Source organism: Loxodonta africana, chromosome X (genome assembly GCF_030014295.1).
Source record: "Loxodonta africana isolate mLoxAfr1 chromosome X, mLoxAfr1.hap2, whole genome shotgun sequence".
Taxonomy (NCBI): domain Eukaryota; kingdom Metazoa; phylum Chordata; class Mammalia; order Proboscidea; family Elephantidae; genus Loxodonta; species Loxodonta africana.
Window position 1 is genome coordinate 17592148 of NC_087369.1, and position 72089 is coordinate 17664236.

The following is a 72089-nucleotide window of genomic DNA, read 5'->3' on the forward strand; positions in this document are numbered from 1 at the left end:
AACTGCTGGTCCTTCTTTGTTTCCAACTTTCACATTACAATCGCCAGTAATTATCAATGCATCTTGATTGCATGTTCGATCAATTTCAGACTGCAGCAGCTGACAAAAATCTTCTATTTCTTCCTCTTTGGCCCTAGTGGTTGGTGGGTAAATTTGAATAATAGTCATATTAACTGGTCTTCCTTGTAGGCGTATGGATATTATCCTATCACTGACAGCGTTGTACTTCAGGATAGATCTTGAAATGTTCTTTTCAACACCATTCCTCTTCGAGTTGTCATTCCCAGCATAGTAGACTATATGATTGTCTGATTCAAAATGGCCAATACCAGTCCATTTCCATTTTTATGTGACCAAAAACCTTCTATGGCATTAGCTCAAGTGGTAGAATTCTTGTCTTCCGTATGAGAGACCCAGGTTCGATTCCCACCCAGTGCACCTCAGCACAGCCACCCCCTGTCTATCAGTGGATGCTTACATGTTGCTGTGATGCTGAACTGGTTTCAGTGGAGCTTCCATACTAAGATGGACTTGGATGAAAGGCCTGGTGATCTCCTTCTGAAAACCAGCCACTGAAAACCCTATGGATCACAATAGTTGGATTCACAACTGATCGTGGGCACGGCACAGGACCAGGCAGGATTTCATTCCATTGTGCATGAGGCTGCCATCAGTCAGGGGGCTGACTTTACAGTAGCTAACAACAACAACAAAACCCTCTATACAACCAAAGTCATTGCTGAAGCAGCTCCCAGATTGTTTAAAAGGAAAGCTTGTTTATATTTATAAAACAGCCTTCTTTAAGGGAATGGAAAATGTTGTCCTAATTAAACTATGAGCTCCTTGAGGACAGGGACCATTGCTTGCTATCTTTTATATTTCCAGGGCTTAGATCTGGGTCTGGCAGGGAATGGCACTTAATATAAGTGGTGTTGGTTGGCTACACCATGTCAATATCATTATTTATTTAGGTGTGAGTTGAATCACATTTATGGTAATTAAGAGAAATCCATCCTGTCAAATGGTACCTGTACAGTGGAGAACCCTGGCAGATACCACCTTAACCAAGTGATCAAGGTTACCACGACCAGTGATGTGCCATATGGATATTATGCAACCTGTGGTAGGGTGAATATGGCCCCCAAAGATAGCTGGGTCTTAATCTCTGGAAACTGTAAATATTTCTTTACATGGCAAAAGGAACTTTTTAGACATGATTCAATTAAGAATTTTGAGGTGGGGAGATTATTCTGAATCATCTGCTGGGCCTAATGTAACCAGCAGGAGGGAGAAGGAGATTTGACTACCAAAGAGGAGACGGTAATGTGAGAATGCAATCAGAGATTGGAGTGATGATGTCATAAGCCAAGGAATGCTGGCAGCTACCAGAAGCTGGAAGAAACACGGAACAATTTCTCCCCTAGAGCCCCCCAGAAGGAACCAGCTCTGTGGATACCTTGATTTTACTGTATAAGGCTCATTTTGGACTTCTGGCCTCCAGAATTTAAAAATAGTAAATTTCTGGTGTTTTAATCCACTAAATTTCCAGTAATTCGTTACAACAGCCACAAGAAACTAACACATACCCCCTGGTATAATGTAATGAGAAGGACACCTAGCCTTTGTGTTTTTCCTCCCCACAAATCCATATCCCCAGTCTAATCATTAAAAGACCTCAGGCAAACCCAAATTGAAGAACAGTCAGCCAAATACCTCATCAGTCCTCTTCGAAAGTGTCAAAGAAATGAAAATCCAGAAAAGCCTGAGAAACTGTCACAGGAGGAGACTAAGGAGAAATGATGACTAAATATAATGTGGGATGTATTTCAGGAGGTTTAGGGAAGGCACTAAGGAGCCCTGGTGGTGCAGTAATTAAGCATTTGGCTGCTAACCTAACGATGGGTTGTTAGAACCTGCCAGCCAGCCACTCTTCACGAGAAAGATGCGGCAGTCTGCTTCCATAAAGATTACAGCTTTGGAAACACTATGGGGCAGTTATACTCTGTCCTATAGGGTCTCTCTGAGTGGGAATCGACTCGATGGCTGCGGATTTTGGCTTGGTATGGCGGCACTGATTGGGCTCTTGCAGGAGAGGGGAAGAAGGAGCTGGAAAGAGAGATGTCTGAGGGTAGAGGGAAGGTGCCATTCTCAGTTGCTTTAGGTACCACTGGGTGGTACTAATAATGCTTCAAGTTGTCCTGGGTCATGTTGTTGTTGTTGTTGTTGTTAGGTGCCATCGAGTCGGTTCTGACTCATAGCAGCTCTATGTACAACAGAACAAAACAGTGCTCAGTCCTGTGCCATCCTCACAACTGTCGCTGTGTATGAGTCCATTGTTGCAGGCACTGTGTCATTCCATCTCCTTGAGGGTCTTCTTCTTTTTCCAATGACAATCTACCTTACCAGCATGATGTCCTCCAGGGACTGGTCCCTCCTGATAACATGTCCAAAGTACATGAGACGAAGTCTCACCACCCTTACTTCTAAGGAGCACTCTGGCTGTACTTCTTCTAAGACAAATTTGCTCATTCTTCTGGCAGTCCATGGTATATTCAATATCCTCTGCCAACACCATAATTCAAAAGCATCAATTCTTCTTCAGTCTTCCTTTTTCATTGTCAAGTTTTGAATGCATATGAGGTAATTGAAAATACTATGGCTTGGGTTAGGCACACCTTAGTCCTCAAGATGACATCTTTGCTTTTTAACACTTTAAAGAGGTCTTTTGCATTTTTGTCCAATGCAATACATCTTTTGATTTCTTGACTGCTGCTGCCATGGGTGTTGATTGTGGATCCAAGTAAAATGGAATCCTTGAGAGCTTCAGTCTTTTCCCTGTTTATCATGATGTTGCTTACTGGTTCAGTTGTGAGGATTTTTATTTTCTTTATGATGAGATGTAATCCATACCAAAAGCTGTAGTCTTTGATGTTCATCAGTAAATGCTTCAAGTCCTCTTCACTTTCGGCAGACAAGGTTTGTCATCGAAGGTTGTTAATGAGTCTTCCTCCAATCCTGATGCCCCGTCCTTCTTCATATAGTCCAGCTTCTTGAATTATTTGCTCAGCATACCAACTGAATAAGTATGGTGAAAGGATACAACCCTGATGCACACCTTTCTGGCTTTAAACCAAGCAGTATCCCCTTGTTCTATTCCAACGACTGCCTCTTGGTCCAGGGGCATAGGCAATGGGACAATGTCCCTGTTTTTATGGATGGAGAAACCACAGCAAAGAGCAGCTAACTGGCAAATAATGTTTAGTGAACTGATTTGAATTGCCCAAGTTCACTAAGCAGATGAGAAAATGGAATATAAATTGTCTAATTTCCAGGTATATGGTGGCTGAGCTTCTTGCTCATTTATAATATTTTAAGTTCAACTCATTTATAATATTTTTAAAATACATATATTTCATCTAGATAAGAAACTTTGGTGTTACTGAATAACACATGGATTTCAGTCTGCATAACTTTTCTTGATTCAACCATCCTTTCCTTTACCACACACCTTCTCTGATCAGTCATGGGTTGACCCAGACTTATAGCACTTGTCTTCTCTGATCTTTCTTTTCTATTTTCTTTTGTCTTTCTTGGTGATTTTTCTTTCTTATCTTCCTCCTCTCCATCCATCTATTGTTGCCAAACAAATTATCACAAAGCAATGGATTAAAACAGCAAACATTTATTGTCTCACATACTTTCTCACAGTTTCTGTGGGTTAAGAATTTGGGAGTGACTTGGCTGGGTGCACTAGCTTCAAATATCTGTTGATGTTGCAGTCAAGATGTCAGCTGGGGCTGCACTCATCTGAAGGCTTGATTGGGGTTAAAGGACCTGTAACCGAACGCTACTCAGGTTCTTGTCCTGTCCTATTAGCCGATGGAAATAAGACAGACAGTAATTGCAAGGGAAACAGAAAGTGGCAAGTTTATTGTCTGCACATACAAGGAGCAACTCAGGGTCTAGCGACCATAAGCCCAGGTGCTCACCATCTGTGGGAGCTGAAGAGCTTTTTGTTCCAGTGTTGGGTTTGGTACCGGGAACTCTCCGCCCATAGCCCTCCCATGTCCATATTTGGAGGTCTGGATGTTAAATCATCTGTCAGATGTCTGTGTGGTGGGACCCCTTGCTTCTAAAATGGAATCAGGTGAAGTCGTGGGCTGGGAAATATCGTTCTTTCCGGTGACAATTGGGTCCGGGGTCAGTTGAAGGAAATGATCTCTTCAATCTATGCATGCTTCAAGGTGTAGCTTGGGCTAGTTCAGTGGATGGAGCCACTACCTGCTGTGACTTCCTGAAAACTGTTGCTCAGACCAAGCTCCTAGTTAGCAAGACAAAGAAAGGAGGGGAAGGGATGTTGATTGTGGTTTTCAGACTCAGTTCCTCACTATGGGGACGTTTCAGAGGGGCTGCTTGAGTGTCCTCACAACATGTCGGCTGGCTTCCTCCAGAGCAAGTGATCCAAAAGAAAGCTCAAGGGGGCTACAATGCCCTTTATCCCCTAGTCTTGGAAGTTACATACTATCACTGCTGCTATATTCTATTTGTTAGAAGCAAGTCATTCAGTGCAGCCCACATTAAAGTGGAGGGAATTCATCTCCACCTCTTAAACGAAAGCGTACAAAGAACTGGTGGATATATTTTAAACCACCACACCAGGTGATCTCTTAGCCTCGGGTCTGACTGAAAATTTGCCCTTCTACGCTTGGCTTGCTTTGGGTGTCTACATTTACTTGTACAGACTCATGTGGCTCAAAATGAAATTGGAGTCCTTTTGGAAGACTCTCCCCATCTCTCTCCTGAGATTTCAAGCCCCATGAAAAGTCACAGAATGTTAAGAAAAGAAAAGAGAACTTGAAATGATCCCAGCCTTATAGATCTGGATAGAATCATCTGTCTCTTTCGTCCCTGCTGCAGCACTAAAATTTGACATCTCTGAGTCTTTTCAAGGAAGAGTTGCTGCATTCTTTCCGGCAGCTTCTCCTCAGGGCTGTCACAAGCTAGTATTAAAATCATGCTCAGTGCCCACTCATTGTCACTGCATGACCATCTCCTCAAAGCCTGACTTCACCTGATTCTCAGCAAGTCGTTCACTAAAGTATTTGGCATTAAATGTCCTAGCTCTCTGCCAGTCCTCTTAATGATTTACCTCTCTGCCTTTGAATTTCACCTCTCATTTCCATTGACTTCCTCACTTGCCCTTGTTCATACAGTGAACTCAGTATACCGAAAATGAGACTCCATGTTTCCCTCCAGAATGGCTTCTCTCTTGCCCTTGCTCTTTGTTTTTTGAGTCACGGGACAACAACAGCAGCAAGAAAAAGTCGCCATCTTGGATTTCTCCATTGTCGGTATTCCCTCCATTTGTAATGGGGTTCTTGCCCTTGTATTATGGCAAGAACAGCTTACCTGCGGTGCAGTGTGGGATAATTTCCAGCCGTTATTAAAAAAGCAAAAACAGTTGCTGTCCAGCTGACCCCTGGTGACCTCATGTGTGTCAGAGTAGAGCTGTGCTCTGTAGGATTCTCAATGGCTGTGATCTTTCAGAAGTAGATCGCCAGGGCTTTCTTCTGAGGTGCTTCTGGGTAGACTCAAACTGCCAATCTTTCAGTTAGCAGCCATGTGCGTTAACCATTTGCATCACCTAGGGCCTCCCAGCCATTATTAAAGACATAGAAAAGCTCCCCATTTAGTGGTTCTTGAATCCCTGGTGGCATGGTGGTTAAAAGCTCTGCTGCTAAGCAAAAGGTCAGCAGTTTGAATCCACCAGCTCCTCCTTGGAAACCCTATGGAACAGTTCTACTCTGTCCTATAGGGTTGCTATGAGTCAGAATCAACTTGATGGCAACAGGTTTCGTTTGGTTTAGTGTTCTTAGTTCAACTTTGAGTTGATTCAATGGCTGGTTCCATTCTGAAGTTAAAATTCCACTCTCCTACCTGTTCCTAGTTCCTGCCCTGGTATCTTAACCTTTGTTGCCAGATCCCCCTAATGTCCAGACTAGCACCTCTCAGATTTCAATGTGCATATGAATCCCTTGGGGACCTTGTTAAAATGCAGATTATGATTCAGTAGGTCTGGTGTGGTACCTGAGAGCCCTCCTTTCTGACAAGTTCCCAGGAGCCCTTGTGGCTCAAAGGCTACTAGCCAAAAGGTTGGCAGTTCAAACCCACCTAGTGGCTCTGTGCTAGAAAAGACTTGGTGATCTGCTCTTATAAAGATTACAGCCTAGAAGACTCTATGGGGAAGTTCTACTTTGTCACATGGGGTCTCTCTGAGTTGAAATCAAGTTGATGGCACCCAACATCAACAACCACCACTTCCCAGGTGATGCTTGTGCTGCTTGCTTGAGGACCACACTTGGGGTATCAAGGCCCCATCGCAATGATCTCCTCTCCTACGTGTGCTTCCTTGCTCATCCTCTCCCTCCACGGCAGGGAAGCATAAATATTGTCACTTTGACACGTTGTTCTCTTGGTGGCACACTGCCACCATCATTGGCCTGCAGCATAGCCTAGCAGTGAAATCCCCTGGTGAGCTCATGAAAAATACCAGTTCCTGGGTTCTCTCACTGGAGATTGGAATTCAGTAGGTCTAAGGTAGAGCCTCAGATTTTGTATTTTTAAGAAACACCTCAGGCAATCTCGATGATTTTTTACAAACCAGTGTGTTATAGACTGAAGTCCAACCTGAAACCTTGAAGGCAGTCGGAACAGAATCTGTATTTCTCATGCATTACTTCCCTCTAAACCTTGGTTCTAGGTCGGCTGGTCTACTTACTGTCTCTCAAACAGACTGAAAGCATCCCCTCCTCTTTACCCTAGTTCATATTATTTCCACCTACAGATTCTCCCATTCTCTCACTAATTTATCTTGTCTCTGTACGTGCATCATTGCTCCACCAAGAGTGCAAGCTTCTGGAAGTCTCGGCACACAGCCAGTGGGAAAAGACATTTGTCTCCCCTCTCTTTGATCTTGTCGAACCCACCTATCTTCCCAAATTCTACCAACTCACCGGCCCCCTCTTACTCAAATCCCACAAAAATCCACTTCTGTGAAGAATGGAAATGTGATGCTCTTGACTTAAATAGAAGTGGAAGTGACACCTGTGCCCGGATACACAAGAAAGGATGCTGAGTCATGCTCCACTTCTTTTCAGAAACTGCAGTCCCAGAGGACAGGGACTTCGTATTATATTTGTTCGATGTCATTTTTCCTAAGTCAAGTTGTGTTGTGCTCACCATTAAACAAAAAGTAAACAAATGTCTGAGTCTGGTGCTTTGCCAGAACGTGACACATAGTGGTAAAGATAGAAAGAATCATTATAGGTAATTAGTTGAAATGACATTGAAATTCTCTAATTGGCTTTGTAAAGCACCCTTGATTCCAGGAAATATTAGATGTTGGACTACGATATACTTTCCTTTCTAAAATACCGTGAGTACATTCTATAGTGCTGTGGAGCAGATAATGCTAACACTGGGCCTGAGAAATCAATATCCATCAGCATCAGCTTAACTTACCCAGAAAGAAACACTAACGGCCCAGTTGGGTTTCAGAAGTGTGGCTGCCTCAAAGCACAGGGATATCTAAAGAAATAAAGGGAAACATCTGCTTCATTCTAGGGAGTGGGTGGGTCTAAAGAGCTGAGACTGTGTCTTCATGTTATTTCCCCCCAGGCTCTTTCTTGCGCAGTGCCTGGCACCAGGCAGGTGGTCGATACATATTTTTACGAAAATAATGTGTGTGTGTTATTTGTTTTTTTTTTTTTTTAAAACCGCACCCCCTCTCCCCCACAGGTATTTTTGTATGTGTGCTATGATAATTTTTTTACATGTTGCTTAGGAAAATACCTTGAGGGGGAGGGCGAGGTTGGCAAAAAAAGTATAACATACCTTTATTTGTATAAAATATGGTAAATGTCTTCCAAGTAACGGAGGAATTGCTGCCTCACCCAGATGAATAAAGCCTTTGTCTGTTGATCAGAGGAGCCCTGGTGGTGCAGTGGTTAAGAGCTATGGCTGCTAACCAATAGGTTGGCAGTTCGAATCTACCAGGTGCTCCTTGGAAACCCTATGGGGCAGTTCTACTGTGTCCTATAGGGTTGCTATGAGTTGGAATCTACTTGATGGCAATGAATTTATTGATTGGAGGTCAGTCACTCTTCTGACCTTACTGGGCTTTTCCAAAATAAGCCTTTTTCATGAAATCTTAAAATAATAATTGTTACAACAGCTAATTTTAAATGAGCACCTACTACTTGCCAAGTACTACATAAAGCCTTAACATGGATCTCATTAGTACGAGATAGAGCCAGATTTAAGCCTAGAGCCCATATAAAATAGGACATCATTAAGCGAGGCTGCCAGCAACAAATCGACACCATGAGACTCCTGATTATTGATCGCCACTGAGAAGCACTTCCACCTCCAGGCAGCAGTTGAGAGGAGCTCCAGCCCTTCCTGTTTAGGAAGGAGCATGGAAGCACCCCAGTGTTGTAAGCTGCCACTCAAAATTTCCATGACAACACACTTCGAGGCTTTCTTGGTGGACCCAGGCATGGTGATCAGGGCAAGCGTCTTTATTCTTTATGGGTCCTGCAAAATTAGGTCTTCAGTAGCAATGGCTGTTAGTAACTGGCTTCCTGGGCTGAACCTGGAAGAGCTGGCTCCACACAAGTCTTGAAGATACACCTTGTAATGTATTTAGGAGGAGAAGTTGTCGGTTAAGCCCAGTTCTAACATTTCTTCCTCAACGAAGCCTTTTGTGGCACCCCTCGACTGTAAGTTATTTTTTTTTTCACCTCTCAATTCTTTGCTCTTCTGTCACTTTTTAATAATTCTTTATTTCCCACTCTGGGTTTAAGAGCAAATTTCACGCATGGCAAGCATTCAATAAAAACTTACAAGTATTGCCATCAGAAAGCCAACTAATGTAACTTTTAGATCAGATGAGAAAAAGCCCATTTTTCTGGAAAAAAATCTTTGAGAGTTAAGATCTTTTTTTTTTTTTTTTACTTTAAATGAAGGTTTACAGAACAAACTACTTTCTCATCAAACAGTGTTCTATGACATTGGTTAACAACCCCATGACATGTCAACACTCTCCCTTCTCAACCGTGGATTTCCTATTACCAGCTTTCTTGTTCCCTCCTGCCTTCTAGTCCCTGCCCCAGGGCTGGTGCATCCCCCTGAGAGTTAAGAATCAATATAAACCAGAAGAACTAGATGGTGCCCGGCTACCACCAATGACCACCCTGACAGGGAACACAACAGAGAGTGCCTGAGGGAGCGGGAGAAAAGTGTGGTATAGAACGCAAACTCACATAAAAAGACCAGACTTAATAGTCTGACTGAGTACTGGAGGAACCCCTGAAGCCATGGCACCTAGACACTATGTTAACCCAGAACTAAAACCATTCCTAAAACCCACTCTTCAGACAAAGATTAGACTGGATTATAAAACATAAAATAATACTCATGAAGAGTGTACTTCTTAGTTCAAGCAGATACACGAGACCAAATGGGTGACTCCTGTCTGGAGGCAGGATAAGAAGGCAGGAAGGGACAGGAGCTGGTGGTGGAAAGGGGGAGTGTGCTGTTGCATCGTAGGGATTGCAACAAGTGTTGCATGACAATATGTGTATAAAATTTTGTATGAGAGATTACCTTGAGCTGTAAGCTTTCACCTAAAGCACAATAAAAAAAATTAATTAATTAAAAAAATCAGCTGGCCCCCAATTTCGTTTCTCCCTGGTCCAGGGGACAAGAATGGCTTGGCAAATCTACCAGAAGAAGCAAGTGTGAGTTTGGCTCCTGGTTTTTCCAGCTGTCAGTTGCCGAAGTTGTAAGGCGTGTGTTTCTCAGTAGCAGTCCTCCTTCAAAGAGGCGGTGAACATCACCCACAGGTACCTGTGCCTCTGCGTGCTGTTAATTCACAGACAGACCCTGTTTCTCTCCACCTTAACGGTACATTCTACTGTATTGGAAAAGATGAGCAAATGGGTTGTGAGTCTCATGTGAATGCTTTGGGATAGGATCAGAAAGATTCCCAGAGCCTTTGCTGAGTGCTAGTACCGTTTATTAAACCCCGACCAGAGGCACTGCGTGCTTCAGTGAGCAGCAGGAGCTATCTGTGAAGCCCTAGAGGATCCACAGTCCCCTTTGGGGAGAGTAGGTGACCGGGCAGTGATTAAAGTGGCCAGCAGGGGGCTGGCATTCTCCGTCTGTAAGTGGCCTTCCTCCTCAACAGTGCTTCAGCTCAGCAGGGCTGCTGTTTGCTGGTGAAGCCTGTGACGCGCGAAGCATCCTGCCTATAGGATTGGAGGCTTTCTCAGTGCAGTTTTTTCTACCCACTTTAAACCTCAGGTTCTAAATATCAGGAAAGCCCGGAAATGCTGTGTGGATATAGCAGGCCAAAAGTTCTTGGTGAACTGCAGCCAGAGAGAGCCGGACTAGGATGGAGGTAGAAAGAACTGATGCAGAGTGGGTTTAACACTCAGCCCTGTTTCTGGTGGTAGTTTTTGTTGTTGTGATGTTGGTAACTTATTGAATAGAGATGCGTGGCATTGTTCACGTGAAGGCCACAGCAGCTCTAGCCTCAAAATAGTGACAGACAGCTTTGAGGACCATAAATGTATGTAGTGGGAGAATTTTTATTACAGAAAAGAAGAGCCCAGCATAGCTCTTAGCCTCATCTTCGCCCAATTGGAAAAGTGCAACGTTAAGAAGAGCAGCTAAGGGCACTTGTAGGTGGGGAAGAAGCTAGAGGATGGCTCTGAATGACTGCTTCCTTCTGAACTTGGAAGTGGACCATTTGGTGCACTGCAACGTCTCCAATCACAGTGTGGACCTCTCCGTGACTGATGACTGGTTCCACCCGGGCATCCTCTATGTCATCCCTGTGCTGTATGGGGCCATCATCCTGATAGGCCTCATTGGCAACATCACCCTGATCAAGATCTTCTGTACGGTCAAGTCCATGCGCAACGTGCCCAACCTGTTCATCTCCAGCTTGGCCTTGGGAGACCTGCTCCTCCTGGTAACGTGCGCGCCCGTGGATGCTAGCAGGTACCTGGCTGACAGATGGCTATTTGGCAGGATTGGCTGCAAACTAATTCCCTTCATACAGCTCACCTCCGTGGGGGTGTCTGTTTTCACGCTCACAGCTCTCTCGGCAGACAGGTAAGTCCTGACTGTGAAAGTTACGTTCTCTCTGAGGGTGGGAGATGCTCCAGTAACTGACCTCTCACCTTGTGACAGACAGAACTATGGGCACAAAGGGAAGTTTTACTCAGAATCAGAGTCCCTTCCAGGCAGGTTTTGTTCCAGGGATTACTTCCCGAGTTTGGCATATTGGTTTAAGAAAGAAAGAAAAGTGAGTGAATGGCAGGGATGGAAAGAGAGAGATTAGCAAAAACTTGTAAGAGTGAGGTACCTTTTCTGGAGCCAAACCAATTTAGCATCATCCTGACTCTTACCTTCCTCCCTACAAAATTCATTGACTGATGAGAAAAACAGTCACAGCCAATAGAGTATAAACTTCAGGCAAATATGTCTTCAAAACAATTCAAAATCTTTAGAGACCAGCAAAGTCCCCTTGTATTTCTTCAGAATATTCTTTGAGCAGTAACCAAGAGCAGAACATAAGCCACATTTCTTTGAAGTTCATTTGCCTCCAACGGTTTAACTTTTCTCACAGCTGATTTTATGTTCAGCTGACTGGGACTGAAAAACTTACATGCTGATTTTTCTAAGTATCTCTGATATGAAATCCAACATTCTTTCTTTTTTTTTTTTCTGGAGAAAGCTCCATTCAAGGTTGAGTTCTAATTTTAATATCTTCATTGATGTAATTCCATACAGAGAGTTTTAGATTGATTTTGGGAGACACAGGGTTTGGTACAGTTTTTTATTCTGTTAAAAGTACATATTTGTGACTGAAAGTTTCATTGCTTATATGAACACATTGCTTAAACAGTCACATATAGTTCTTCTTATGAATTCATTCTTTCCACATCTATCAAGTGTCTGTCATGTAGAAAACCCTGGCTTGAATTAAGCAGCCCGGAAATCTTTGCAGGTTGTTGACACAAATTGCTGAATGTACCTTCTGTAGTTTTAGGCTCTAGCAATCAGAAACCATAACGAATAGACTCTCAGAAGCAGCATTGACAATGTGATCAAATTAAGAAGAAATTGGTCCAATGAACCAGAGGCTATCAGTTTTTATCTTGAAATCAATGCTGCTAAAAATGTAGAAGGATTCAAAGATGTGCTGGGAAAGACAGAGAAGCAGCTCTTGCACGTTTACTTTCAAAAGAAAATGTCCCACGTTTTAATACATACGGTGCTGGGTTCTCCTTTTGGAGAGGAGCGAACAGTCCCCAGGTGACCTGGCTTGGGCCACTAGTGCACAAATAAAGATAATGTTATCAGGGTTTGTAGGCATGTGTTTCTACCGAGCTACCTGAAGTACACCGGGCGTTTTCAAAGACGGAAAAGTCGCAGCACAGAGATGAGATTTGCGCGCAACCCCCCTACCCCCACTGGGCAGGGTTTCTTCATTCCCCCCACCTGTCGTCAGCTCGCTGGCCCCCCAGGTACTGAGGACCACAGGCAGTTTGGAGTGTTGAGCTGGGGCTGGCAGAAAGGCCGTGGCTTGAGAGCAGTGGCCGAGGGCACTTCGGGATGAGGGCGATGTTCTGGGTGAGCAGAAGAGGTTACAGTTCCGGGCTGGTGTGCAATGGGCAGATGGTGTTTATCATCTTCTGGTGGGAAGACAGGGAGGAGGGGATAGGGAAGACGCAGCTGCAGGGAGGGAACTCTGCTCTGGAGTTGCCCTGCACACCGACTTCCCCATCAGCTGAAAAGGGGGGGGGCTCTCTCCAGGGTGGAGTGACACCCTTAGGCAGCACCAGTGTGTTTTCAGGGAGTTTATAGTTACTGCATGTCCCTCCCAAGTTCAGAAATTACTGTCAGCTCCCATATAATGAATCCGTTTTTGTTTTGCTAAGGCTGAAGACAGCTGATGGGTCACCTGAATTACAGGTAGTGCATCTAACCAATTGCAACAAGAAGACTAGGTATTGAGCGGCTTAAATAATAGAAGACTGCACTTTTCTATTTATCTCATTTTTAAGAGCAATTGGATTCTTATAATGACATATACTTATAAGTGTACATGTACACGTAAATGTACACTTGGCATGTACCTATATGTACCCATTGTCGTTGATTTGATTCTGACTTATAGCGACCTTATAGAGCAGAGTAGAACCGCCCCGTAGGGTTTCCAAGGCTGTAATCTTTACGGGAGCAGATTGCCACATCTTTCTCCTTCAGAGTGGCTGGTGACTTCGAACCGCTGGCCTTTTGGTTAGCAGCCGAGCACTTAACCACTGTGCTTGGCTGCTAACCAAAAGGTTGGCAGTTCGAACCACCCAGTGGCTCCAAGGGAGAATGATCTAGTGATCTGCTCCTGTAACGATTACAGCCAAGAAAACCCTACGGGGCAGTTCTACCCTATCACATGGGGTCACTGTGAGTTGGAATCGACTCAATGGCACACAACAACACATAAAAAAATTTTTTTTTACACATACATGTGTATAATATCTATATTTTCTCTCTTAAACAAACTCTAATCTATATACTGTAAATGGAATGGGTGCACAGCTGTGTACATTTATACTATATGTGTATATAACAGGGTGACCACTACCCAGATGGACACACAGAACAGCTCCAGCACCCGAGAAGTTTCTCTTATGCCCCTCCCCAGTTAATACCCCCATGAAGAGACAATCACTATTCTGATTCCTATCACCATAGATTATTTTTGCCAGGTCTTTAATCTCATGTAAATGGAATCATCTAATAAGTGCTCCTTGTGCCCGTCTTCTTGGGCTTATCCTTATGTCTGTGCTATTCATTCTTATTGGTGCACATAGTGATGGTTGGTTCTTTTTTATTGTTGTGTAGTATTCCACTCTATGAGTATGCCTCAGTTTCTTTACTCATTCTAATACTGATGTACACTGAGTTATTTTCAGTTTAGGGCTGATAATAACCTGTTCTGGTCATTCTTACTCATGCCTTTTTGGAGACGTGAGTGCTCACGTCTCTTGGGAGTGGAATTGCTGGCTTATATTTTTGTTGTTGTTGTTGGGTGACGTTGAGTCGGTTTTGACTTATAGCCACTCTGTGTGACAGTGTAGAAATGCCCCATAGGGTTTTCTTGGCTGTTCATCTACATTATCCCCCCTTTAAAGATGAGGGTAATCTGTAACCACTGTGCCACCAAAACACAAACAAATCTGTTGCCGTTGAGTCAATTTGGACTCATAGTGACCCTATAGGACAGAGTAGAACTGCCCCATAGAGTTTCCAAGGAGCGCCTGGTGGATTCGAACTGCCCACCTTTTGGTTAGAGCCGTAGCACTTAACCACTACGCCACCAGAGTTTCCACTGTGCCACCACGGCTCCTACGTTTAGGAAAGAAAAAAAGCATTCTGTTATTGGTCTGCTCCAAGCAGATCGCCATGTTTTTCTCCTGTGGAGCCTCTGAGTGGGTTTCAACTGCCAACCTTGTGGTTAAAATCTGAGCATTTTACCATCGCACTACCAGGGCTCCTTTGCTGGGTTATAGGAGGCATATAGTTAGTAAATATTGTCAGACAATGGTTTCTGTCCACCTAGAGGCACCTTGGAAGAAAGGACTGGCCTCTAATTCTGAAAAATCAGCCTTTGAAAACCGCATGGGACACAGTTCTACTCTGACAAACATGGGGTCGCCATGAGTCAGAGTTGGCTTGAGGGCAACTGGTACTAATGAGCATTCCAGTTTTCCACATCTTTGCCAATACTTGGTATCGCCATTTAAAAAATATATTTTAGTCATTTCTGTGGGTGTGTGTTGTTAAAACCTCTTTTTGTAAGTGAAGAAATGAAGCTCTGAGAGTTTAAAAGACTTCCCTATGTCACATTGTTCATAACTCATTGAGCCAAAATCAGGATCTAGGAAGGGGCCAGGCAAACTCATTCTGTAATGTAAAGGGCTGTATAGTAATTACTTAGGCTTTGTGGGCAATATGATCTTCACCACACCTTTTCAACTCTGCTGCTGTATCATGGCAGCAAGATAGTATGTAAACGACTGTGTTGGCATAAAAGTTTATTTACACAAACAAGCAGCTGGTCTGAATTTGCTGACCCTTGACCCAGGAATCAGGAATGTTTGTCCTGAAAGAGTTACTGCATTCTCAAAAGTGCCTCACTGCCACCCAAAATAGACGCTGCAAGGCACTGGGAGGACGCAGTCCCTTTTCCTTGGAGGGTGAGTAGAATCTTTATGATGGGGGCGAGTTGGTAGCAGATGGGTTATTCAGAGGTGGGGTGGCCAACTTGTTCGGGTTTGCCTGGGACTTTCCCAGCTTTACCACTGAAAGTCTCTCGTCTTGGAAATCCCTCAGTCTTAGGTAAACTGGGTTGATTGGTCACTCTAGTAGAAGGCCACCAAACTGGCGCATCATCAGGCTCAATTGGGGAAGGGGGGGTGCTTTAAATAAACATTGTTTGGCAGATCCAGTTCAGGTTCAAGTTCATCCGGAAGTCTCATTTAAGCCTAAATTCATCCAACTTGGTGTCTTCGATGACACACTTCACAGGGTAACAGTCCCACTGCTATGCCTTTGAAATAATCTATGCGTTAGTTTCTATTTCCCTGTCCTCTCATTCCATTCAACTGGAAACACTAGTTACAGTTTTTTTTAGTTCCTATCGTATTTATTTATTTATTTATTTATATTGTGCCTTAGGTGATAGTTTAGAGAGCACATTAGATTCCCACCAGATAGTTTGTACATAAAGTGTCCCATGACATTGGTTGCATTCACCACAATGTGTCAGCCCTCTCCCCATTTCCGCCCTGGGTTCCCTGTTTCCTTTCATCCTGATTTTCTACCCCTTCCTGCGTTCTCATCTTTCCTCTTGGGCAAATGTTACCCTTTTGATCGCCTGCAATTGATTGTTCTAAGGAACTTGTTCCTCTCAGGTGTTATTGTACGAGACTGTCAATGGTTTGGCTGAATGGTGGTCTCCAGGAAAGGCTTCAGTTCCAGGTCAGAAGGGTGTCTTAGGGCCACACTCTCCGGGATTCCTCCAGCCTCTGTGAGGCCAGTAAGTCTGGCCCTTTTTGTGAATGTGATTTTTTGTTCTATGTTTTTTTCCCACTCTGTCTGGACTCTCTGTTGTAATCCCAGTCAGAGCGGTTGGTCGTCGTAGCTGGACACCATCTAGTTCTTCTGGTTTCGGGGTCATGTAGGCTTTGGTTCATGTGGTCCATTAGTCCTTTGGACTAATTGCTCCCTTGAGTCTTTGTTTTTTTTTTTTTCAGTCTCCTTTGCTCTGGAGTGGAAGAGACCGATACTTGTACCTTAGGTGGCTGCTCACAAGCACTTAAGATCCGAGACACTACTCATCAAAGTAGGATGTAGAACGTTGTCTTTAAGAACTACGTTGTGCCAATTGACATAGATGTTCCCCGAGTCTATGGTCCTTTGCCTTGGAGCCTGGTTACTTCATCCCATGAGGTGTTTGTTTATGTCTGAGCGGTTTCCCTGACTGTGCCCCTTGTGTGCTCTGTTGTCTATATTAGTATATGAGGTACACCTACAGTCGTGGATTTAGAAATTTCCACCAGCAAACCTGTGTCTGTGTTCCCTTACACTCTCCCGTACCTCTTGACGTATCTGTCTATCCATTCATGAATTACTTTTTATTGATATTATTGTTGCAGGATTGTCTACCTTATAGTAGTTATTGTTGTTATTGTTAGGTGCTGTTGAGTTCTGACTCATAGCGACCCTCTCTGTGTACAACAGAACAAAACGCTGCCTGGTCCTGTGCCATTCTCATGATTGTTGTTATGCTCGAGCCCATTGTTACAGCCACTGTGCCAATCTATCTCCTTGAAAGTCTTCTTCTTTTTCAGTGACCCTCTAGTTTACCAAGCATGATGTCCTTCTCCAGGGACTGGCCCCTACTGATAACATTTTCAAAGCTTGTAAGACACAGTCTCACCATCCTGGCTTCTAAGGAGCATTCTGGCTCTACTTCTTCCAAGACAGATTTGTCTGTTCTTTTGGCAGTCCGTGGTATATTCAATATTCTTTGCCAACACCACAATTCAAACACATCAATTCTTATTCTGTCTGTCTTCTTTATTCATTGTCCAGCTTTAGCATACATATGAAGTGATTGAAAACACCATGGCTTGGGTCAGGCGCACCTTAGTCCTCAAGGAGACATTTTTGTTTTTCATCACTCCAAAGTAGTTGCTGTATTTGTCCTTTATTCCTGCATTGCTCTCAGTGTTCTCTCTTATCTTGGTCATGTTGTGCTTTCTTCCATATTGTGTATTGCCTTTCTATTCACCAATATTAAAACATGTCTACTATCTATTTGGTAATTTTCCGTCCCTCCCCTTCCCATCCCTGGTAACCATCAAAGAGTTTTTTTTTTTTCTGTGTGTGACCTCTTTGTTGTTACTGTATAATAGCGGTCTCATACAAATTTGTCCTTTTGCAATTGACTTATTTTACTCAGCATAATGTCCTCCAAATTCATCCATGTTGTGAGATATTTCATGGACTCATCATTATTCTTTATCATTGTGTGTAGGTACCACAGTTTATTTATCCATTCTTCTGTCGATGGGCACTTAGGTTGTTTCCATCTTTTTGCAATTGTGAATAATGCTGCAATGAACATGGGTGTGCATATGTCTCTTCATGTCATGGCTCTTATTTCTTTAGGGTGTACACCTAGGAGTGAGATTGCTGGATCATATGGTATTTCTATTTCTAGCTTTTTGAGGAAGCACCATACCATTTTCCACAGTGGTTGCACCATTTTACATTCCCACTAGCAGTGGTTAAGAGTTTCAACCTCCCCACAACCTGGCCAACATTTTTCATTAGTGCCAGTAATGTTGGGGTTAGATGGTATCTCATGGTAGTTTTGATTTGCATTCTCTAATGGCCAATGTGGTGCAGCGGTTAAGAGCTCGGCTGCTAATCAAAAAGATCGGCAGTTCGAATCCACCAGCAGCTCCTTAGGCACCCTATGGGGGCAGTTCTACTCTGTTTTATAGGGTTGCCATGAGTCAGAATTGACTCAGCAGCAACAGGTAATGGCTAATGATCATGAGCATTTCTTCATATGTTTGTTAGAGAAGTCTTTTGTTGAGCAAAAGTGTTTAATTTTTAGGAGGTCCCATTTATCTAATTCATCTTCTTCTGTGTGTGCATTTTTAGTTTTGTTTGGTATTCTATTTATGCCATATTTCGGGCCCTTAGTGTTGTCCCTTTTTTTTCCTCCATGATCTTTATAGTTTCATACTTAGGTCTTTGTTCCATTTTGAGTTAGTTTTTGTATATGATGTGAGGTATGGGTCCTATTTCATTTTTCTACAGATAGATATCCAATTTTGCCAGCAGCATTTGTTAAAGAGACTGTCTCTTCCCCATTCAATAGACTTTGGTCCTTTGTTGAAGTTCATAGGTGGATGGATTTATGTCTAGGTTCTTAATTCTGTTCCATTGGTCTCTGTGTCTGTTGTTGGACCAGTACCAGGCTGTTTTGACTGCTGTGACTGTATAGTAGGTTCTGAGGTCAGGTAATGTGAGGCCTCCTTCTTTGTTCTTCTTCAATAATGCTTTACTTATTCAGGGCCTTTTCCCTTCCATATAAAGTTAGTGATTAGTTTTACCATCTCGCTGAGGAATGCTGTTGTGATTTGAATCAGGATTGCATTGTATGTATCGATCACTTTGGGTGGTATTGACATTTTCACAATGTTAAGTCTTCCTATCCAAGAGCGTGGTACGTTTTTCCACTTATGTAGGTCTCTTTTGGTTTCTTGCAGTAGTGTTTTAGTTACAATTTGAAATCAACAGTTGATTGTTGGAGAGCAGCAAGGTATAAATTATTAAATGATCTCTTTGTTTTTTTTTTTCCTTCTCTAATAATTTTATGTTAGGCTTTTCATCTCTTGGCCAAAACAAAGAGAAGTTCTTACAGAAATACTCCCTCCCTCCCTCCTTCTCTTCCTTCCTTCCTCTCTCTTTTCGAAGACCCTACCAGTGCTGGGGAATGCACCATAATGCAAAGGTTGTAAGTTATGGGCCTGCAGAAAATTTTTTTTTGCACATACATTTTAAAAGTTTGGAGCCAACATTTACATATTAGGATATTTCACATTAAGAAAATCCTGATTAGTGGCTTCTTTAAAAAAATTGGATAGCCTGGTGACACTGGACCCTCCATTCCACCTGACTGCGACTGCCAATCCCCTTTTGACAGGCTCTGTCGTCCCCAGTCCTCCACACTCAGTTAAGGCCCCCTTCACTCCTTTACGTCATCTGCCCATCCCTTCTCTCATGCTATCCATAGTATGGTGAGCATGAAATGTTTTATAGCTTTGGTGTTTTTCACAACTCCTTGTACATGTGGACCCAGCAGTAGATGCTCAATAAATATGTCAATTATCATTACTAATACGAACATCAAATGGTCTTTGGCTACTTACATTTTTCAGTGACAGCATGGTAAAAGGGTAAACCAGAAGACTCCCAAACTGGGTGATCATCAGAATCATACGGGAACTTTCAAAATATACAGATTCCTAGGCCACATCCTCTATCTACTATTCAAGGTTTCTGAGATGTTAGTGGGTGAGTAGTGATCACCATCCATCCCACCCCGCTACAGGTTGGCCAGCAATGCCAGTTCTTGCCCCAACTTCCCTACTGCAGTCCTCACCTTCCCCAGGTGAACTTGAGTCTTTGTCAAAAAGAAAAGAATACTAAGTTTTCTAGAAAAGTTTGTACTGCTACCACAGTGTCAAAGGGAGACTACAAGGCAATCCCAGCAACCAGACTTCTGGGACTCATATGGCTGAGCAGTGACAGATTTGCATGCAAGTCCTGTCACTGTCGGTCCCCATCCTCCCAATCCTTGCACAGACACTGATGTACATGGTGAATATACTGACTCAGTCTGGCTTTGTTCCCTTGCTCATGCTGTGTCCACCCACTCTCCAGTAGGCTTTCCCCTTTCCTAAATGTAGGAGCCCCGGTGTTGCAGTGGTTAAGCACTCAACTGCTAACCGAAAAGTCGGTGGTTCAAACCCACCAGCTGCTCTGCAAGAGAAAGATGTGGCAGCCTACTTCCGTAAAGATTACAGCCAAGAAAACACTATGGGACAGTTGTACTCTGTCGTATAGGGTCTCTGTGTGTTGGAACTGACTAAACAGCACACAACTCCTCATCCCAGGTACTGTGTGGCCTTGGAATGAGCATCAGCAGACCTGCATTCGAGGAATTTTTTCTGCCGTTACAACCCATATCAGTGAATTGGAACTGGTCACTTACTTCTCTGACCTTAGTTGAATATCTAGATTATTTCTAAGGTCCTTCCAAAATCTAGAATTTTATGGTTTTTATCCATCCTTTGGCCCATTGTTCAGAGTCTGGCTCAAGTATTCTCCTTAAAACCCTAATTTGGACCATTCTAGCTCAGATTTTCTGACCCTCTTTTAAATATGAAACTTATTGTCTGAGCCATTATTTGGCAACCAATCATGAATTAATTATCTTGTAGCATCTTTTACCTTGCTGTTTTAAAGTATATCGCTCATTTGTCTTTATACGAATGAGTTTAAAAGGTTTATAGAACAATCGTTCAGAAAGTACAGAAAGTTCTCATATACCTCCTCTCCCCTTACACAGTTTCTCCTGTTATTAACATCTTGCATTCCTGTGGTCCATTTCTTACAATGGATATACCAATATGGATACAATACTATTTACTAACTTTCGTAGTTTACATTAAGGTTCACTGTTTGTGTTGTAGAGTCCTATCAGTTTTGACAAATGCATAATGTCATGTGTACACTATCACAGTGTCATATAAGATAATTTCACTGCCTTAAAAATGTTCCGTGCTCCACCTAGTCATTCCCCACCCCAAATCCCTGGCAGCCACTGATCTTTTTACTGTCTCTATAGTTTTTTTACCTTTCCAGAATGCCACATAGTTGGAATCATACAGTATGTAAGCTTCTCAGACTTTAGGAAGAGTATTAAGAATGCTGAGGGCAGAAGTTTTGGATATATTCTTGTATCGTCCACAGTGTTTCACATGGTTCCTTGTATGAAATGGATGATGAATTAATACTGATGAATTGAAAGTATGCTTAATAATGCATATTATTTTCCTCACTCTTATTATTTTCCCCCTTTTGGGGGACTCCTCTGAAAGCATACTTTTGAAACTGTATCACGTAGTCTACCTGCTTTTTATCTGTTCTTCTCTATTAGGCTCTCATTACCTGGGTAAAAGAGAAAAAAAACAATTCTTTTTGAGTTAGTAAATAGATTTGGAGGATAAATAGATGGTTGGATAGATGGGTACATGGATCGATGGATGGACGGACGGATAGATGGATGGATGGTCAGACGGACGGATGGACGGATGGATGGGTACATGGACGGATGGACGGGTACATGGATGGATGGATGGGTACATGGATGGGTGACTGGATGAGTGGATTGGTGAACAGATGGGTGGACAGAGGGGGAAACAGTTGGATAGAGGGATTTATATATACTGGCCTTTCGTATTAGAGGCCCATCTCTGTGCTAGGTGCCGCAGTATTATGTCAATGGAATTTAAGATCGGAATTGGACCCTCAACAGGAAAAGGGTAAGGAAATTTTGTGTTTTCTTTCCAGTAAGTGTAAAGTTTAAAGCTGCATTTCATGTTGACAGCATGTAATTCCCAAGTTATAGTGTATCCGCTTCAGTATGGTGCTGTTTCTGCTAGAACAGAGCTGGCAGAATGGATCCTAAGGACAGACTTATATTGCACTTCCACTGTAACATGACCCTTCCTCAATTTCATGGAAAAACTGGTCCTAAGTTTCCCTCATCTTGTGATTTGGAATGTCAAAAGAAACAGGAACGCTCTATCTTTGTGCCAACTTCTTAAAATGCAGATTCTTTGAATTTCTTGCAAGGACTTTATAAGATAATGTGATGTTCAACCTTTGCTGACATCTAGAGCTGTACCGTCCAACATGGTAGCCACTAACCACATGTGGCTATTTAAATTTAATTTAAATAAAAATTCAATTCCTCAGTCACACTAGCCACATTTCAAGTGAGAAGTAGCCACATGTAGTGAGTGCCTGCTGCTTTGGAGAGCACAGATATAGAGCATTTCCATCATCACAGAAAGCTACAGTGGGCTCAAACACAGCAACGATTGTGAGGATGACTCAGGACCGATAGTGTTTTGTTCTGTTGTACATAGGGTCACTACGAGTTAGAATCGACTTGACAGCACCTAACAACAACAACATCCCATCATCCAATTTCTTTGTTCAGGTTGATTGAAGTATAATTTACATACAGTAAATTTTTAGCTGTACATGCCTGTGAATTTTGATGAACTAATACAGTTGTGTAACTACTACCACAATAAGATATAGAATATTTTCATCACCTCCAAAAATTCTCTCGTGTCCCTTTGTAGTCTATCTTCTCCCTCCACCCACAACTCCTAGCACCCACTGATCTTTTCCAGAATGCCATATGAAAGCCATCATGTAGTATGTAGCTCTTTGAATCTGACTTCTTTCAGCTCGTGTTGTCGTATGTTAACAACTTGTCCTTTCCTCTTTATTGCCGAGTAATCCTCCATTGCACAGATATATGACAGTGTGTTTATCCATCTTCCAGTTGATAGTCATTTGGGTTGTTTTCTGTAGCACTCAAGAGAGCCTTCTACTAGAAGACACCCACAAATGAAGAGGAAGGAGCCAGTGAACCTAATACAATTACCAGTCACAGGCTTGGAATGAGTTTTTGAGGTCTTCTGAAGAATATATGCGTGGTCTGATTTTCAGGTTGGCATCGTGAACTTCAGTCTGATCCATTCTCTTTTGCAGGCCCTCTTCCATCTGCCAAACTATCTTTCTAGCCTCTTGTCCGAAAACCTGCCAGAGCAAACACTGCTCTAGCCAAGTTGTTCTTCTCATTGCCTCCCACGTGCACCACCAGACTTCTCTCTCTGACTTCATTTTCCCCACCCTGACAGCTGGGCTCCCCATCTATGCAAATCCTATTAATTCTTCAAGGCCCAGTTCAAGTCCCTTCTCTTCTATGAAGCATTTCCTATCTTTTGCTTTCACAGCTTTTTCCCCCGTCTTGAGATGCTTTGCCTATATTGTTCATTAAATACCAAATCTATCTTGCCTTGTATTACTAGGTCCTTTTCATAGATGCATTTTCTGCTTCTTTAATCATATGGGAAGCTCCTGACATTGACACCAGGTCCCACACCTTACTTCTAGTAAGAGGACAGTAACTACCACTTGGTTGGTGTTTGAGCAGTGGTAAAATGATAAAGCCCAATTGCTCAAAATAGAAGTCATTTGATATTCATGTAGTCCCAAACCCTCTTTTGACACATAGACCAAAAGAGGTGATAGGATCTGACCTTGTCAACAGGAAATTCAGAGTAGAGTTGGACCAGAACGCTGCTCTCCTCGTTCCAAGTCCCAGTTCTTCCAGGAGAGCTGGAAACTTCTCCACAGAGACCATCAAAACCAGACTCTGATTCCATTTCTTTTCTGTGGAGAGTGGAGCAACTGACCCCAAACTCCACTGTTTTGAGGGAAAATACCCTGAGTGACTCCAGTGTGGCTTCCTGCTAAAGGGGTCATCCCAATGATGCCAAACGCTCCTCTTCTGTTCTAGAAGCTTCTTCTGTTCATTGATTCCAAGGAGATTGGCCCCTAGCTCACAAGAGAACAGATTTTATTTAATCTCTTGTAAAGCCTCCTTCCAGTTGGGCCCTCTGTTGGAATAGCTTACATGAACCACCAGTTCATAACTTCTCTATATTATGATTATTCTGAAACATGTGCTCCTTCTCTGGATGGAAACGCAACTGTGGCTCCCCAAAGCCAGGGAACTGCACAGCTGCCCAAAGACTCCAGGAGTGGTCAGAGGGCAGGTGCAGGAGAAGTGGGATTTCCCAGCAAGGCTCTTTCAGTTAGAGTGCTGTGGGGGAGGAGAAGGGCAGCGAAGAACTAAGACCTTGACTCTCACATAGTACCTTTTAAAGTGTTGGGATTTTATGTGATTAATGAAGTATCATTTCCAGAAACTTCATGCTCATGCACATGGAGGCAAAAAAAGCACAAACTTCATCATGAAATACAGAGCATAGCCTGAAAGCACTCCCTGGGGAGGTTTTTTTGAATTGCGCTTGTCAATAACATGAGGAGCCTTGGTGGCACCATGGTTAAGTGCTGGGCTGCTAACCAAAAGGTTGGCAGTTTGAACCCATCAGCCGCTCCCTGGAAGAAAGATGTGGCATTCGGCTTCTGTAAAGATTCCAAAAACCAAAACCAAACCCACCGCGAATCGACTCATAGCGACCCTGTAGGACAGAGTAGAATTGGCACATAGGGTTTCCAAGGCTGTAATCTTTAAGGAAGCAGACTGACACATGTCTCTCCCGCAGGTGGATCGGTGGGTTCAAACCGCTGACCGTTTGGTTAGCAGCTGAGTGCTTTAATCACTGCGCCACTAGGCCCCTTCCATAAAAATTAAAGCCTTGGAAACCCGATGGGGCAGTCCTACTCTGTCCTATAGGGTTGCTGTGAGTCAGAATTGACTAGAAGGCAGTGGGTTTAGTTTTGGTTTATCATAACATCCTTTGAAAATAGACTACATTTGCATGTTTTTTTCACTTGTAAACCCTCTGGCTGTGTAGGGTTTGCATAAATTCCCTCTTAATTAAAACATGTTTTGCAGACTAAAAGAGAGAGAAAAAAAAAAAAGGTTTCCATTACTCTTTTTCTAACCTCCCAGTAATAAAAAAAAAAAAAAAATAGAGGAGGGATTTTGTTTTTTTCCACTCATCTTTGAAGTTCTGGTGGTTAGCATCTGGTATTTGCTGCCAGTTAAAAGGATTTGATTTGCCTTGGAACCCTTTAAGTGGCTGCTGGTTTTTAATGGATTTTACACATTAAACGTCACCGCTCTAGAAGGTATTCCTTGGCCACTCGATCTAAAGGAATAGCCTATCAAAGACTGAAGAAAAACTGACGCATTTAAATTATGGCGTTGGCGAAGAATATTGAACATACCGTGGACTGCCAGAACGAACAAATGTGTCTTGGAAGAAGTACAGCCACAATGATTCTTAGAAACAAGGATGGCAAAACTTCTCACATACTTTGGACATGTTATCAGGAGGGACCAGTTCCTGGAGAAGGACATCATGCTTGGTGGAGCAGAGAGTCAGTGAAAAGGAAGAAGACCCTCAACGAGATGGATTGACCCAGTGGCTGCAACAATGGGCTCAGACATAGTAACGATTGCGAGGATGGCACAAGACCGGGTAGTGTTTTGTTCTGTTGTAGATGGGTCGCTGTGAGTCTGAACCGACTCAATGGCACCTAACAACAACAACAACGTCCCCATCATCCAGTTTCTTTGTTCAGGTTTATTAAAGTATAATATACATATAGTAAATTTTTAGATGTACATGTCTGTGAATTTTGATGAGTTAATATAGTTGTGTAACCAACTACCACAATAAGATACAGAACATTTCCATCACCTCAAAAAATTCTTTCGTGTCCCTTTGTACTGTATCTTCTCCCTCCACCCACAACTCCTAGCACCCACTGATCTTTTCCAGAATGCCATATGAAAACTATCATGTAGTATGTAGCTCCTTGAATCTGACTTCTTTCAACTCGTGTTGTTGTATGTTATCACTTGTCCTTTCCTCTTTATTGCTGAGTAATCCTCCATTGCCCAGATATACCACAGGGTGTTTATCCCTTTTCCAGTTAATGGGCATTTGGGTTGCTGTCTGTTTTGAGTGATTATGAATATTAAGAATAAAGTTGAGTGATATGCATAAAGTTTTTGTAGGAATATATATTTTCATTTTTCTGGAGTAAATATTATCCAGTGCTATTGTGAATTATTTTGTTCATTTGTTTCTTTACTGTTTGTTGTCTGCCTTCCACCACTAGAATATCAAGTCCAGAAAAAAGCAGAAGGCTATCTCATTTGCTAGTATATTCTCATTAGAACAGTCCCTAACCTGTAGTGTGTGATCAATGAATGTTTGTGGAATAAATGGATGCACGAAGGAAGGAATAAAGGAATGAATGAACCCTGGGAGGACCCCCTTGGTGAGGCTGGACTACTGGATTCTGGTTTGTGGAGCATGTTGGCAATTTCCTTTGGTGGTTAGCAGAGTGACTGCAGTAGAACAGTGGTTCAGATCTTGGATGCTAAGAGCATGTCCAGGTTTTGTGGGACCTGTTGGGGGCACTTTTAAAGAATAAATGAATAAACGAAATTATGAATACAAATTAAGTAGAGAAATGGATATTTAAAAATATTTAGAATCCATAGATTAGATTTAGAAATCACAATAAATTACAAATTTAAATAAGCTGGCTAATTCCTCAAACATCACAAACTCCAGAAAAAAACAACATCCCCCCATAAAAAAACAACATAATACTTATTAATTAACCCTGACAGGCCTCCATAATACGTTTTCTTAAATATTTTGGTGTCACCCTCTTTTGTCTTCTCTAAAAAAGACAACTTGGTATTATCCTTTTCTGTGGACAGATAAGAAAGATCAATCAGTCTCCCAGTGTGGTTGCTTAAAATTAGCTTTTTATTGAAGAAAGATTTGAAAAGTTTCCTTCAGCTTCAGAACTCATTATGGGCAATGCCATCTCCATCTTAGGATTGCTATCAAATTTAAGAAATGCCTCTATTGAGTTTCTTTTCTATATGGGCTGTAAAATTTCACAGCATTTCAAGTTTTCTTGTGCCTTGAGTAATCTTAAATACACATTCGACCAATAACACTGATTGATCTGGTCGTCGTTGCTGTCCTCGTATTATGAGTGTTATCTTCATCAGCATTAGTATTTTGTGTGCGTGTATAAGTGACCTCCCATAGATGTATTTGCCATTTGTAATTCAGCTATACAGGTTTGCGCCCTAGAAACACAGACACTCTGATAGATTCTATTTTGTTTGATTCCCATCTAAAAAGAAAACAAAATGTATGGTATGCTTATAATTGTAACGCTGGACTATCAAGTCTGTTCCTAACTTGAGGACACTTTCATTTGATTAAACGTCAATGAATACCGACTTTCTACTTACAGTTTTACATGTCTAATTACAGGAAAATTTTACATAGACTAACTTATGGCTCTGTACATTTCAAACTGCAGTTCTCCACTGCCCACGTATTCCCATTGCGAGGCACTGTGGGACACTTTCATATCATGGTATATACTCTGAATCTGCAAATTTGGGTCATGGTGTCAAGTGAGTCAGCACAGTGGGTGGTAGTAATATTCCTGGAAGCTGGAAGCCATTCCTACATTGGGGCACTGAAGAATAACTGTACACACAATAACGACACACTCCTATCCCAGAAACCTTAACTAAATGTATTCTCAACTCAACTTCCCTCTGGCCAGATCACAAAAATGTGAAATGAAAGGAAGTATGACCAAACCAAAAACCAAGCCCATTGCTGGCGAGTCAATTCTGATTTATAGCACGACTCTAAAGGACAGAGTAGAGCTGCCCCATAGGGTTTCCAAGGAGCGCCTGGTGGATTTGAACTGCCGACCTTGTGGTTAGCAGCTCTTAACTACTATACCACCAGGGATTCCAGAAGTATGACAGAGACAGTGACCTTAACTGATCGTGTTTAAAATATGTTTGGGAATTAAACAAACAAAAACATATGACCACTGTCTTAGTTATCTAGTCCTGCTATAACAGCAATACCACAAGTAGTTGGCTTTAACAAACAGAAGTTGATTTTCCTACAGTTTAGGAGGCTAAAAGGCTGATCAGAGCGCCGGCTCCAGGGGAAGGCTTTCTCTGTCTGTGGGCTCTGGAGGAAGGTCCTTATCTTTTCACCTTTTGTTTCCTGGTTCCTTGAAGATCTCCATGTGTCCTGGCATCTATTTTACCCCAGCTCTCTCTCTCTCTCTGCTCACTTGTTTAATCTCTTTTTATATCTCAAAAGAGATTGACTCAAAATAGTAAAAAAAAATTTTTTTTTTAAATATACCCTACACTAATCCTGCTTCATCGACATAACAAAAACAACCCACTCTCAAATGGGATTATAATCCCAGGCATAGAGGTTAGGATTTACAAAACATATTTTTAGGGGACATAATTCAACCTATAACACATAGCTTGGGTTAGGCGCACTTTAGTCCTCAAGGTGACATCTTTGCTTTTTTAACACTTTAAAGAGGTCTTTTGCAGCAGATTTTCCCAACACAATGCGTCGTTCGGTTTTTTGACTGCTGCTTCCGTGGGCATTGACTGTGGATCCACAAAACCTGGCTGGGTATTAAATGAGATGAAAATTTACTGAATTAAGTTGATTTCAACTCATAGCAACCCTACAGGACAGGGGAGAACTGCCCCATAGAGTTTCCAAGGAGCGGCTGGTGGATTCAAACTGCTAACCTTTCTATTAGTAGCCAAGCTCTTAACCACTGTGCCACCTGGGCTCCCTTTATAGCCCACCTTGTGAAAAATATTGGTAAGTGTTCTGTGTGTGCTTAAAAAGATGTTCTCTGCCAAATTTGGGTGTAATGTTCTAAACATGTCAATCATGTCAAGTTTGTTGTGCAACTTTTCTACATCTTTACTGTATCTTTACTGTAATATCACACGCAAGCAAAATTTTGCTGAAGATCATTCAAAAACGGCTGCGTGGTACATCGATAGGGAACTGCCAGAAATTCAGGCTGGTTTCAGAAGGGGACGTGGAACCAGGGATATCATTGCTGATGTCAGATGGATCCTGGCTGAAAGCAGAGAATACCAGAAGGATGTTTACCTGTGTTTTATTGACTATGCAAAGGCATTCGACTGTGTGGATCATAACAAATTATGGATAACATTGAGAAGAACGGGAATTCCAGAATACTTAATTGTGCTCATGAGGAACCTTTACATAGATCAAGAGGCAGTTGTTCAGACAGAACAAGGGGATACCGATTGGTTTAAAGTCAGGAAAGGTGTGCGTCAGGGTTGTATTCTTTCGCCATACCTATTCAATCTGTATGCTGAGCAAATAATCCGAGAAGCTGGATTATATGAAGAAGAACATGGCATCAGGATTGGAGGAAGACTCATTAACAACCTGTGTTATGCAGATAATACAACCTTGCTTAATGAAAGTGGAAAGGACTTGAAGTACTTACTGGTGAAGATCAAAGACCACAGCCTTCAGTATGGATTGCACCTCAACATAAAGAAAACAAAAATCCTCACAACTAGACCAATAAGCAACATCATGATAAGCGGAGAAAAGATTGAATTTGTCAAGGATTTCATTTTACTTGGATCCACAATCAACAGCCATGGATGCAGCAGTCAAGAAATCAAATGATGCATTGTATTGGGTAAATCTGCTACAAAAGACCTCTTTAAAGTGTTGAAAAGCAAAGATGTCACCTTGAAGACTAAGGTGCACCTGACCCAAGCCATGGTATTTTCAATGGCATCATATGCATGTGAAAGCTGGACAATGAATAAGGAAGACTGAAGAATTGACGGCTTTGAATTGTGGTGTTGGTGAAGAATATTAAATATACCATGGACCGCCAAAAGAACAAACAACTCTGTATTGGAAGAAGTACAACCAGGATGCTCCTTAGAAGCAAGGACGGCGAGACTGCGTCTTACATAGTTTAGACATATTGTCAGGAGGGATCAGTCCCTGGAGAAGGACATCATGCTTGGCAAAGCTCAGGGTCAGTGGAAAAGAGCAAGACCCTCAACGAGGTGGATTGACACAGTGGCTGCAACAATGAGCTCAAACAGAACAATGATTGTAAGGATGGCGCAGGACATAGGGTCGCTATGAGTTGGAACCGACTCGACGGCACCCAACAACGACTGCAACAACACATCTTTACTGATTTTTGTTTGTTTTGTCTGTTCATCTGTTTGTTCTATTTCTGCAATTAGATCTGTCAATTTTTGATTTATATGTTTTGACACTATTTTATTAGGTGCATACAGATTTAAAATTGTTATATCTTTCTGGTGGATTGCCTAACCAGACATTATTTTTGTTGTTTTTCCATACTTTATATTTATTTTATGGAAACCCTGGTGGTGTAGTGGTTAAGTGCTACAGCTGCTAACCAAAGCCTCGGCAGTTCAAATCTGCCAGGCGCTCCTTGGAAACTCAATGGGGCAGTTCTACTCTGTCCTACAGGGTTGCCGTGAGTCGGAATCGACTCAACAGCAACGGGGTTTTTTTTTTTTTTTTTGGTGTATTCTTTTTGCTTTCCTCATGTGTTTACTTTTTGTGTTGCTCTCCACTCCTTCCTGCATCTCTGTGGCTTCATCTGAGATCACTTTACTTCTGCCCAAAGATCTTTCTTCAGTATTTCATTTGGTATAAGTGTAATGTGATACATCTTCTCAATTTTCATTTGTCTGAAAATGTCTTTACTTCTTCTCATTTTTGAAGGGTGGTTTTTCCCAGGTAAAGAATCTGGGTTGGCAGTTCTTCTTTTTCAGCACTTTGAAGTTGCCACTCATGGTCCTCTGACTGTTTCTGTGAAATCAGATGTCAATTTTATTGTTGTGCCTTTAAAAGTATTGATTTTTTCTCTTTGATTTTTAGATTTTTCTCTTTATCTTTTGTTTCAGCAGTATTACTATGATGTACTTAGGCTTTTTTTTTTTTTTTTGGTAGTTTTCCTACTTGGGGTTCACAGTGTTTCTTCAGTCTGTGACTTGAAGCTTTTAGTCAGTTTTGGAAAGTTCTCAACCAAAACAACTTCATATATTACTTTGCCCCCATTCTCTTTTTCCTCTCTTCCTTTATGCTGTCTACAAATAAATAGAAAAACTACAGGTTAACTTTAAGCTTTTTAAAAAATTTACCCCATTGGTTGTTTTGTTTTTATCGAGGTAGGCAATTTCATAGGAGAGTCAGGCCTCTGTTATTGAGAAATATTTCAAACACAATTTCATTTCACCATGTCCCATAAATTTCCTGCTCCCTTTTCTGTATTTTTCATCTTTTTTTCTCACTGTATTTCAGTCTGGCCATTTTTTTCTATCTTATCTTTCAATTCACTAGTCCTCTCTTCAGCTGTGTCTAGTCTGCTTATGATCTGTCCTTTTAATTCTAATTTCAATTATTGTATTTTGATGTTCTAGGATTTCCATTTGGTTTTATCTATGTTCTTGAAATCTATGTTCTTGAAATAATCCACACGCATACACACACACATATTTTTTATATACACACACTTTTTTTTAAGACCTCTAATAACTCTAACATCTGGAACCTGTGTAAGTCTGTGTTATGTTTTTCTCCTCTTGGATTTTGGTCAGTTTGTCTTGTCTCTTGATATGTCAGGTAATTATTGTTTGAATGCCAGATTTTCATATATGAAAAATTATAGTTATTTTGAGGCTCTGGAGGGTAGTATCTTCCAGAAAAGATAAACATTTATTTCATGCAGGCAGTTAAAAGATGGCACAACATCTGACCCAGTTAGGGATTGAGTGGGTTGGAGGCTGGGCTTTGGCCTTTGTGAGAATCGGTCTATATTTCACTTCTACTACTATGATGTAGCCCTTTGGGCATCGCAACTGAAAGCCTGGGGTGTTTACCTGGTCTCTTCTCCTTGGGGGACCCTGGACTCCATTTATTGTCTGCCTCCTTCATAAATCTTCTGGAAGCACTGCTCAGCTTTCAGTCTCTGCTGCTGCTTGAAATTCGGTCAATGCCTACGGGGAAAATTACACTGAATAACATCTTCACCTCTTTGCACTTCCCTTCTCCAGGATTTTGGCTCCTTAAATCCTTACTGCTTTGGTAATTCTCTGATGTTTTCAAAGAGATTTTCTAGTTTTTCGTTTCAAGAGGATTGGTCTGTAACAAGCTAGTTTGCCATTATCAGAAGTGGAAAATCCCATACCATCACCCTTAAAGACTTGATCTGCTGCCCTGAAGGTATAACACATCCCAGTTCCTTACAGAAGAGTGCAGAATTCCCTATTCAGGCCTTCTGGGATCAGCATCCACAGCCTCAAATTATCTCACGTCCTAGGGAAGTGATTTCCGGCTAACCTCACAGTAAGTAAATCAGGAACTCTGATGATGCCTGCAGTAGTGGATACTGCCAACCATCCAGGTACATCAAAGCCTCTGGGATCTTTAAACGAGGCCAGAGTCCTAAGCCCCAGTAAGCAGAAGCCAGGGCCGACATTTAGTTATGCAGTGATTGATAACAGCTGAAATTTCATGGAGCGGAAAGAGCCAAAATGTTCCCAAGGTACATTTCTTTAAACTCCACTTCTTTATTACTTTTTTTAAAGTACTGTGCTCAGGCCAGGTGGATAGTGGTGGTAGATGAAAAAAGAGGGGAGAATACGAAATTCAGCGCCTAAAGAAATTTATATTCCTGTATGAGAAGAATTTATTGTGACAATAATATGTCCATGTGACTCACTTCTTGAAGCTGTCTCCATGTAAATAGAATAGGTACAGGTTACCTTTAAGTTCAAGGTTTCTTTTTTTCCTTTGGTGGTGGTTGTCTTTATTGAGTCAGGCAACTTCACGCCATGGTCAGGCCTCTGTTACTGGGAACGATTTTTAACATAATTTTAAAACAATAACGAATTAAGTAAAAACAAGATTACAGTGATTTCCCTCTAGAAACATGGAAAACCCTCATTTTTTAAATAAATGGTGATCAAAATGGACTGTTAAGAATTTCATGATTCTCATTCTTCTCCCCTTCCTCTTTAAATAATCGGAAACAGCACAGAACCGCAGAAAAGTCAGCATTTGGCATGGTTTCTAGATTGTCAACAGAGGCAAAACTAAAGGTCAAAACAATGGTTTAAGGTGTCCGTGTAATACAGCATGGAGAGAAGTGTAGTAAATATTTAGGTTTCAGTAGTCTTTACTTGTGCTTTAAAAAAGACCTAATAATCTGAAGTGCTGTAGTCAAGTACCGCTGACTTGGGGGTCTGGAGATCTAGGTTCTGGCCCTGGTTCTCAGCTAACTATCTGGGGGACCTCTCTGGGCTCTTGTTTCCTCTCTTTAAATGAAGAAAATGGAACTTCATGACTTCTAAGTTTTATATTGCATTAAAAAAATGCCATGGAGTGGACTCCAACTCACAGCCACCCTGTGTGTGTCAGAGTAGAACTGTGCTCCATAGGGTTTTCAATGGATGATTTTTCGGAATTAGATCCACAGGCCTTTTTCCCAAGGCTCCTCTGGCCAGGACTAGAACCTCCACCCTTTATGTTAGCAGACTAGGACGTTAACCGTTTGCACCACCCAGAGACTCCTTAGATTTCAGAGTTATCTATAAAACAGATTTGTCATTAAACATGTACTCATTTGTTTGTTCCACCATTGTTGTTGTTAGGTGCCATCGAGTCGATTTTCTACTCATGGTGACCCCATGTGACAGAGTAGAACTGCCCCATGGGGTTTTCTAGGCTGTAATCTTTATGGGAGCAGATCACCAGGTCTCTCTCCCACGGAGCTGCCAGGTGGGTTGAAACTGCCACCCTTTCAGTTAGCAGCCAAGCGATTAACCTTGCACCACCAAGGCTCCTTTGCTGTTTCATAGCAGTACTTTATATGCTGACCTAGTATCATCTGTTCTAAGAATACTTGAAAAAGGAGAATATACACATGTAAGTAACGTTGTATTATCCTGTAAGGGCTTTTTTGGGTGTATCTTGCCTCCCCAAACAGATTTTAAATCCTCAGTGGTCAGGGCCTTTTGTATTCGTAGTGCCAAGCAGAGCCTGAAATACCAAATTAGTGCTTAAATGTGCTTATAAATTGACTAAGCGTCCTGAGCAATGAGTGTAAGACCAAAGACAGGGGTCAGTGGCCTATTGTCTTCATTATTCCGAATTAATAAACCCGACTGGTGGTGCTGTGTGAGATGTAAGACAGGTTTAGCTCAGTTTAAAGAAGGAATCAATGGCTTTGATGCAGACAGGCAGAGGACAATAGGAGAAACCTTAGCCATGTTAACACATTCATTCAGTACACAAGGGCCAGGGGACAGCAGATGTATTCTGTAAAGGGCCAGCTAATAAAAATTTTTAGACTTTGCAGGCCATACAGCCTCTGTCACAAGGGCTCATCTCAGATATGGTAGCATGAAAGCAGCCATAGAAAATCTGTAAACAAATGATGTGGCTGTGTGCCAATAAAACTTTATTTATAGACACTGCATTTTGAGTTTTATATAATTTTCATGTGTCACAAAATACAATTCTTTTGCATTTTTCCAATCTTTGAAAAATGTGAAACCCACTCTTAGCTCGAGGGCCACGTAGAAATAGGCAGAGGGCCTGATTGGGCCCCTGAGCCATCGTCTGAGACCAGTGATGTACAGGCAAGTGCATGCTTTGTGAAGTGACATTTAGCAGTGAGTTTCCTGTTTAAATAGAGTGGGACCTGGGGAATCCAGGACAGACTTCCTAGGGGATGTAATAAATAAGACCCTCACGTTCGTGTGATGACTCGGGTTATAAAGCACTGTCCTCTCACGCACACTAACGTTTTGGATTATCCGTAATCTCTCATCAGATGGAGCAATGAGGATCTTCTGTCGCATGATTAGAAAACAGTACAATTCAGGGTTAAACCCAGGCCTCTCAGCTGAGCCTTTTCTCCCACACCCCGGGGCCTCTGTGAAGCTACCAGTTTAAGTGAAGAAAATGAGAGAGTTCGAAAGCCAGGCTGGGTTCCAACTTCCAGCGGTGGTGAACGTGGTGGCAGGGCCTGCTCTATTTTTTGTTTTCGAAATAAAAAACAAACTTTTATTGGGGTAAAATGTAAATAACAAAACACCTGCCATTTTAGCCATTTTGAAGTGTACAATTCTGTGACATGAATTACATTTACCGTGTCATGCTACCATCACTACTGTCTTTTCCAAAGTTTTTCATCACCCCACACAGAAACTCAGGTCCCCTTCAGCAATAAACCCCCATTGCCTCCTCCCCCAGTCCCTGGTAACCACTTTTGTCTCTAAGCATTTGACTAATCTGTTTCATATAAGTGGGCCCATACAATGTTTGTCCTTTTGTGTCTGACTTATTTCAGTCAGCATTGTGTTTTCAAGGTTCATCCATTTCATAGCATGTATCAAAATCTCATTTCTCTTTATAGTTGAATAATATTCCATTGTTGGCATATACAACATTTTGTTTATTCATTCATCTGCTGATAGACGCTTGGGTGGTTTCCACCTTTTGGCTATTGTGAATAGTGCTGCCATGAACATTGGCGTACAAGGTTCTGTTTGTGTTCCTGATTTCAATTCATTTGGGTATATACCTAGGAGTGGAATTGCTGAGTCATAGGATAATTCTGGAGTCCCTGGGTGATGCAAATGGTTAATGTGCTTGGCTGCTAACCAAAAGGTTGGGGGTTCGAGTCGACCCAGAGGCACCTTGGAAGAAAGGCCTGGTCATCTCCTTCCAAAAAATCATCCATTGAAAACCCTATGGAGCACAGTTCTAGTCTGACACAGATGGTTGCCATGAGTCAGAATCGAATCATTGGCAACTTTTTTTTTGAGTGGTAATTCTATGTTTCACTTTTCGAAGAACCACCAAACTATTTTCCACAGTGGTTGCACCCTTTGACATTGCCACCAGCAATGGATGAGGGTTTCAGGACCTGTTCTGTTGCTCAATGGGAAGTAAACACAGAGGGAGATGCCACTCTTCTCACTGCCTCCTATAATTGTTTCTCCATCAGGCACAGCTCTGCTTCCTCTAAGGTCTTTTCATCATAGGCTCACGTAAGCGAGTTGCCTTAAAATTGTTCAGTAGGGGGAATTGTACACTTCCTCAGCTCTTCCCTGCGATTCTTCTGGGCTTGAAATTGTTTGAGAAATAAGAAGTCTTTTGACCATCAGACATCTCTTGGGAGAAGGCTGATAAGATGGTATGGAGAGTGATTGTGAGTGGGTGGTCTAAGGGGATGGTTTGGGTAGGAACACAGCATGGGAGGAATGGGGTCATCTAGAGCATCTTCAACCCATTTCCTTATCTGAAAGGAAGACATGACAGGACAGACTCAGAGGACGAATTGGGTGCACACTTTTGGATTTGTAAAACTTTAGTTATTCATTCATTGAGAAATATTTGTTGAGAATGAATAAGACATAGACCCTACTCTTAAGAAACTCACACTCCTGTGACCCAGGGTGCATTAGCCTTGGTAATTTCCAGGATGGAATCAGAGAAAAGCTCACCGAGTGCCCAGGCCTTACGCTTCTTGTGTACCTAGTACAGAGCCATGCAAAAGTAGGTGCCTGGGGTACACTTGGTATTGTTGATGTGTTAATTTGGGAGGTTGAGGGGTGCTTTGCTTCATTTAGGAGTCTCTGGGTGGTGGAAGGGAAAACCTGGTGGCGTAGTGGTTAAGTGCTATGGCTGTTACCAAAAAGTCGGCAGTTCAAGCCCACCAGGCACTCCTTGGAAACTCTATGGGGCAGTTCTACTCTGTCCTATAGGGTCACTATGAGTCGGAATCGACTCGATGGCAATGGGTTTGGTTTGGTTTGGTTCGGTTCGGATGGTGGAAACAATTAACAGGCTCAGCTGCTAACTGAAAGGTGAAGGCTCCAGTCTACCCAGAGGCACCCTGGAAGAAAGGCCTGACGATGTGCTTCTGAAAAATCAGCCACTGAAAACCCTATGGAGCACAGTTGTACTCTGGCACACATGGGGTTGTCATGAGTCAGAATCTCCTCAATGGCAACTGGGTTTGTTTCATCTAAGCATGATGGGTTGTGCTGGAGCCAATCCTAGGAAGAACCTGTGAAAGCAGAGACACTGCCCTCTAGTGAGGGTTCTTGGGAGGGTTCCTTGGAGCTGAATGGCATGGTGCCCAGAGAGGCTAGCTGGCGTCAGCAGAGCACCACCTGCTGGCTGGAGGAATCATGAGCATCTGTGCAAGACGGGGAGAACACTTATGTTAAAAAAAAATATTGATCATAAAAAAAGATACAAAATTGTGTGCTCTCAATTCTGTACAAAATACAAAGGAAAAATGAGAAGGAAATATATCAAAACATTACGTGCAAGATTTGTGGATGAATTTTCGTTTTCTTTTTTGTTTTTAGAATTCTCTTCTGTCTAAATTTTTATAATGAGCACTTTGCACATATATAATTTTTTTTAACTTAAAAGCTTTTCAAATTAGCCTAACTGCTTCCCAACCACCTTACTCCCTGCTATCTTTGATGACTCAAAGTAAACCGTTTCAGTTGGTTCTTAAGGTGCATGGTGATTAAACCCTTCCTCCCTCCCTCCCTCCCTCCCTCCCTCCCTCCCTCCCTCCCTCCCTCCCTCCCTCCCTTTCTTCCTTCTTTCTCTTTTATTTTTTTCCTTTTGGTTTATTTATTTATTTTGGGCAGAATTGCATTTAATAGAACACTTTGAGTTTGAAGAGATGTTTGAGTTTGAGCCCTGGTTCTTCTAATTGTCAGCTGTGTGACTTTGGGCAAACCACTCGCCAGGCCTCGGTTCTCTGATCTGTAAAATGGGTATAAGAGTGTCATAGGACTGTTGTCATCGTTGTAATGGTGAAATAAAGTAATGTGTGTAGACTTCTTTATGAAATGTTAGAATTCCTAGTCAAGAGAATAAGTGTGCTGTTGGTGCGACTGCTATTTGTGTTCATAAGTGAGCTGAGAAGTCTTCTAGTGGACTGTCATGCCTTTTCAGGAAATTTAATAAGTAACTTTATTTAAATAGTCCTTCCAGTATTTCAGAGTGCTTTTGAAAAACCTCAGTTAGCTGCTCATCCCAGTGTAAGGTTGGTATTACTAGTTCCATTTCACAGATGAAGAAGATGGCAACACTAAGGTCTCATGGTTTAAAGCCTGGACTCAGGAACCAGAAGGCTTCAATTTAAACCCCAGCTCTGCCACTGGCTAGCTGTGTGGCCTTGGGAAAGTTTCTTAACCTCTCTGTGCCTCAGTTTCCTCATGTGGAAAAAAGAGGATGAAAACAGTAGTGCCTACCTTCAGGTGCTATTACAAGAACTCAAAAAGTTAGTTCTTGAAAAGTGTTGAGACCTGTGTCAGGTAAGTAGTTGTTAAATTTTTAAAAAATGGAGAAATGGAAACAGCCTGCTTAAGCAGAAGTAGCTAATTATGGAAGCTGGAGCAGAATGCAAGGCTCCCTGTTTCCATCCAACTCTGCTCCTTCTCTGCATGGTGACACCCCCTGGGCACCGCCAGGGTCAGCCTCCTAGCCACAAAGATGGGTCATCACGTCACTGCTTATAAAACCTCTCACAAAAGAGTATTTAAATATCATATTGTTAAATTGTTAGAATCAGACACAGTGACTCATATGCCATGGTGGTGTTTTTGAAGTTTAGTGATACTTGATTTGGGGGAAAAAAAGGTATTTTATTAAGATAATCTAGAAATTCTATTTTTATACTCAATAATTTGAAATATATTTAGATGCTGGAAATACTCTCTGATATTTTATTTTTTTATATGTGTTTGATACACTGACTGGGCGCCAGAGAAGAATTCCATAGTGGATGCTGTGGGTGCCCCACCCACATCCCTTGGCGCGCCCTGGAGCTGTCTTCAGACCTGGGCTTCCCAGGTGTCTGTGATTGAGGGTGAACTCTGGCCAAGGGAGGGCTTGGGATGGGCTGGTTGTCGTTGTCGTGTACCATTGAGTTGATTCAGACCCATAGCGACCCCATGTGACAGAGTGGGACTGCCCCATAGAATTTCTTTATGAGAGCAGATTGCCAGGTCTTTCTCCCATAGAGCCGAACCGTCAAACTCTTCAGTTAGCTGCTGAGCACGCAACCGTTGCTCTACCAGGGCTCCTTGGGCAGGCCGGAGTGCTTGGGAAGTAACACTCCAGGAGCAATCCTCAACCAAAGAGGGATGAGAGTGAGTGGGTAAACATCACAGCTTCCTTACCTCTTGGTGGCACAGTTCTGGAATATGCTCACCACAGTCTCTCAGAGGGCTCCCAGCAGACTGCACCCCAGTTGCCCACAGTGGTACTCTTTATTGTGCCTCCTGGGATCACCTCCCAAATAAACTGCTGTTAGCTGCCATCGAGTCAACTCTGACTCATGGCAACCGTGTGTACAACAGAATGAAACACTGTCTGCTCCTGTGTCATTCTCACGATCACCAGCATGTTCGAGTCTATTGTTTTGGTTATCGTGTCAGTCCATGTCACTGAGGGTCTCTCTCACCCTCATTGGCCCTCTGCTTCACCCAACAGGATGTCCTTCTTTAGCAAATGATCCCTCCTGATAATGTGTCCAAAGCAAGCAAGTTGAATAATGTTCTCTTTTGATCCATAGGGTTTTCATTGACTAACTTTTGGAAATAGATCACCAGGCCTTTGTTCTTAGTCTGTCTTAGTCTGCAGGCTTCACTGAAACTTGTCCACCATAGGTGATCCGGCGGGTATTTGAAATACAGGTGGCATAGCTTCCAGCATCACAGCAACACACAAGCCAGCACAGTGGAACAGACAGACAGGTGGTGGCTCAGATAAACTACTTGCTGCGAAATCCTTGTCTCAGGGCGTCTTTGGGAGTGAGTAAAACTATGATCCAGAGTTTCAGGCTCAAGGTCCCTGGTGGTGCAAATGATTTGTGCTCAGCTGGTAACCAAAAGGTTGGGAGTTCAAACCCACCCAGTGGCTCCACGGAAGAAACAGGCCTGGCCATCTGCTTCCACAAAGATTACAGCCAAGAAAACCCTGTGGAACAGCTCTACTCTGTAACACGTGAGGTCACCTAAGTTACAAATCAACAACGAAAACAAAATCAGCAACGGAGTCTGTTATTCCCTTCACCCTAGAGTGTGGGCGATGTTTTTCTGCCTTTGGAATCCTCCCTCCCCCCTTTTCTGTGTGCCTTTTGTCCTCTGCAGAAGAGTAAATGTGGGCTGGGTCTAAATACAATTTGCAAATGGGATTTAGAAATGATATTCAAACGTTTTGGCTCAGGAATTGCTGAAAAAGTCTAAGTTATAAACATATGTCTTTCCCTCCCTAACATTTTTGAGGAACAACCTACAAACAACTGGCGCCAGGATGTTTGTACACCTAATGAAATCAAACTGGGTGACTGCTTTCCTTTGTCATTTTACATACAACTGCTGGCACCTGTAATATTTCACCCTGCGTATGCCCTTCTGAAGGGCTCCCTTTACAGGGTTACCACTGAATTTTGGAATGAAGTTATCGTGCTGAAACTTATTTGTAGCCCAACTGCAAACAGTTGCCCAACTCTTATGCCAACGTGCCATAAGATATCCAACAATCAACTGTATCTCTCTTTCCTTATTGTCCCTAAGCTTCTACATCCTCACATCCCTGAATCAGTGCCTCGACTGCTGAAACCTTCCTGATGTCAACGGCTCTTTCTCGAGCCCCACTGCGGTGTGTGGTTTCTAGACCTTCCCTGACACCACTGTTCACCTTGGCTCCAATGTCTTGCTCAGATGGCCCCTTTAAGCCCTGAGATCTCAGAATAATACATTGAAGGGCCCAAACCTCACCCTAGACTTCAGGCCACAGGGAACTTCAGGATACATGTGTGGTGGTAAAAAGGGCAGGAGATTCAGTACCACAGCCTCGAGGAGGAGCAGGAAAGGAATTTGTGTCTTCGTAGCAACATACTGTTTTCAGCATGGCTGGGGCAGGCATTCGGGTCATTTCCTTGCTTTTCTTCCTTAGGTCCGGCACCAGGAAGCCCATGTTGCCTGGTCATCCACAAGACCATCACGATAGGCAGTGTTGCCTGGTGGCAGGCTTAGGGGACAACCTGCATGGGCTCAAATCCTGTCTCCAGTGGTTAGCACTGATGGCCTTGGATAAACGACTTAACCTCTCTGAGCCTCAGTTCCCTCATCTGTAAACCAAGCCCATTGCCGTGAACTTGATTCCAACTCACAACAACCCCATAGGACAAAGTAGAACGGCCCCATAGGGTTTCCAAGACTGTAAATCTTTACGGAAGCAAACTGCCACATCTTTTTCCCACAAAGCAGCTGGTGGGTTCTAACCACCCACATTTTAGTTAGTAGTGGGAGCACTTACCAGCCGTGCCATCAGGGCTCCTTCATTTGTAAAAGAGCAATAACATTAGTACCTACCACATAGGATTGCTGGAAGGATAAAAAGTGATAATTCAGGCAAAGCTCGTAGCATAGTTACCTAATCCACAGTAAGTACCCAATAGGTGTTAGCTGTTATTGTTGGTGATGTTGCTGTCATTGTGAATAGAATCAATCTAATCGAGACCAAGATATACAATGATCTTATTCCTCTGAATATGTGCAGGAAAGGAATTCCCACATGGTATTTCATGGTCCAAATGGTTAAGCATTCGACTACCAAATGAAAGGTTAGAGGTTCAATGTCACCTGGAGGTGCCTTGGAAGACAGGCCTGGCGATCTGCTTTGGAAAACGCAGAGCAGCTCTACTCTGCACACGTGGGGTCACCATGAGTCGGAATCTACTCAATGGCAACTAACAACAACCACAAAGTTGCAAAGAGAGCCTTTGGAGAAAGGAAGTATGTAGAAGTCTGGCTGCCTGCACCCCCTCACCATCCAAATGTCTCTTCCACCTGCGGACAAAAAAACAAAACAAAAACATCCTTTATTGGGAAACAGAGCCTTCCTTCCATAATCGGAGAGAAGACTTTACATGCAGGAAGGTTATGACATTGATTTCAATCTGTACTGTGGAGGGAATGACTGATATCTGTCCCCCTCCCCAACTAGGGTGTACTCTCAGGCAGACAGTGGGCACCTATGGGGAGAGGGCACCATGGAGGAGGAAAGTGACTCCCACAAAGAAGGGCCTTCAGGACTTTATTCAGGGGGATTCCACTTGGATCCAGGATCGCTTCCTTGATTTCTCTGAAGGAACCAAGAAACATAAAAGGAAAAGTCTGATCGCGCTTGGTTGCATGGATCATGATCTACTGCCTGGGCTTGAGTTTCAAGCTCATTTCCTCTTAAGGCCGGACCATCTCTGCTGCAGACCCTTAGAAAGCCCCCCTCCCTGAAACCTTAGCTAAACTTTCTGAAAGTGTCCTAGGGGACAAGAGACTCCAAAGTGGGATGCATACACCTCAGGCAGGGTGCAACTTGGTCTAACAAATGAGGAAGGAAAATATTAAAACCTCATATTGATTTTTATGTCAACATAAGGAAAATTTAAACTTTCCAAATACGTAGTGTCCGAATTGAGGCTCACCCTTCACGGAGTCCACGTCTGAAGGTCCCTTATCACACGTAGCTCAGGCGTCCTGAGTGGGAGTCCCACTCCATAGAAAGTTCAGTGATGGTGCCCTTGCTCTTCCCTGTGCTTCAGCTTATGGTGCAGCATTGCAGATCGATTTGTGTTTGTGCTTGATCTAGTTTTAATTAAACTAATTCCCCACATGGATAAGTGGCTTAAAAATGTTCCTGCCCAGGCAAAACCAAATCCACAGACTGTAGGTGATACTAAAATTATAAGCTCCAAAGCACAATATGAATATATCAGAGAGGACCTTTCTCTGGTGCCTGGTATAGGTGCTAATCAGATGTGACCCATTAAATCACACTGTAATCATGACAAAGTTTTTCTGATGGCAGAAAGGGTTTACTGTTAACAAAATAGACAAAATATTATTTTTAAATATCTGTCTTTCTTTAGCTCATCTTTTTAAAATTCTACATTTTAGTGTATTTTCTCCAATTTATTTATGAGCTCCCATATATTCCCCGGAACCCCTGGTGGCATAATGGTTAAGAGCTATGGCTGCTAACCAAAAGTCAGCAGTTCGAATCCACCAGGCACTCCTTGGAAACACCATGGGGTAGTTCTACTCTGTCTTATAAGGTTGCTATGAGTCGGAATCAACGGCGACGGGTTTGGTTTTTTGGTTTTTATATATTCCTCACCTTTATTCAATAGTTAACATTTTCCCAGATCTGGTTCTCTCTCTCTACATATATACAGAGTGTGTGTGCATGTATATGCGTAATATGTAGTTATGTTTTATTTTGTTTTGCTGAACGCTGGGAAGTAAGTTGCAAACATCTTGACCTTTCACCACTATTTTAGTGTATAATTCCTAAGAAAAAGGACACTCTTCTATATAACCTCAAAGCCATTATCACACCTAATAAAAGGAACAGTAAGCCTATTGTAGATAAACCCAAACCCGATGCCGACTCCTAGTGACCCTATAGGACAGAGTAGAACTGCCCCATTGGGTTTCCAAGGCAGAAATCTTTATGGAAGCAGACTGCCACACCTTTTGCCTGAGGAGCTTTTGGGGGGTTTGAATTGCCAACCTTTTGGTTAGCAGCCAAGTGCTTAACCATGCGCCACCAGGGGCTCCTTTAAATTAACGATAATTTCTTAATATCATCTAAAAAGTAATTCATAATCAAATTCCCCCCATTGTCCCCAAAAATGTCTTTTATAGCTTTTTATTATGATTATTTTTTTGTCCAGGATCCAATCAAGGCACATGCATTGCATTTGGTTCTTATGCCTCTTTAATCCCCTCTAAGCTAGAGCAGTAGCCCCCCTCCATTTTTTTTCTTTTTAAATGATGTTGACTTTCTTGCTGAGTCCAAGCCAGTTGTCTCTTAGAATGTGCCAGAATCCGGATTTGGCTGATTGTTTTCCTCATGGATTGATTCAGCCTAAGTGTTTTTGGCAAGGACACTACATAAGTGATGTGCTCTTCCCCTTGCATTGCATCTGGAGGCATGGGGTCTCAGATAGCCCTGCCAGTGGTGATACTAAGTTTGGTCAGGGCCATCTTATGACTTGCATGAGCCACTGTGAGTTGGAATCAACTTGACAGCAGCGGGTTTGCTGGTAGGCACTAATACCTTCATGGTACCCTTCCTTCATAAAAAATGTTAAGAATTATATTTTATGACTATGTTGACATAAAGACAAATATAATCTAAACTGGATTACATTCAATCTTTTCTTCTGGTTTTAAAAGAAAACATTCCCCTGAGCCCCTGAAAGTACTGTGGTCTTCAGGCCCTATGCCCCTATACCTGCTGTGCCCAATGGGGAAGTTAGCCCCGAGTCTGATCACTTGATTAAAGAGGAAACCTCTGGGTCTCCCAATAGCGAAAGTACCTTTCCTCCTTTGCAACTAGACAATAATCTGTGGGGAGGCACTTTCAGGCTTTGTGCATATCTTATTCCCCCCAAAACCTCCCACCCAATGGCATTATCATTTTTGTCTGAATCAGTCATTACATTGAAGGTTGCAAATGGAGCTTTTCTCATTTGATTATTTCTTCTACATTTTTTTTCCTTTGTTCATTCTCTCATTTTATTTAAGAAGAAATATGAACTATTTTAAATTCAGTAAATTAGCTGAGGAGTCCAACTCCTGGCTAAAAACCTATGTGAGATTTTTCAGGCCCAACCACAGGCAATTTTAAAGGCTTTACCTTTAGGCCATAAGGCCTTATGGTGGAAAGCTGCCCCCCTCCACACACAAACACACTCACATACACACAACAGGCTTAGTGTATAGCCAGTGCATTGCAGTCTGTAAAGGAGTTGTAGTCAAGGACTCAGGCCCCCCTGGCTGGCCATGCTTTTAGGCATATCTGCATTCTTAGCCCAGGCCCCTTCGTTTGGAGGACTCTCTTTCAGGGGCCTTCAACAGAGGTCTTCCTCAGATGCTCTGCTGAGATCTCCTTATGGGGGCAAAGGGGTGAGGGGAATACCTCGAAGATGCTCTTCTGCACTCAGACTCAGAACTCATTATTTTTCTACTCCTAGTCCTTTCCTTCTCCCTCCCCACAGCCCTCAGGTCTATAAAACTGCAGCAGCCTTTTGTTCAAAGCTCCCATGGCAATGAGACAATTCCCCCACATCTGTGTTGATTCACCTGACCCTCAGTTGGTGCAAAATGGAATGGGGTGAGTTGCTGTTTTCTCCGGTTTAGCCTCTTGCTTATACTATCCCAGTAAGTAATTAAAGGCTTGACTTACTTTCATTGTGGCTTGTTGTCTTCGTTGGCTACTCCGACACCTGGCAGTTCAGCTCAGCTCAGCTCAGCTCAGCTCTTGATGTTACCCATTTCCACCATTATTATTTTGATGCTCAAACTGTCCTAAGTTTGCCAAGGAAGGCTCTTCAATATGGCTTCTGTGTTCTTCGATGTGACCCCATTATTCTTTAAGTACTTCCTTTCTGCTTAGCACAATAAGAGTTCCTGATTCATCTTGTACATATCCTGCTCCACACATAGGATTAACCATTTTTCCAAGGAGTCCTATTTTCTTTTAGTGGGTAAATAAATTTAAGGTGCTTTTAAAAATTATGCCTAATATATTAGGATAGTACTACATATATATAATTTATACTTTTAAATATACATACAAGGTAGGTGCATGCTCAGTTTCTTTTTGCTGAGTGGGGACCCTCAGTGAACGGAGACTCGATTTAACGCACTGTGTACTCTAGGGATGACAGAGAAACAACGAGGGGCATGTTTGCTCTGGGTTTGAGGCTGATGAGCATCTGCTTGGATCATTGTGCTCATCAATTTTTCCATGTTTAATGTGAACACACATTTGTCCTTGGTCAAGATATTGCCTCCAATGAACCTTAGCCAGGGTAAGAAGGGCTGCAATGGTGTCAGCTCTACAAACCTCCCTCCAGGATCTGCAGTCATATGCTGCTATATCTGTCCTCTCCCCACACATGGGAAATATGCATTTTACAAGGTGAGTTCATCCTTCACCAAGACAGTTATTACTTTCATGGTTAAAGGCCTGCTTATGATTCTTAAAGAAAAGGAGTCAGTGTACTTCCTTCAGTGCTCCCACTCCCTTACGACCACGCACCATCCCTACACCAGCTTCCTCTTGGGAAGCAGAGTACACTGACAAGGCCCACGTGAATGTATCTGCTGGGGAATGGCCCATTTACGATAGAATTGTGTTGTGGTTGGGACCTAACTTCTCCTCCCTCTCTGTCCTTTCCCCTTCCCTCCTATCTCTTCCTCTCTCCCACCTCCTTCTCTCCTCTTCATTCCTCTCCTCTCCTCCAGTTTCCTTTTTTTTTTTTAATCTTCCTTCCTTTCCTTTTTCTCCTTCCCTCCCTTTACTGCTCCCACTTCCCCAGCGACTCTGCTTCCTTCCTATTAGTCCCTGGGCTTCTCTGCCCATGCGCAGGAGCAGGAAGACTGGGGGAATTCTTTAACTGCCCCTTTGCTAAGCTTTTCACCCTCCCTGTTGGTCACATGCTCAGCCCCCTGAGCTATACAGCACATAGGCTGTTCCCTCCACGTGGGAACAGAAATCCTTTCCTGTCCCAAATCACTGCTGTCTTGCCTATCCTGGCGACCTGGGAGGGGAAAACCTGAGGCTTCACCCCCCACCATCCTTTACCTCTCCCCACAGAGCCAATAGTAAATCCCAAAACATTTCTCTTTCCGTCTCCATCCCAGCTTAGCTCCACAACCTCCCTGAATCATAGCAGCATTCCTGGAAGTACAAATCAAGAGGAATCAAGAAGAGGGACCAAAAGCTGGAGAAACCCCAAAGTAAACATTCAACTTAAAGACCCCTAAATCTTAATACCCCAAAAATACAACAGGCCACCCTAAGTTCTAGAACCTCCCGGCTCTCCTTACCTGCTACCAAAGGACCAACCCCCTTTCGGCTCTTCCCTGCCTTCTCAGTTCTACTCGCTATGAGTCGGAATCAACTCAATGGGTGTGGGTTTACCTTCTCAGGATGGGACATTATTCCACTTCTCCCAGTCTTCCCTCATGCTGTTGTCAATGCCGCTTGGAATTACCACAATGACTCCTTACTCCTCTCTTTCGCGTTTTCCCCAAAGCTTGAGTTTCAGAGTTGCAAGTCCCCTGTGGAGAGTGGCGTAGTGAAGTGGGATGTGACCTCTGTGTGTTGAGTCCTCAGCGGAGTCTAGCACCTCAGTTCTTAAAGATGTGGAGAACATAATATTTAATATCTACATGGGTCTTACTAGTTATTTTGTTTTTTGTATCTTTGCCAGCTCCTGGTTGAGAAAGTGTTATCTCCTGTTCTGGGATGGTAATACTGAGGCACAGTCTGGGATTTGTCCCAGATCATAAAGCTAGTTGGTAGAATCACCCTTAGGAACTAGATCTTGCCACTTCCAAGTCCAAGCCCAGAGAAAGAGTATATTAAGATCGGGTGGAAAAGGGCAATGAAGTTATTTCGCCTGAGGAGGATAACAAAAAATTATGACTGTAATCTGTTATATACTTAAAGATAACCATTGGATGGGCACCAAGGATGAGCAAGCTCTCCACTTGCAGAGTGATAGCTGAAAGGGAGATGAGATTCCATCGCTCTAGGTTATAGTTGTCTTACAAGTTATAGGTTATAGCTGTCTTACAAGTTAGCTAATAATTGCCTCAGATTTCTTCAGAAAAATTCTTGGTGTTATTCTCAAGAGAAAATAGAGCTGATGTGTAATAGTTTTATCAAATCTTATTAGGTAGGATTCTAATTTAAATGCAGACAATGTGTTGTTACCCTAGAGACCGTTTAGTTCATTTACTTTCTTCTTCACCTCAGTCCTCTCCATGTAGTGCGCATTTGGATTATAATGGAGGTTTAAAAATACCGTTGTTCAACAGTTCCTACAGGCTTCAGTAGGTAACTATGGACAAATAAGGGCTGAAATACTGGATCCTTAAAAATAAACAAACTGCTCATATTTGAATTAAAAGACATACCTTTCTGTGGGCAAAGACTTGCAGCCCTGAGTGTGGGAGCCAGCTACTTCTACTTGCCAAGAATTTTTTTGACACATTAGTCTTGTTACAGAGACCTTTTTTTTTTTAACCTTTCCAGTGTTTGTAGAAGAGAAACGAAGCACAAATGTTTTCAGAAGTGGGGAGCAATTGTCTTAAGCCCTGTATAGTCCTAGGAGTGAACTTATCAGTCCCTGGAAGAATAATTCTTACTGACCAAGTATGTAAGAGTGAATCTGCTCTCTCATTTGTGAGAAATTGTAAATAAGAGACACATCTGCGAGCCATACATTATTAATCAATTAATTAGCAGGTATTTGCTGAGCCCCTATTTTGAAATGGTGGTATACAGAGCAGGGGACCTGGGGCATTCTTAGAGATACAGAAAGAAGAGGACAATCTGTAAGCTCTTGTCCTCATGATGCTTATGAGAAAGTCAGGTCAAGAATACATACCCATGGAAAGCTAGCAAACAATTCAAAATAGCGCATAGTAAGCATAAAATGAGATGCCATAAAAGTCAGGTCGGTTGGGAGAAAGAACAGGAATTATCGAGCCTAGGTTGTTCAGAAAAAATTTCATCTAAATGACACTTAAGTTGGAATTTGGAAGGATAAGATTCAGGTGAATGGAGACTCTGGGATTGGGCATGAAGAAAGGAGGGAGGCAGAAAAGTAATGGAAATTTTAGGAACTGTTCATAGATTAAGAGTATCTCTTGAGTATAGTTGAAAGTTGACAGCTCATTCTTTCAGAATGAAGCAAATGGGGCATGATCTAGGTGAAAAAAGCCTGGAAATAAATTTGGTGATAACTTTAAATGACTATTATGTCTAATTGTTCTACATAAGCCCCTTTTGTTGGCAAAGAACAGAAGACTCTCAAATAACTCCAGTGAAAAGATGTTGGGAGTATTGTAAGATTATAACAGGAGGTCTCTTGGACATTCAAAAGTGGTTCATGGGCCAGAAACCAAGGACTCCTCTGTATGACTTAGGACCTAACATCTCAGCCTCTCTGCATTCTTTCTCTCAATCCACTTATTCTTCTTATTCATCTTGAACATGGTTCCTTATGGCTGCCCCAATCTCTTCCTAGACATAAAAATCTTTCATTTCCAGCATCTACCATTGACTACATCCTCTCCACTTTTCAATTGTAATGCTATAGAGAAAGAGAGTCTTTCGTAGCAGACCAGACAGTTCATTGGATGGCTTAGGTCAGGCATCCATCCCAGTCCAGCCAGCTGTCACTCCAAACAAGAAGAGCCCATTGCTATCTCTCTGCATTGGGAGCTCTGGACGGGGCAGTCTAACCAGAAGAGGAAATAGACTGATATGGTCCATACTCTACAGAGCCATTAGACTTCCAGGGTACAGTTAGTATTGTCTGGTCTGTTTGTCTGCCTCTTCTTGTGTGCTGTCAAGTCAATTCTGACTCATAGCAATCCTATAGAACAGTGTAAAACTGCCAACATTTTGATTAGTCACCAAGCTCTTAACCACTGCGCCACTAAGGCTCTCAGAAGGACTTACTCAAAACTTTCTTCAGAAAGAGCCGTAATATCCTGAAAATAGTTGGCCCTAAACTGAATGTTGACACCACCACCTTTTAAACTTTCTGACCTTCAGTTTCCCACCTGTGCTGTTGTTGATGATTGGTCCTGCCGAGTCAATTCCAACTCATAGTGGCCCCATGTGACAGAGTAGAACTGCCCCATAGGGTTTTTCTTGGCTGTAATCTTTATGGAAGGAGATCACCAGGCCTTTCTTCTGTAGAACTGCTGGGTGGGTTCAAACCACCAACCTTTCAGTTAGCAGCCAATTGCTTAACCGTTGTACCACCAAGGCATGGGGATAACAGTGCCTACCTGTTGGGGTTGTCTGGAACATAAATGACATAATGTAGATGACATTCTCTGCTTGGCACAAGGCAAGAGTTTAGTAAATGGAGTATCTTTAATTTATTCGTTATGTTATAAATATTCCGTAACAAAAAATATTTGCAATGCATTTTTACTTTTTTATTTATTTTTTGTGCTTTGGGTGAAAGTTTACAGTACAAATTAGTCTCTCATTCAAAAATTTATACACAAATTGTTTTGTGACATGGGTTGCAATTCTTGCATTGTGTTAGCACTCTCCTCCCTTCCCTGTCCACCCCAAGTTCCCTGTGTCCATTCGTCCAATTTTCCTATACCTTTCTGCCTGTTCACCTTTGCTTTTGGGCAGGTTTTGCCCATTTGGTCTCTTATACTTGATTGAACTAAAAAGAATGATCCTCATGTGTGTTATTGTTTATTCTATAGGCCTGTCTAATCTTTGGCTGAAAGGTGGACTTCGGGAGTGGCTTCAGTTCTGAGTTAGCAGGGTGCCCAGGGGCAATAGTCTCCAGGGTTCCTCCAGTCTCTGTCAGACGAGTAAGTCTGGTCTTTTTTGGGGGGGAATTTGAATTTTGTTCTACGTTCTCCTCCCACTCTGTCCGGGACCCTTCATTGTGATTCCAGTCAGTCTGGTCGGTGGTGGTACCCGGGCACCATCTAGTTCTTCTGGGCTCAGGGGGATGGAGGCTCTGGCTCATGCGGTCCATTAGTCCTCTGGACTAATGTTTTCCTCGTGTTTTTGGTTTTCTTCATTCTCCTTTGCTGTAAACAGGATGGGGCCAATAGCTACATCTTAGATGGCTGCTTGTAAGCTTTTAACACCCCAGATGCTACTCACCAAAGTTGGACGTAAAACATTTTCTTTGTGAACTGTGTTAGGCCAATTGACCTAGATGTCCCCCAAGACAGTGGTTCCCAGGCCTCAGCCCCAGTAATTCAGTTCCTCAAGGTGGTTGGTTGTGTCTAGGAAGCTCCTATGAGTTTGCCTTGGTCAAGTTGTACTGACTTCCCCTATATTGTGTGTTGTCTTTCCCTTTATCAAAGTTACCACTTGTCTACTATCTAGTTAGTGATTTCTTTCCCTACCCCTCCCCTTCTTTGTAACCATCAAAGATTATTTTTTTCTATGTGTAAATCTTTTCTTGAGTTTTTATAATAGTGGTCTCATACAATATTTGTCCTTTTGTAATTGACTTATTTCACTCAGAATAATGCTCCCCAGATTCATCCATGTTGTAAGATGTTTCTCAAATTCATCATTGTTCTTTATTATTGCATAGTATTCCAGTGTGTGTATGTACCACATTTTGTTTATCCATTCATCTGTTGGTAGGCACTTAGGTTGTTTCCATCTTTTTGCTATTGTGAGTAATGCTGCAATGATCATGGGTGTGCATATGTCTACTCATGTGATGGCTCTTATTTCTCTAGGATATATTTCTAAGAGTGGGATTGCTGGATCATATGGTATTTCTATTTCTAGCTTTTTAAGGAGGTGCTATATCGTTTTCCATAGTGGTTACACCATTTCACACTCCCACCAGCAGTGCGTAAGAGTTCCAAACTCCCTGAAACCTCTCCGATATTTGTTATTTTCTGTTTTTTTGATTAGTGCCAGTATGTTCAGGGTGAGATGGCATCTCACTGTAGGTTTGTTTTGCATTTCTCTAATAGCTAATGATCACGAGCATTTCTTCATATGTCTGTAGCCATCTGAATGTCTTCGTTGGTGAAGTGTCTGTTCATAGCCTTCACCCATATTTTAATTGGATCACTTGTCTTTTTGTTGTTGAGGTGTAGAAGTATTCTATAGATTTTACAGATTAGACAGTTGTTGGATATGTCATAGCCAAAAGTTTCTTCCTAATCTGTAGGTTCTTTTTTTACTTTTGGAGAAGTCTTTTGATGAGTGTAAGTGTTTAATTTTTAGGCACTACCTTTACTTATTTTTTAATTGCACAAGTAATATATGAATGTATCTGAATATTTTAAGGCAAGTTCTAGACATAGTATTATTTCACTGGTAGGTGTTTTTTTTTTTTTTAGGTATATTACTGCGAACCTTTAATAGACAAACTCTTTTTACAAACACATAACTACAAAATCAATACCATGCATAAAACATTAAAAATAATTACTTGATATCATCAATACTACATCTATGTTCTATTTTTTCTCAATAATCTCAAAAACAGCTTTTTATGCATGGTTGGTTTGAATCAAAATCCAAAAGAGGTCCACACATTGTATTTGGTTGCTGAATCTTACACATCTCAGTTGGTCTGCAATCATTCTCCCTGCTTTTTTGTGCCATATATTTGTTGGAAAAAATGGGGTCATTATTCCTGTAGAATTTCCAATTCAGAATTTGGCTGTTTGTATTCTCTTGGCATCATTAACAGACTCTTCTATTCCCATATTTCCTGAAAGCTGATACATAGATCTAGAGACTTAATTAGATTTAAATTCAATTAATTTTTTCCTGAAAAATGATCAAAGAAATGTTTTTATATTATCTTTTTTTATGTTTTATAAGTTGTGGTTTTGAAATAGCAGCTCAATAATCCCCATGGCTAATTTTTACTTAGGAATACGAGGCTTTCAAGAGAGAAGGAGGTAACTCTGGATTCTGACTCACTTTTACTCAGAGAATTAAAGGTTTTTTTTTTTTTATAACTGTTATCTTCCTGAAAATGCAGATAAAAGTCATAATCATCATTTTTGATCAATTTACTAGAGATATCTTTAGTTGTATGCATCTTTGGCCAAAGATGTTCACCTACCTTTAAATGAAGATATCAATTCTTTGTTTACATTCTAAGCTAGGAATAAAAAGATTTGAAATGACTAATGAATAGAGAAGGTACCAGATGAAAAGAGAACTTCATTTGAAATTTTTATGTTTTTTTATAATTGTTTAGAATGAACTAACACAAATTATGGGTGGAAACACAAACCCAGGTGCAATGATGCAGGACTATAGTGTTGTGCTGAAGGGCAAGGTTTTGGGGGTACCCAATGACCAATATCCCTCTCTTCCCTACCTGCGTTTGGAACAGGGAGCAAGGTATAAAAGGGAGACAGATGGCACTAAAAGTAATTGTTTCTATGACTGATAAAGCTGTTTGGAGACTGTGACTTAGGTCTGCTGCAGTTATGGGCCTGCAGACACTCTCTGATCTCCTATATTAGACATACCATTCCCCTAATCAGGGGCAGTTAGACAACCACACGCCTCCCTGAGCCTAATGCGCAAGGCAGGTCCTTCTTCCCAAACTCACCACTTAATATCTCACTCCCCCTTCCCTGGTGGGAGGAGGAAAGAGAGTGAGAAGGCAGGACATAGCCAAGAGTGAGCTCAATGGAGATCTCTCAACATGGAAACATGAGGAGCAGGAAATATGTGTTCCCCTATCACCAAGATCCATGATATAAGAGAATATCATAGGTCAAACCCAATTTCAACACAGCATTTTCAGCAATAAACACCCTCACTTTTAGCTGGTCCCAACTTCCACACTATAGCAGCTATGTTCAACTGAACAAATGTTTGTGGAGTGTGTGCAAATCACAGTGCTGGAGGATGCCAAGATGCAAAAAGACACTCTTTTCTACTTTTGGGCTATTGTGAATAATGCTGCAATGAACATTAGTGTACAAGTATCTGAGTCCCTACTTTCAAGTCTTTTCTGTATGTACCTAGGAGTGGACTCACTTGGTTATATGGTAGTTCTGTATTTAACTTTTTGAAGAACTGCCAAACTTAACTCCACAGCGGCTGTGCCATTTTACATTCCCACTAGCAATGCATCTCCACATCCTCACCAACGTTTGTTAGATTCCGGGCGTGAGGTGATATCTTATTGTGGTTTTGATTTGCATCTCTCTAATGACTATCGACTTTGAACACCTTTTTATGTGCTTATCGGCCATCGGTACATCTTCTTTGGAGAATGTCTATTCAGGTCAATCGACTTTGAACACCTTTTTATGTGCTTATTGGCCATCGGTATATCTTCTTTGGAGAATGTCTATTCAGGTCAAGTCCTTTGCCCAGTTTTTGATTGGGTTGTTTGCCTTTTTGTTGTTAAGTTGCAGGAGTTCCTTTTATATTCTGGATATTAAACCCATGTCAGATATAGGGTTCCCAAATATTTTCTCCCATCCTGTAGGTTTTCTCTTCACTTTGTTGATAAAGTCCTTTGATGCATGAAAATTTTTCATTTTGATGAAGTCCAATTTATCATCTATTTTGTCTTTGGTTGCTCAAACTTTTGATGTCATATCTAAGAACCTGTTGTCAAAAACAAGGTCATCAAGCTTTATCCCTATGTTTTCTTCTAAGAGTTTTATGGTTTTTATTCTTATATTTAGGTCATTGATCCATTTTGGGGTTAATTTTTGTACATGGTGTGAAGTACTGGTCCAACTTCATTCTTTTGCATGTGAAGGATCTCCTTAAATTTTGCACCCCAGGTGCCTCGTTTGCCTCATCTAATCCTGGCTACGGAATCCCTAATAATAGTAGGCACCTTACACAGTATGTTCCCTCTTTCCTGCCCCAGGTACAAAGCAATTGTCCGGCCAATGGATATCCAGGCCTCTCATGCCCTGATGAAGATCTGCCTCAAAGCTGCCTTCATCTGGGTCATCTCCATGCTGCTGGCCATCCCAGAGGCTGTGTTTTCTGACCTGCATCCCTTCCATGAGGAGAGCACCAACCAGACCTTCATTAGCTGCGCCCCATACCCACACTCCAATGAGCTGCACCCCAAAATCCACTCTATGGCTTCCTTTCTGGTCTTCTACATCATCCCACTGTCCATCATCTCCGTCTACTACTACTTCATTGCCAAAAATCTGATCCAGAGCGCTTACAATCTACCCGTGGAAGGGAATATCCACGTCAAGAAGCAGGTGGGTGCTAAGGATGGATCCATCTCCTCCTTGGAGATTTGGTCTCTTATGTTTACTTTGGGCCCTACTAACAAGGACAGTATTTAGGTGGGCACATCACCTGATTCTGCAATTAGAGGAGGTGTGGGTTATCTGTGGCCAGATGGCAAATGGCAACTCCTAGCCACGGAAGCCAAGGGATTCAGGTGTTCTTTATAGTTTTGTTCTCTCGTTAAAGACCTACACTAGGGAGATGCTGAGAACTGGGAAGATTTGAAGTGTTGGCTTCTTTCTGAGAAATATCTGAAAAAGTATTGTTTCAAAAAAATTTTTTTTTTTCCAGCTTTGAGGCTCATAAGGCTGTGACTTCATTAAACCCCAGTCATAGTGTTTGGGTAGGAAGAGGGGTCACCACATGAAGAAAAAGCAGACAGGTCAGGAAAATGAAGCTGGTTGAATTAAAAAAAGTTATTCGATTAAGAGGTTCACACTGATTTGGGTTCAGATCCAGGCTTCATGATTTACTCACTGACCCTCTCTGAGCCTCACTTCTCTTACCCATAATACAGTGTTGTTGTTGGATGCTGTCTAGTCAATTCCGACTCATAGTGACCTTCTATGACAGAGGAGAACTACCCCATATGGTTTCTTGGCTGTAGTCTTTATGGAAGCCGATTGCCAGGTCTTTCTCCTGCAGAGCTGCTGGGTAGGTTCAAACCACCAACCTTTCGCTTACCAGCTGAGCTCTTAGCCACCAGTTGGAGGATTACCAGTTGGAGGATTACCAGAGAGAGCACATATAAGCCTAGAGCGCCCAGCCTGCAGGATACCCTTGTACTGTTAGACTCCCTGCTTAGAAACCAGGGTCTCCAGCTTTCTCCTCTTTGTCAGTGCTTCTGACCTTCTGGCCCAGATGTAGATCACAGGCTTTATGATGGAAAGGCAGAAAGACTCCTTACCTGACTTGAATGAATAGCTTACTCAGTTGGAGGCATCACCCTGTAAAGTTGATTTTTTTTTTGCCTCAATTGTTGAGGAACAGTGGCAGTTCTTAGCGAAACCTTCTCCCTACTTAAAAGGCCACTCATTTAGTGATCTCCCATTGTACCCCAAGTCCTTTAATGAGAAACACACAGCTCTCCTTGCAGACGGTGTTAGGAGTAAAAGGAGAAGCTCAGAGTACATTGTCTAGGAACCTTCCTGTATAGTTATAGACCAGAGGTAACTTGAAATTAAAAAATAATAATAATAATAATGAGTTAGATCTTGGTTTGGCCAATGAGGAGGAAAAAAGCTGGTTGCTTCTTTAAGCATCAAAGGGAATCAGAAATTACTAAGCATGGAGCAAAGAAAGACATGAAGTCGTACAGCTGATAAACAATACAAAGGCTCTCCTGAGGAAAAGGAGTTCCTAGAATTTCATTGTGCAATCCATTCACCCCTGAAATCAACTTTGTGTAAGGATCAATCCTAGGAGGCGTGTTCTGTCTTTTATCTCGTGAATTTCTGCTTTCTCATTTTATCCGATTCTCCTCGTCCTCTTCTACTGAACTTTTTCCCTGTGATTTTGCATACCCATCTCTTTTATTTCCCTCATTCTTTTGCCCTGTCCCTTTCTCTGTCTGCATCCTTGTCTCTCTCGTTGTGACTCTTTCCTCAGATCGAATCCCGGAAGCGACTTGCCAAGACCGTGCTGGTGTTTGTGGCCCTCTTTGCCTTCTGCTGGCTCCCCAACCACGTCATCTACCTGTACCGCTCCTACCACTACTCTGAGGTGGACACCTCCATGCTCCACTTCATCACCAGCATCTGTGCTCGCCTCCTGGCCTTCACCAACTCCTGCGTGAACCCCTTCGCCCTCTACCTGCTGAGTAAGAGCTTCCGGAAACAGTTCAACACCCAGCTCCTCTGCTGCCGGCCTGGCCTGCTGGCTCGCTCTCATAGCACTGGTAGGAGCACCACCTGCGTGACCTCCTTCAAGACCACCAACCCCTCCATGGCCACCTTTAGTCTCATCAACGGTAACATCTGTCACGAGGGGTACGTCTAGGCTGGCCCTCGGCCCTGCCCCACAGGGGCCCCTGGTTTTGTGTTGCGGCTGGTTGGGACCTTCATACCTGTTGTTCTCTGTGTTTGGAAGGTTCCTGAGAGGTGTGGAAGGGTGGGGGAGAGGCCCAAACAGATGGCTATTGTATTTTAAAGGTACCATCAAGGCTTACATTTCCCATTTCAACTAGTGAATGCTTCTTCTGATATAGGGTGAACGGGAACAAATAGGGAATTCTTATTTTAACTGTCAAGCTCTGATGTATCAGTTGTGGCTAATTAAGTCATAGAAACTATATGAACAAGCAGATTTATGTAGCAGAGAAATCATACATTGATAGCCCACTTTGTGAAAGACTTTACATTGTCATTTCTTTAAGCGGAAGCTAGTGCTTTCAAAATATCATTTGTTTGATTTTTTTCAGGAATCTCTATAATCCATAAAGCACAGAACTTTTATTTATGCACCTAACTTGAAAAGTCAACACAATGAAAGAGCCCCATGGATGAGGGACAATCCCCAAACTGATAACACAGAAGGCCAATTTGAATAAAAAACAAATCCCTGAGCATTGATTTAAAAAAAAAAAAAGATGTTACTGAGGGCACAGGAGGAACACGCAATACATCACATCACTTTAAGGCATAAGCACAACCAAACACCCAAACACACATATAAAGGTCGATGGGTGCCTATGCAGAGATATCTTGCACTCTGAGTTCTAACTCAATGGAGGTCACTCTTGCTGATGCCAAATCTCAATCATCCATGGTGGGGTTCTACCATAGAAGAGAAGTCCTTTGGGGGGGAAATTGATCATGCGATCAGTTCATCAAATATTTATGATTACATAGAGTACAGTGTTTATTCTCGGCATGCAGATTTTTGACCAGTGTGTTTATTTAGATTTGGCCATCCTTGTCTGCTACATTGGAGTCCCTGGGTGGTGCAAATAGTTAACACACTCAGCTGCTAACCAAAAGGTTGGAGGTGCGAGTCCACCCAGAGGCACTTCCTTGGAAGAAAGACCCGGCAATCTACTTCCAAAAAATCAGCCATTGAAAACCTTATGTAGCACAGGTCTGCTCCCACACACATGGCATCACCATGAGTTGGAGTCAACTGGACCACAATTGGTGGTGGTGTCTGCTACATTGAAATAGCGCATGAAAAAGAAGGGATCATATCTCAGTGGAAATAGAAACATATTTATATTTAACACATGTTTTGTCTAAAGTTTGTGGGAGGAAATGAAAAAATAAGTCCCTTTATAATACTTCAAGGAGCCCTGGTGGTGCAGTGGGTAAAGCAATCAACTGCTAACTGAAAGGTCAGCAGTTCGAAACCTCCAGCAATTCCATGGGAGAAAGACGTGGCAGCCTGCTTCCGTAAAGATTTACAGTCTTGGAAACCCTATGGGGTTGCTGTGAGTTGGAATTGACTCGACGGCAGTAGGTTTGATTTGGGGGCTTTATAATATTTTAGTAATACGGATTTCTGAGTATGCATGAGAAAGTTGCAGGGTGCTTAACTTTAAGAACTAATTGAAAAACAGCCACCAATACATTTTGTTCTACTTCAGAAAAGTATTTATGAAATGGCCCATGTACAGAAAAAGATAGGACTGAAATCTTTTTTCTTTTTCTAAGTGAGTAAAATTGGCTCTAAAAAGATTGACTACCTTATTTTTAAAACCCTGAACCAAGTTTCTCTGGATTTTTCTGGACTCAAGGGCAGGTCCATTCTGACCGATTACGAACATCCTAACCCCCTTCCAGACAAATCCAAATTCTACAAGTGTGCCCTTCCATCCTAAGATAACTCTAGTTCAAGTTTCCTCTATGTAGGCGAGATGGAACAAGTCAACTCTCTTGTCCACGTGGCACATATTACAAGACTTTTGTCTCTTGAGCTGAGGAAGCATGCTTTAGGAGTTAGGACCAGGACAGTTGTAAAGATCTGTGTTCACAGTTAATTAGCTGGAGCGAAACCTCTTCACGTCTGTCTGCCCTGTGCTCCTGTGTACTGTGCACACCTGCTTTCCTGGGAGTCCGTAATTGCATCGCACAGTTGGCAAGTAAGACAGATGGTGGAGGTGAAAGAACCAAGATTTTAACTTGACATCCCAACTTTGTCTCTAGCAATATGACCTTGGCTCTCAATGCCCCCTCTCTGGACCCATATTTTCATCTGTAGAATTAGAGGATGGCACTAAGGTCCTGTCTCCCTCTAAATTTCTGCAAGTCTCTGCATTGTTTCTCATTCTGTCTCTAGAGCATTTATGTAACCCACTTGCTTCCAGTTGCCCCATGCCTGCTTTCCCTGGAACAACAATTCTTTGGGAATCCTTTCAGTCGCCACTCTACACTCATGTACACATTAGCAGTATGAAGGGACACTGGCCATTCTGTTGCTTCCAGGAGCTCCTTGAAATCAGCTGTATGAACGATGTTCCGTTAGTGTATTATGATTTGGGGTTAGAATTGGAAGAGACATAAGAAAACATATTGCTCAATGTCCTTATTCACCCTTCTTCAGCTTTCATGTACCTTTTAGCTTGAACCATTACTCCATAGTTTTGCCCTTCAAAACCCTTGAGCAGAAATCACTCTATGCCCAGTAAATTGCTAAGATGTACAGCATTCTGGGTACCTAGCATGACTTGTCCAAACTTCACTGATCTACCTGCTTCCAAAGACACTTGGGGAGTAGGACTCATCTTAATATCTCCTTCCATTAATATCATGCATAGATTGTGTCTGGTCTCCTTCCTAGCTTCTGGACAAGGAGCAAGGAGATTGAGGTCTAGATCTAGCTGTGTGCCCTTAGGCAAATCTTATTACCTCTCTGAGCCTCTTAAATGAAAGGATTGGAGGAGGACTTTGTGAGCCAGTGACCTAGGACTGGTAAAACTATTTTGTGAATCAACTGGAAGGTTGACTCAGAGCCTCTTCCTGGGAAGGATTTAGCCGGGCCCTTCTCCATTGTTGTTGTTGAAATGCTGCCTGGTCCAGCACCATCTTCACAATCATTTTTATGCTTAAGCGCATTGTTGCAGCCACTGTGTCAATCCATCTCCTCACAGGTCTTCCTGTTTTTCACTGACCCTCTACTTTACCAAGCATGATGTCCTTCTCGAGGGACTGATCCCTGTTGATAACGTGTCCAAAGTACGTGAGACGTAGTCTCACCATCCTTGCTTCTAATGAGCATTCTGGCTGTATTTCTTCCAAGGCAGATTTGTTTGTTATTTTGGCCCTTCTCTACGGAAGTCAAATCCTTACTCTAACTCCAGAAACTAGAATCACTTGAGAGGGACCCAAGCCAGCCCGTGGTATCACCTTTCTGCCAGGGCAGGGTGCAGCTGGGGCAGGAGCTGAGGCATTTCACGCCTGGCTTCCAAAGATAATCACGTGTAGCACTTATGGCTTTGGTGAGGGGGAAAAAATCAATTTTTTGCTGTGGAAAACCATCTGTGTTTATTCAATTGACAGACACTACCTTTCCATCTATCTTAAATTGAGCCTCCCTGAGGCAGGCAGCTCAACAGTGATAGATTAAGCAATAAACAAAGCATTCTCCCCACCGTAGGCTCCTGCTGGCAGGGAAGGTACAGCTGCTGTTGGGAGTGATGTCCTGCAGCAAGATGATCCGCCCTGCTTGGCACAAATGCCAGAGAGAGTCCCCCTCCCTCCCTCCTTCCCACCCTGTGGTTGAGTTGATGATTCCCCATCAACGTGGATGGCTAAACCCTGCTCTTCTGGCTGCCCTCACTCCCCCCATTGAACCTGGCCTTTCTCCTCAGTAACAAGCCCTGGCTCTTCCCCTTTGCCCCACAATTTGGTTTCATCTTGGTGGATGGAAAACCCTTAGGTAAATAAATTGAAGGTTCCCGCAGATGATCCAAGCCCAGCTTGTTATGAAAATACACACTGGACAGAAATAAATGAACTTGACCGTGGCACACGGGCATCCTTGAGTTATAAAAGCCTCATATATGCCAAAGGTAGCAGTTGGTTTATTGGTTTCAGAGCCTTTTCATGCACCAAATGGCTTCTGGTAATAGAGATTAGCTTTGTTTGGAAACTACAAATTGAATGACTTCCTCAACCTGTGGACTAAAAAGCAGCCAAGTCACTTTTCTCAAAGGCTGGATGAAAGCGGTACCCTGGGAGCCTGACAATATGACGGTGACGTGAACAGCTCACACCATATGTGGTGGGGATGGAGGGATGGAGACTTCCGTGCCATTTGTACCCTTCACATCCCGACTGGGAGGGAGCTGGGTTAGAGAGCAGCTTAGAAATAGCCCAGGTGGCTGGGGAAATGGCACACATCCATCTGATTTGGGGCTGAATTTTCAGGAAATGGATTAACAGCTGAAAACAAGGAATTCTTCACTCTCATGGGACCTGGCTTTGTGTGAGGTATTCAAAGAAACCAAGCCTGAACAAGCTCTACTTTATTCTGTATCTGGAGGGTCACTCCTCCTAGCATGCTCCCAACACAAACACATAACAACTTTAGTATGGAGCTTACCATCACTTTCACCTTCCAAGATACCCTTTGTTAAGGGGCAGGGGGCTAAGCGTTAACTCCAGCTGAATATACCCAGAGCCATCAGCAATATCACACTGAGAACAGACTTTTTTCTCTTGTGAAACCTCAGGAATGTGTTCGGCGGGATGTCTCTAAGTTTTTAAAAATTTCAGTGTTGCATATATATTGAATTGAAGAGCCCCTGGGTTAGACTTTTACATGTCCACAATGAATTCAAAATAATAATTCAAAAAACACTTTGCATTTACCTAGTGTTCACAGTCTATAAAGCACTTTTCTTGGAAACCCTGGTGGCGTAGTGGTTAAGTGCTACCGCTGCTAACCAAAGTGTCAGCAGTTCGAATCCACCAGGCTCTCCTTGGAAACTATGGGGCAGTTCTACTCCATCCTGTAGGGTCGCTATGCGAAAGAATCGACTCGATGGCACTTTTATGCTCTTTGCCTCATTTAATCCCAACCATTCCTGTTGGCTAAAGAGCTGCTGTACACCCTTTACTATGGAAATTTGTAACTATCAAATTCGAGCTTACTATTGACCATCTGGCACAGTGGTTAAGCATTCTACAGCTAACCAAAAGATTGCCAGTTCAAATCCACCAGCTGCTTCTTAGAAACCCTATGGGGCAGTTCTACTCTGTCCTGTAGGGTCGCTATGAGTTGGAATCAACTTGACTGCAACGGAGCAACGGATTTGGTTTTTTTGTTTGTTTGGTTGGTTTTGTATTGACCATCTAAAGGAGCCTAAGTGGCACAAGTGGTTTGTGATTGGCTGCTAACCTAACGGTTGGCAGTTCAAACCTACCCAGTAACTCCGTGGAAGAAAGACCTGGCAAACTGCTTCCACAAAAATTACAGCCAAGAAAACCCTACAGAGTTCTAGTCTGTAACATGTGGGGTCGCCATGAACCAGAATTGACTCAATGGTAATTTTTTTTTTCTTTTTTAACCATGTAGGAGTCCCTGTGTGGTGCCAATGGGTAAGCGTTCGACTGTTCGCCGAAAAGTTGATGGTTGGAACGCACCCAGAGGCGCCCAGAAGAAAGAATTGGCGATCTGCTTCTGAAAGCTCACAGCCTTGAAAACCCTACGGGGCAGTTCTACTCCGCACACACGGAGTCGCCGTGAGTCAGGGCTGACTCAGTGACAACTAACAACAGCATCGACCATCTACTATTAGATTAAAAGGCCCGTGGAACCATGAGGCTATTTGCAGGTCCAGATATTTGATCTGCAAAAAGGCAGTTTCAGATGGTTCAACTTAATCGGAATTTTGTTTTGTTCCTACGTAAACTAACGCTGCTTCATTCTCAAGACATGTTCTGGGATACTGAAGAACAGGGCTGATCATTGCTTCCCCAGCTTACTGGATAGTCTGTCACCCCCAAAGGGAATCTGTTTAACTAGGCACAAAGGAATGAATGGGGTCATTCTTGACTGCCCCAGGAGAAGCTTATTAGTAGGAATAACACTCCACGTCTCAATGAAGTGTAGCGTTAAGACAAGGAAGGGCCGGATCTTGGGAGCAAAAACATGGGCCATGAAATAACACACATTGTTCTTAAGACATTGGCCCTGTAGTAGCCACTTTACCAAGTGCAAGCACTTGGACTTCCCCTTAACCCTGTCTTTGTCCAAAACCTGAAAGGAGTCCTGTGACTCTGGAAGTGCTGGAAAGGATGGGGCTCAACTTCACCAAGCCCAGATGTTGTGCCAAGTATAGTGCTGGGCACCTTTATACTGATCTTCACAAGACCTTAAGAAGTATTCAGAGGATTCAGGGAGATTTTTTAGTGATCCCAAGGTCACATGGAACAGTTCAACGGCAGAGTTAAAATTTGGACGTGGAACTCTCTGAAGTCCATATCTATCCCACTGCTCAGCATTGCTTCCCAAATCCAGGCCATGGGGAAAACCAAGTTCATAGGACCTAATAGAAAGCCTAGATTCCTAGATTCTGTCCAAAGGCCTAATCTAGTGATATAGTCAAAGAGTATATACAAAGGGCATCAAAGATGTCTCCAAACAGGTAGGCTAAGGACTTGCTGCAGGCAGAGGCTGGAATGCCACCATGAGGTGGGTGGGCAGGGATGCCTCTTAGTTTGGTCGCCCCCGGAGACAATTCAATTGCAACCACAAGCTCTGGGAAGAATTTCCCATCTGGTTCTTTGACTCACTGAGATGAGAAAAACTTAGTGAAGGGCCAGGCGCACAGAGAGGACCCAAGTGAGAACAATCAATCCAGGCATCCTTCTTTGAATCAGGACTAGTTGCAGAAAAAGTCTCAGGAAGAGGGGAACCCTTCTCCCAAAAAAAGAGTAGGATATGACAATGGATAGTTTCCCAGTGCCTGAAGACCCAGGCAACGTGAATAAACTCTAATAGAAAAATACCTCCTGGGCCAGGTAAGGAGCTCCACTATGGATGTCGGTATCTGAGTGCCTAGCCCTAGATGTCCTGTTATCAACCCAGACACCACCGTCTCTGCCCTCTCAAAGCTCACATTTCTAGGACACAAGATGATTTTCCTTTTTTTCCAAATTCAAAATCTGTTCTCAGAGGCATATAATGACCTGATGGGAGTCACATAATTTTATGGCCTTTAAAAAGGATCATTTCAACGTACAATAAGAACTCATACATTCAAGACCTCATTAATTCCCAGACAAGCTTGAAATTTAGGGTATAATTCAGGACTTCAATATCTAAGGTACATGAAGTCATTTGGGCCTGTTGCAAATCCAGGTTTTTCCACCACTTTGTTTCACTTTTAGCTATTGGTATTGACAATACATAGACAACATTGAGAAAGTGAAACTGATTTAAAATTTTTTTTTTTTCTGTAATCTGGGCTTAACGGAGTCAACCATGACCTTTCTTGTATTAAGGCAGCAGGGTTTTGTGTAACAAAATTTGTTGAAGTGGTCAAGTCCGTGAGTTGTAAAAATTATATGGCCCAAACTTCTTTATGTCACTTAGTGTTTTGTTTTAAATATTAATCTCATATTTGGTAAATTATAAATGTGCTTGTTACTATTAACTGTAAATATTTATTGCATTCAAAATGTACTCTGTGCTAAATAACTCAGAACAAGTTCCAGGTGTGGTACTTTGTGTAAATAATGTCATGGCTTGGCTTTGCCTAGACTCCTTATAATAATGAATTGTTTATAAGACAGTTTGCATTATTAATAGGAATGATTTGGAACCCTTTATATGTGCAAATGTAAATGTGTGACCGTGTAAAACTCTTAGGACGTGTGCTCTTTAATTCTTACTTCTCAAGAAATGTTTCCACTGCTTCTCCTGTAACGTACAATGGTCTGCATGACATTAAGTCAAATTCAGTGTAGTAAGCTGAATATTCAAGTTGTAGAAGGTAAGAAATGGGTTTCATTCCTTAAAATAATAAGGCATAGTTTATGAAATGGACAGATGCATGTATTCAGTGTTCAATAAAAGAAATCAAATTTGCATGCTTCTAGTCTGTGGCCGTGTACCCCACAGTTGCTTGCTTTCCTGGACCCCCTGCATCAGAATCAGCCAGGCTGCCTGCGTTTTGCAAAATGCAGGATCTCCAATTCCCTATTCGTTTGGAACATCTGGGGGTGTGACCTTAAAATCTGCATTTTTTCACAAGCGCCCCCAAGGGATTCCTCAGGACATTAGAGTTTTGTTTTCTGAACTTTTAAAGGTATCTATTTAAAAACTTTTGAATAGGCAAGCCATTCTCATGGTCCACAATCAAAAGTGTAGAAAAGTATTCTGCTTCTGCTGTTCCCTGTCCTCACAGTTCTCAAGCACCCTTCTTCAACAGCCATCTCCAATGGGTGACCATTGTCATTAGTTTCTTGTGTCTGCTACTGGACAGTTTTTTACGCATATACAAGCGAATACAAGTATGTGTTTCCGTGCATTTCACCACCATTTTCCAGGAATAGCTGCATATTTTAAATCCTTATAAATAATTCATTATTCTAAGGCATCTAGGCCATTCACTGTTTTGTCCCTTGCTTAATTCACTGCACACCATAGCTTGGAGGTCTTTCCATATTAGCGTATAAAGTGCTTCCTCGTTCTTACGCCTGCACAGTATGCCCTAATTTATTTACCCAGTCCCCCAGTGATGGACATTGAGGTTGTTTCCAATTTTTTGCTATTAAGAACCATGCTGCAACGAAGAACACATATCACTTCATGCATCAGCAAGTGTTGCTATAAGAGTAAATCCTAAGTGTGCAATTGCGGAAACAAAGAACATCTACCTTTATAATTTCGGCAGCTATTCCAGATTGCCCTTTTTAGGGCTTAAATACTAAAGTTTGAGAGCCCCTGCTTTCTGGGATAATCTTAGGCATCAGAGAGTAAGAAGGCTCTTAAAAATTATGGCTCAAAATGAGGAAATCTAGCTGTGAAAGTTCCCCAAATGTTCAGGCTACTGACTATCTGAAGTCTCCTTTTCCTTTCTTTCCATCTAAGAGACTGCTTTTTGTGTATGTGTGTGTGTGAAGGAAGGGTAATAGATTCTAAGGTTGGGTTCCCAAAGACAGTGAGGAGAGTTGGCATTTGGATCACGCGCTGTTTGATCCATTCCTTTGTCACCAACCCCATTTATATAAAGTCTGTGAACTGGCTTAGCCAGAGATCAAGTCTTTGGGAATATTTAAAATATTCAACAGCAAACACGAGGCAGCATGAGAAAGACCCACAATCCCAAAGTTGCGAATAAAGGAGGCTGACAGCCAAGAAATGGCATAGCTACGGTGGAAGCAAGTGGAAGCTGTCCAAGGTCCCGGCACCCCCAGTGAGAGGAGGTAGCACAAGGGGTACCCATCGAATTTTCAGAAAGGAAGATTGGCAGCTATGAGTGTGGGAGGTGTGCAACCACCCCCATAGGCCCATCTTGGAAGAAGGCTCGCTTCTCCCCCTTATGTCACCCCCTTCCCCTGCCACGCTCCCCACCTCCTCGATGTGCGGCATGGCCAGCCCACAGTTAAACTGTAAATGCTCTCTGAAAGTGTCAACATTTTAAAGAGTCAAAAAGTGAGTAATTCAAAATTGTGGCTGAAGTAGACCCCTGAATTCGATGGGAAAATGGACAGATTAAAATTATTGAGTCAGAGACACCCAAAGCATAAAAGGCCAAGTTGACATTTAAGATGGGTCCATGTTAATTGCTCAGAGATCCCCACAAAGCCCAGGTGATTTTTCCTGTTAGAAAGTCTGGGCCCCCTCTTTGGAAAGATGCTGCCTATAACGGCAGAAAGAAAGCTGTATTAAGGCATAGAGAGTAATAGAGAGAACTTAACATTATGTTAGAATCATGGATTGTTGAAGTTGGAAGACACCCCAGAGAATGCCCAGACACCCCCTCATTTCACAAATGAGCAAGTGAAGGGAAACTGGCATAGTTCGTGTTTGCCCAAGGCCATCAGACTTTGGGAAAATGAGACAAATTGCCTTGGAGGTGACTCGGATGAAGTGAGCAGAGGTTGATCACGCCCTTTGCAAGTAGGAGGGGAAAACCACACAGGACTGTCCTGCACCCCACCAGGCGGAGAATCTTCATGGGTAAACAATGGTTTCTAATAATACAAGAAAGACAGAATTGCCTCTTGAGGAAGCTATATGGAAGCAGGAGTCCTGTCCCCTGGATATGGACTGAACTGTGTTCAGTATTATAAAAATGAATTTCTAAAAGCCAACCTCCTTCTGAGCTAAGATCAGGAGGTCAAGCCTTTTGCTCCAAATTACACATCAGCTTTGACTCCTCCCCAGTGCCTCACCCCACCGTTCAAGACAGCCCAGTGCACCTCAGTGCCTCTCAGCAGGACTGGACTAGCTCTGACTCACCAGTGTGCTCATTGCCAGAATAGTCTCTGTTGGTGTGGCCACTCATGGGGAGTTGCCTATGGCCTTCTCCTGAGAGTGTGGCCTGTGGACCAGCAGCATTGGCATCACATGGGAGTTGGTTAGAAATGCAAATTCTTGTGCCCCACCTCAGACCTGCAAAATCAGAATTGGCTTTTTAGCAGATCCCCAAGTGGTTCCTATGCACATTAAAGTTAGTGACCCCTGATCTAGGAAATCATTTGCTGTGAAGAAATACATACATATTAGGGCCTGGTACTTTCTCCATGCCATTGTGGAGAAAGTGGTGTCTACAACTTTCCCAAGGCATTCTGAGCTGAGAGCCTTGGAATCTCTTATGGCCTGTACACCACCTTCATCCTTTGGACACAAGCTCTGTCCATACAGAGTAACAAGGTCCTCTATGTCCCTGCTCTCCAAGAACTGGTAGTAGATGAGTTTATAACATGAGCTTCTTAGGACTGCTCACTCTTATTGGCCCAGCATCTTCTTAAGAATCACCACACACAATCGATGATTTTTCCTTTCTTGGTGAGGCCCACCAGCAATGGCTGTTATCTGTTGTGTTCAAGTCATGCCTTGCCCAGAAAGAATAATTTTACCTGATGAAAACTAATAGAACATGTCATGCTTCCCAAGTTCCCATGAGAAATCTTGAACTCCATACTTCTCCATGATCCAGAAATGAAAGGGTCAATGCACTCAGATCAAAGGTCTCTGGAACTGGACACTGGGGGCCATTTTGATGGGTTGAGGCCCCATGCCTTCTACAAGTTGTTAAAATTTTGACCCTTACCCCTGAATCTCCCTAGCCACCGGTCATTGCCCTAGATACGTTCCTTCTTTTGCTTAAACTCTTGGAAATAGCCCCTAAAAGGTTTCCTTATTTTTATTCATTCTTCACATTTCTTCCAGATTATTCTTTCTTATATACAGCTCTTCACCACCATCTGTCAATTTGCTGTACTGTGGCAGTTTGCATGTTGCTATGATGCTGGAAGCTATGCCACTGGTATTTCAAATACCAGCAGGGACAGGTTTACCATGGTGGACAGGTTTCTGTGGAACTTCCAGACTAAGACAGACTAGGAAAAAAGGCCTGGTGATCTACTTGCAAAAATTAGCCAATGAAAACCCTATGAATCACTGAATATTGTCTGAGACTTCAACTTGGTTATTTGGCCTCATCATCAGGAGGGAACAACTGCTGGAGAAGGACATACCAACAATCATGAAAATGGTTCAGGAACAGACACGTTCTGTTGTATGTGGGGTTGCCATGAGTCAGAGCAGACCTAAAGGCAACTGTCTTGATTATCTAGTGCTGCTGTAACAGAAATACCACAAGTGTATGGCTTTAACAAACAAATTTATTCTCTCACCGTCTAGTAGGCTAGAAGTCTGAATTTAGGGCTCCAGCTCCAGGAGAAGGCTTCCTCTCTCTGTTGGCTCTGGAGGAAGGTCTTTGTCATCAATCTTCCCCTGGTCTAGGAGTTCCTCAGTGCAGGGACCGGGGTCCAAAGGATGCGCTCTGCTCCTGGCACTGCTTTCTTGGTGGTATGAGGTCCCCTGTCTCTCTGCTGGCTTCTCTCTTTTATATCTCAAAAGAGATTGATTCAAGACACAACCTAATCCTGTAGATTGACTCCTGTCTCATTAATATAACTGTCTCCAATCCTGACTCATTAACATCATAGAGGATAGGATTTACAACAATAGAATAATCATATCAGAACCATACAATATTGGGAATCACAGCCTAGCCAAATTGACACACATTTTGTGGGGACATAATTCAATCCATAACAACAACCACATATAGCTCTGCTCCAGTTGCTCTTATGCTCAAATTCTGTCCTTGGCTTTGCTTCCTGGGATGAGTCCAATTTCCCTTGCCTGGATGTCAACTCCCTACTTCCCCAGCTTATCTCCTACACACTGCCCCTGGCCCTGCACCCACAGTGCTCCATTCACACCTGGCTCCTAACTGTTCCCTGACACCTCCTGGGCTCCTCTTCTCAACCTAGAATCACCTGGGGAACTTTAAAAAATCCTGATGCCCAGGCCCAAGCCCTGAACAATTTCAGTCAGGATCCCTGGGAGGGGGGAACCATGCATCCGTATTTTGAAGCTCTCCGGGTGATTCCAACAGCAGACAAGGTTGAGGACCACCTCCCCTGAAACATCCTCCAGTCTCTCAGCTGGCCCCAATCCAACCCATCCCTCAAAGCTCAGCTCCAATGTTCTAGCTCCACGAAGCTCTCCAAGGAGCTAGATAGCAGGGCTTCGAATCCATTTGTTCTGGTTCAAGCCCCTGCTGAGAATTTGCATTTACATCCCAGATACATTGAATTAGAATTTACAGTTTAACAAAATCCCCAGATGACTCCTGTGTATAGTCAGTTTTGAGAACCGCTGCTCTACTAGTGGTTCTCAGAATTGGTCCCTAACCAGCAGCATTAGCATTGCCAGGGAACTTGTTAGAAATGTAAATTATCAGCAGAGGTTAGAACTGGACCAAACTGATTCAAAGCCCTGCTAATTCTCTGGGTCTCCCATGTTCTTATAGCACTTTCTACAGGGATCTTAGCTTTTATTATATCCTGCCTTGCCTTATATTTACTTGTGTGAACATTGGTCTCTCCCTCTAGATCTTGGGGTTGGGAGACAGTTTCTGTAAAGGGCCAGATGGTATATGTTTTGGGCACTGTGGGACATACAGTTTGTTACAACAACTCAACTCTGTTGTTGTAGTATGAAAGCAGCCACAGACAATGCATAAACAAATGAATGTGGCTGTGTTCCAATAAATCTGTATTTGCAAAAACAGGGGGTGGCCAACAAGGCTGGCATTAATCCAAAAAACACAAAATAATAAATGTTGGAGAGGTTGTGGAGAGACTGGAACACTTATACACTGCTGGTTGGAATGTAAAATGGTACAACCACTTTGGAAATCGTTTTGGTGCTTCCTTAAAAAGCTAGAAATAGAACTACCACACGATCCAGCAATCCCACTCCTTGGAATGTATCCTAGAGAAATAAGAGCCTTTACACGAACAGATATACGCACACCAATGTTGATTGCAGCACTGTTTACAATAGCAAAAAGATGGAAGCAACCAAGGTTCCCATCAACAGATGAATGGATAAATAAATTATGGTATATCCACACAATGGTAAAAAAACAATGATGAATCCGTGAAACATTTCATAACATGGAGGAATCTGGAAGGCATTACTCTGAGTGAAATCAGTCAGTTGCAAAAGGACAAATATTGCGTGAGACCACTATTATAAGAACTCAAAAATAGGTTAAACAGAAAAGAAAATATTTTTTGATGGTTAGGAGAGCAGGGAGGGAGGGGGGTTTTCACTAATTAGATAGTAGATAAGAACTATTTTAGGTGAAGGGAAAGACAATACACAATACAGGAAAGGTCAGCATAACTGGACTAAACCAAAAGCAAAGAAGTTTCCTGAGTAAACTGAATGCTTCGAAGGCCAGTGTAACAGGGGCGGGGATTTGGGGACCATGGTTTCAGGGGACATCTAAGTCAATTGGCATAATAAAATCTATTAAGAAAACATTCTGGATCCCACTTTGGTGAGTGGCATCTGGGGTCTTAAAAGCTAGCAAGCGGCCATCTAAGATGCATCAATTGGTCTCAACCCACCTGGAGCAGCGGAGAATGAAGAACACTAAAGACACAAAGTAATTATGAGCCCAAGAGACAGAAAGGGCCACATAAAACAGAGACTACATCAGCCTGAGACCAGAAGAGCTAGATGGTGCCCAGCTACAACCAATGACTGCCCTGACAAGGAACACAGCAGAGAACCCCTGAGGGAGCAGGAGAGCAGTGGGATGGCAACCCCAAATTCTTGTAAAAAGACCAGACTTAATGGTCTGACTAAGACTGGAAGGACCCCAGAGGTCATGATCCCCAGACCTTCTGTTAGCCCAAGACAGGAACCATTCCCAAAGCCAACTCTTCAGACAGGGATTGGACTGGACTATGGGATAGAAAATGATACTGGTGAAGAGTGAGCTCCTTGGATCAAATAGACGCATGAAACTATGTGGGCGGCTCCTGTCTGGAGAAGAGATGAGAGGGTAGAAGGGGGCAGAAGCTGGCCGAATGGACAAGAAAATAGACAGTGGAGGGAAGGAGTGTGCTGTCTCATTAGAGGGAGAGCAACTGCAAGGTGTATATAAGTTTTTGTATATCAGACTGACTTGGTTTGTAAACTTTCACTTAAAGCACAATAAAAATGAAAAACAAAAAAAAAGAGGGTGGGCTGAAGTCTGTTGACCCTTAAGTGAGACTAATATAGCTCCTTAGGGCCAAGAACCTTTCCTTTTTTTTGTAAGCCTTGGTGTCTATTACAGTGCCTGAATTCATGAGATACAACCACAAAATTCCCGTTCTGGAACTCTATGTCATCAGTGTCTCACAACCACAGCCTAGAGCATGGGTAGCCAAGGTGAAGCAGAAAAGATAGAGCTCATCAAGTCTGCCTTTTAGGCAAATATTAATATTTACTGTAGTTATCATTTCCAATAGAGACCTGAAAACCCTGGTGGCACAGTGGATAAGTGCTATGACTGCTAACCAAGAGGTTGGCAGTTCGAATCCGCCAGGTGCTCCTTGGAAACTCTATGGGGCAGTTCTACTCTGTCCTATAGGGTCGCTATGAGTCGGAATCGACTTGATGGCAGTGGGTTTTTGGTTAATAGAGACCCTGAGTGCTACAAATGGTTAATGCTCTTACCTTCTAACTGAAAGTTTGGAGGTTCAAGTCCAACCAGAGGCACCTCAGAAGAAAGGTCTGGTGATCTACTTCTGA

General features: G+C 42.6%; 1 protein-coding gene across 1 annotated transcript; it reads left to right on the forward strand.

Moving 5' to 3' along the window:
* The first annotated feature begins 10121 nt into the window (after nucleotides 1-10121).
* Nucleotides 10122-56813, forward strand: GRPR (gastrin releasing peptide receptor). The gene is made up of 3 exons (XM_003415972.4): nucleotides 10122-11181; nucleotides 54433-54784; nucleotides 56424-56813. Exons 1-3 carry the CDS (start codon nucleotides 10769-10771, stop codon nucleotides 56811-56813), a joined length of 1155 nt encoding a protein of 384 aa, XP_003416020.1. The 5' UTR covers nucleotides 10122-10768.
* Nucleotides 56814-72089: the final 15276 nt, after the last annotated feature.

What these genes read in the sequence shown, in the direction of transcription:
- GRPR (XM_003415972.4), top strand. Translation starts at nt 10,769, where the DNA reads ATGGCTCTGAATGACTGCTTCCTTCTGAACTTGGAAGTGGACCATTTG. An exon ending in ACAGCTCTCTCGGCAGACAG is followed by an intron (nt 11,182 to 54,432) that starts GTAAGTCCTGAC and finishes TTCCTGCCCCAG; the next exon opens with GTACAAAGCAATTGTCCGGC. An exon ending in ATATCCACGTCAAGAAGCAG is followed by an intron (nt 54,785 to 56,423) that starts GTGGGTGCTAAG and finishes CTCTTTCCTCAG; the next exon opens with ATCGAATCCCGGAAGCGACT.